Source organism: Lepidochelys kempii, chromosome 9 (genome assembly GCF_965140265.1).
Source record: "Lepidochelys kempii isolate rLepKem1 chromosome 9, rLepKem1.hap2, whole genome shotgun sequence".
Lineage (NCBI taxonomy): Eukaryota > Metazoa > Chordata > Testudines > Cheloniidae > Lepidochelys > Lepidochelys kempii.
Window position 1 is genome coordinate 57,756,262 of NC_133264.1, and position 71,766 is coordinate 57,828,027.

The following is a 71,766-nucleotide window of genomic DNA, read 5'->3' on the forward strand; positions in this document are numbered from 1 at the left end:
GGAATAAGGCTGCCCTCCCCAGAAACCTTCTGCAAAGGCTTTAGAGTACCTCCAGGAGAGCTTCATGGAGATGTCCCTGGAGGATTTCAGCTCCATCCCCAGACACGTTAACAGACTTTTCCAGTAGCTATACTGGCCGCAAATGCAGGGCAAATTAATCCTTAAACATGCTTGCTTTTAAACCCTGTATTATATTTACAAAGGTACACCCACCAGAGGTGCCTTCTATGGCTTCATGGTCCGGAAGCCTGCCTTGGGAGGGCTGGGAGGTGTAGCGGGGTCTTATTGGAAAACCCAGGAGGTGGGCGGGCACAAGCCCTCCCACTTCTAAAGGCCCCTCCCCCAACCTAGCGGGAGGGACCACTGGACCCAGGGACCAAGTAAATGCAGGGAACAACAAATGAAAAACAGGAGTCAGAGTGAAGTTCATAGGTTCAAAATGAGGATACTGGATGGGGACACCGAGCAGAGAACCCCGGACAGCACCCACTTCTCCTCAAAGCTATCAAGAGAGCCAACGGACACTGCCCAGTGGAACTCTGCCCCACAATCACAGAGCACCTCCTCGTCCAACATCCTTCTCCTGATATTATAGATGGAAACTTTGGCCAGGGCCAGGAGGAGGTTGACGAGGAGGTCTCGCGACTTTGTGGGGCCATGGATAGGGTGTGCAAAGAGGAATAAGTGTGGGGAGAAGTGCAGCCAGAACCTCAACTAGAAGTTCTGGAGGAGCCGGAATAGGAGCTGCAACCTAGTGCATTCAAGTTAGGTGTGCACCAGGTTCTCCCTCACGCCGCAAAACGGGCAGGCCTCGGGTATAGGGGTGAACTATGCCAGGTGCACGCCCGTGCTCATGGCTCCATGAAGGAGCCACCAACCGATGTCCCCGGTGGGCCGTGGGACCAAGGTGGAATAAAGGCTGGCCCACCAGGGCTCCTCACCCTCTTTAGGTGGAAGATAGTCCCACCATTTGGTGTCGGAGCGGGACCGCGAGGGTGAGGAACTGTAGTGTGTGGAGCACAAGCATGTAGAGATGGTTTCTGGGCGCAGTTCGAAACCGGACTGGCTGCAGGGTATGCAGCCAGCTCGGAGTCTGGGAGCGGGGAGGCCGGGGGGGGGGGGGGTTGCGGAACAGAGGCCCAAGAAAAATGTCTGGAGGGCCAGGGGTGAGGGGTGGGCAGGGAACACCCTCTTGCAGGGCTCGCCGCAGGAAAGCATGAGAATCGGGTGACAAGGCGGCCTTCGCCTCCTGGAGTACGCGCCTAGGGGTCGGAAGGGTGGAAAGCCCCATGCGTCGTCCAAGCGCGCGGGGCTCCACCCAATCCCCCCTGTCATAGTCCAGGAGGTCTCCAACTCTGGTGGTTTCTGCCAGGACCAATCTCCGGGACACCGAGGGAGACTCCGCCACCTGCACACGGAGGTCGAGGTTGTGTAGCAGGGGCTCCACGAGGAGGTCCACTCCCTTGGTGGCCACAAAGGACCTAGTCGCTGAAAAAAGCTTCCATGTCCGGAGGAGGTCCTGGTAAAAGACCAGCAGCTCAGAGAGGTCTCGCGGAAGGCCTCTCAGATGGAGAAAAAAGAGCTGCCGGTCATATCGGAGCCCTCGGAGGTGGCGGAGGAAGGTGTGCGCCAACGTGCTCCACGCCGGACTACCTGCACCATAAAGGAGCCTCTGCAGGGCCTGGAGGCGGAAGACATGGACCTGGCTGCGCAAGCAAACCAGGCCCTGTCCTCCCTCCTCCAGGGGGAGACTCAGGTCCCCTGCAGAGACCCAGTGCAGCCCTGGCCAGAAGAACTCCAGAGCCATCCTCTGGAGCCTGGCCAGGATCCTCGGGGCCGGGCTCAGGGTGTTAAGTTGGTGCCAGAGCATGGACAGGACCAGTTGGTTCAGCACCAGCGCCCTCCCTCGCAGGGAGAAACACCAGAACAGTCCTGTCCATCTCCGCAGCTGCTCACCCACTCTGGCCTCTAAATTCTGCCAGTCCTCCGGTAGAGAAGGATGCATGGCGGAGAGATAAACGCCAAGATAGAGCAGCGGACCCATGCTCCACCGGATGGCATGAAGCCTGGGTGGGAGGGAGCTCTCCTGCCACTCGTCCCCGACCACCAGGCCAGAGCTCTTGACCCAGTTGACCCGAGCGGAGGAGGCCGCCGAGTACAGGGCCTGGCAGACCTCCACCCGCACCAGGTCGTCTGGGTCCTGGACCACGAGGAGCACGTCGTCGGCGTACGCTGACAGGACCAGCCACAGCTCTGGCTCCGAAGCGCCAACCCCGTCAACCTCTGGCGGAGGAGGCGGAGGAAGGGCTCAATCGCCAGAGCATACAGCTGGCCCAAGAGGGGGCACCCCTGCTGTACTCCCTGCCCGAAGCTGACCGGCTCGGTTAAGGTCCAGTTGAGCCTGACCAGACACTTCACATCAGCGTACAGCACCTGGAGAAAGCCCACAAACTGGGGCCCGAAGCCGAATGCCCGCAGGGTGCCGAGGAGATACCTGTGGTCCACCCTGTCAAATGCCTTCTCCTGGTCCAGGGACAGGAGGGTGAACGACAGACCATCCCTACGCCCCAGCTCCAAGAGGTCCCGGACCAAATACAAGTTGTCAAAAATGGTCCGGCCCGGGACGGAGTAGGTCTGGTCAGGATGGACCACATCCACCAGCATGGACCCCAGCCACGGTGAGATGGCCTTCGCTACGACTTTGTAGTCCGTGCTGAGGAGCAAGTCAGGACGCCAATTCCGTAAGTCGCGGAGGTCCCCCTTCTTGGGCAATAAGGCGAGCACAGCTCGCCTGCACGAAAGAGGGAGGATCCCGCTTTGCAAGGACTCGGCCCAGACGATGACAAGGTCCAGGCTGAGGACATCCCAGAACACGTGGTAGAACTCCATGGTCAGCTCGTCCATGCCCGGAGATTTATTAGTGAGCATGCAATAGAGGGCTTCCGAGAGCTCAGCTAGAGAGAGAGGCAGCTCCAGCCGGTCTCGGTCACCCGCGCTGACCGTCGGGAGTTCGGTCCACAGCACCCTGCAGGCATCGGCGTTGGTCGGATCCGGGGAGAAAAGGTTAGCATAGAAGGCCCTGGCCCTTCCACGCATGTCCTCTGGATCCGTGAGGGGGATCCCGTCCTCCGCCAGGAGGCAGGTGACGTGCTTTTTGGCTCCCCTCCTTTTCTCCAGGGTGTAGAAGAAGCGGGAGCTGTGATCCATCTCCCGAAGGAAGCGGATGCGGGATTGAACAAAAGCGCCCCGGGCTCGATGGTCCTCCAGGGCCCGGAGCTCCTCCCGCTTCTACCAGTATGCTGTGCCGAGGGGTAGATCCTCGGGGCCGGAGGCATGACGCCTCTCTAGCTCCAAAACCTCCCGCTCCAACTGCCCTATCACCGCATTCCTCCGCCGGGTGGCGCCCCAGGTGTAGTCGCGGCAGAAGAGCCTTGCGCGCACCTTCGCCACATCCCACCACCGCCTCACCGAGGGAAAGGCACGCCGCTGCCCCTGCCAGGCCAGCCAGAACTCCTGGAAGGACGCCACGAAGCCCACGTCCTCCAGCAAGCTGTTATTAAAATGCCATTAGGCCGGCCCCGGCCTCTCCGAACTAAGAGAGGCTGTAGGAGACCGTGTCAAAAGCTTTGCTAAAGTCAAGGAACAACACGTCTACCGCTTTCCCCTCATCCACAGAGCCAGTTATCTCATCATAGAAGGCAATTAGATTAGTCAGGCATGACTTGCCCTTGGTGAATCCATGCTGACTGTTCCTGATCACTTTCCTCTCCTCTAAGTGCTTCAGAATTGATTCCTTGAGCACCTGCTCCATGGTTTTTCCAGGGACTGAGGTGAGGCTGACTGGCCTGTAGTTCCTAGGATCCTCCTTCTTCCTTTTTTTAAAGATGGGCACTACATTAGCCTTTTTCCAGTCGTCCAGGACTTCCCCGGATCGCCATGAGTTTTCAAAGATAATTGCCAATGGCTCTGCAATCACATCCGTCAACTCCTTTAGCACTCTCAGATGCGGCACATCTGGCCCCATGCACTTGTGCTCGTCCAGCTTTTCTAAAGAGTCCCGGACCACTTCTTTCTTCACAGAGGGCTGGTCACCTCCTCCCCGTGCTGTGCTGCCCAGCACAGCAGTCTGGGAGCTGACCTTGTTCGTGAAGACAGAGGCAAAAAAAGCATTGAGTACATTAGCTTTTTCCACATCCTCTGTCACTAGGATGCCTCCCTCATTCAGTAAGGGGCCCACACTTTCCTTGACTTTCTTCTTGTTGCTAACATACCTGAAGAAACCCTTCTTGTTACTCTTAACATCTCTTGCTAGCTGCAACTCCAGGTGTGATTTGGCCTTCTTGATTTCACTCCTGTATGCCCGAGCAATATTTTTATACTCTTCCCTGGTCATTTGTCCAATCTTCCACTTCTTGTAAGCTTCTTTTTTGTGTTTAAGATCAGCAAGGATTTCACTGTTAAGCCAAGCTGGTCGCCTGCCATATTTACTATTCTTTCTACACGTCGGGATGGTTGGTCCCTGTAACCCCAATAAGGATTCTTTAAAATACAGCCAGCTCTCCTGGACTCCTTTCCCCCTCATCTTATTCTCCCAGGGGATCCTGCCCATGAGTTCCCTAAGGGAGTCAAAGTCTGCTTTTCTGAAGTCCAGGGTCTGTATTCTGCTGCTCTCCTTTCTTCCCTGTGTCAGGATCCTGAACTCAACCATCTCATGGTCACTGCCTCCCAGGTTCCCAGCCACTTTAGCTTCCCCTACTAATTCTTCCCGGTTTGTGAGCAGCAGGTCAAGAAGAGCTCTGCCCCTAGTTGGTTCCTCCAGCACTTGCACCAGGAAATTGTCCCCTACCCTTTCCAAAACCTTCTTGGATTGTCTGTGCACTGCTGTATTGCTCTCCCAGCAGATATCAGGGTGATTGGAGTCTCCCATGAGAACCAGGGCCTGCGATCTAGTAACTTCCGTTAGTTGCCGGAAGAAAGCCTCGTCCACCTCATCCTCCTGGTCTGGTGGTCTATAGCAGACTCCCACCACGACATCACCCTTGTTGCTCACGCTTCTAAACTTAATGCAGAGACACTCAGGTTTTTCTGCAGTTTCATACTTGAGCTCTGAGCAGTCATACTGCTCCCTTACATACAATGCAACTCCCCCACCTTTTCTGCCCTTCCTGTCCTTCTTGAACAGTTTATAGCCATCCATGACAGTACTCCAGTCATGTGAGTTATCCCACCAAGTCTCTGTTATTCCAATCACATCATAATTCCTTGACTGTGCCAGGACTTCCAGTTCTCCCTGCTTGTTTCCCAGGCTTCTTGCATTTGTTTATAGGCACTTGAGATAACTTGCTGTTTGTCCTGCTTTCTTAGTATGAGGCAGGAGCCCTTCTCTTTCACGTTCTCCTGCTCGTGCTTCCTCCCGGTATCCCACTTCCCCACTTACCTCAGGGCTTTGGTCTCCTTCCCCCGGTGAACCTAGTTTAAAGCCCTCCTCATTAGGTTACCCAGCCTGCTTGCAAAGATGCTCTTCCCTCTCTTCGTTAGGTGGAGCCCGTGTCTGCCTAGCACTCCTCCTTCTTGGAACACTATCCCATGGTCAAAGAATCCAAAGCCTTCTCTCCGACACCACCTGCAGAGCCATTCATTGACTTCCATGATTTGACGGTCTCTACCCAGGCCTTTTCCTTGCACGGGGTGGATGGACGAGAACACCACTTGCTCCTCAAACTCCTTTATCCTTATTCCCAGAGCCACGTAGTCCACAGTGATCCACTCAAGGTCATTCCTGGCAGTATCATTGGTGCCCACGTGGAGAAGCAGGAAGGGGTAGGGATCCGAGGGCTTGATGAGTCTCGGCAGTCTCTCCGTCACATCGTGAATCCTAGCTCCTGGCAAGCAGCAGACTTCTCAGTTTTCCCAGTCAGGGCAGCAGATAGATGACTCAGTCCCCCTGAGAAGAGAGTCCCCGACCACCACCACCCGCCTCCTCCTCTTCAGAGCAGTGGTCATGGAACCCCCATCCCTAGGACAGTGCATCTCATGCCTTCCAATCGGCGGAGTCTCCTTCTGTTCCCTTCCCTCAGATGTATCATCTAGTCCACTCTCCGCATTAGTACCTGTGGAGAGAACATGAAAACGGTTGCTTACCTGTATCTGCACTGCTGGTACATGGACACTCCCCTTTCTTCTTCTGGAGGTCACATGCTGCCAAATTTCTTCACCGTCTTCCTGTCCCCACTGCACAGCTGCTCTGAATCTTCAGAACATTGTGCCCGTAGAAGCATATCCTGACGTCTGTCCAGGAAATCTTCAGTTTCTCTTATGCAACGCAGGGTCGATACTTGTTTCTCCAGACCTTGAACCTTCTCTTCCAATATCGAGACCAGCTTGCACTTTGTACAGACAAAGTCACTTCTGTCCTGTGGAAGAAAGACAAACATGGCACATCCAGTGCAGGTCACAACAGCTGAATGCTCCCCATCCATATTACCTTCCTTCTACGAGCTTCCTCAGGAGTTGTAGTAACTATTCAGAGAAGCTGGCAAGATGCAAGCCTCAGTGGGCTCTCCCCGGGCGAACTCCCAGGCAAACTCCCTCTGTTAGCCTCTCTGCTGTTTGCCGCTCAGCTGGTTCACAGCTGACTGGCTTTTTCTAACAGTCAGGCCCACTCAAGGTTCACCTGGAACAAAGCACTCCCAATTCACACTTTTCAAACAAACAACCAATCAAGCACGTGGTCAAACTGTCAAACTGTCCCCACAACAGACACTCAGATACTCACCAACACAGCCTCCCTAATGCAGCCCTTAGCATACGTCCTCTCAGACAGATCCCAGGCAAACTCCCTCTGTTAGCCTCTCTGCTGTTCGCTCTCTGCTATATACTGCCTAATGGGTTATTTAACTGGATAAAGTGATTCAGGGTGCAGTTTGCACAAAAAACATTCTACAAGGTAAATCTGTTAAGAATTTTAACATGAGTCTTGTTTTGGCTTCTGCCATCTCTTAAATGAATTTACACTCCTGTTGCTGAATGTGGCATTTAGTTTGATTCCAGCCACCCATTCAGTAAAGGCCATTCACAACCCAAATGTATTGGATGCTAGAAAGATGCATCTTTCTTTCTTTCTTTCTTTCTTTCTTTCTTTCTTTCTTTCTTTCTTTCTTTCTTTCTTTCTGAGGGAAATCTATCTCTGGTGGATGGAGGTTCAAATGATGAAAGAAAAAAACACATATAGACACACACCTACATATATATGTATATATATGTTCATACCCACTGTTACATGTACACACATACACTTGAACACATTTGTATATCCATCCTTCCCTGAGGTTTCAGTAAACCATTCCCTGGTGGTTTGAGACTCAGCCAAGCCATTTATTTTCCCTGCATTGTTTTTATATTTATTTATTTATGTATTGACATTGTACAGACAATTCCATACCCAGCCTTTTGCACTGTGATCTTTGACCTCCAGAGGTCAGGTATTCAATCAGTACGTTCCACTCTTGCCCCCACTTAATTCTTTTTCAGCTGCTCTTTCTTTGCACCCTGGTGCCATATGCCAGCCAAACAGATTCCTGATCAGTACTGTGTGACCAAGTTTCTGTGACCTTGCAACCTGCATCATAAAGGTCAAAGGGCAGCTCAGAATGGTGCCCATGTTTTCATTGCTAGACCAAGTGGGTTTTATTTTTTTTTCTTTTTCTTTTAATTAAATCTAGCCCAGTCAGCCCCTGAAAGATTCTCTCTGTATCTTGACTTCACTGGTGAAAGAGCCACTGAAAAATAAACAACCAAAGAAATCACTAGCACATCTCTATTTAAGACAGGAAATTGCAGTATCTGCCCTGTTCAGATTCCAAGTAAGGCCATTAAAGTAGCAACCTCTCTAATGCCTGACAGGCCCAGTGAGAATGGCTCAGCTTTGCCAATTTGTGAACAAGCTTCCATTCCTGCCTGAAACTAAGCACCATAAATGCCTTCAGTGGGAGTTGAGGGCACCTGGCATCTCTCAACAGGTGCTCAGCATCTTGCAGGATTGAGCCCTCAATGAACACACACAATTATAGAGTAAAGATGGTGCAAGTGCACTTCATGCCGACAACTATAGCCAAGCTCTATTTGTTTGCAATTGTGCTCTGTGGATGCACTGTGGTGTGGTGTGGTTTGTGAGGAAGTCACAGTTCTATGAGATCTCACTGTGATGCTTAGCTATTCAGTGTTGGCAAATGGGCTGGTGAGACCACCCAGTTTTGGTGCAGATTGTAAACCGTATAGATTAGTGACGTGTGTAAACATAGTTCCTTTTTAATCCACATCCTGTACCTACTTTCTGGATGTTATTTTTTTTCCATTTGCAACAAGCAAACACATGTCCATTCAGTCTAGATTGCTTTCAATTTAGTTTAAGGAGAAAAAAACAAAGAAAGACTAAATAGAAAGGTTGAGCTTGCCAAAAATGGAGTGTGATCTATCAGATAGGACAATGGTCTAAGAGTCAGAAGCCCTTGAGTCTCCTCTTGGCTCTGCACTGATTTGTTGTGTAACATGGGGTAAATCAATTCACCTCTCTGTGCCTTTGTATCGCTTCTTAGCCTTTGTCTCTTGAGACTTTGAGCTGTCTGGGTGAGGGCCTGTTTCACTATGTGTTTGTACAGCACTTAGCACGGCTGCAATCTTGGCTGGGACCTCTAGGAGCTACTGTAATATGTGCATTAATACCAGGGGATTAGGGTCATGGGCCAAAGTTTTCTAAAGTGACTAATCATTGAGTGGCTCAGATTTGGGTGCCACCTTGAAGAGGTTTGATTTTCAGGCAGTGTTCAGCAATCCACACCCTGAAATTGAGACACCTTAAGTGGAAAGCCAAGCTCAAGCTAGTTCAAAATAGCTCGCTAGTTCAGATGCTACTTTCCTTGTAGCAGCAGAAAAGACCACAGCATCTGAGATATCAGTAAAATCTCTCCCCTCAGAATCTTCAGACACTTCAAAATGTGAAGAGACTGAAAAACTCAGTCCTCTGAAGACCACGTTGCTAAAGAATCCACTAAAAGTAGTATCTGTCACAAAGCTGTCAAATGAGTGGTCACTTCTGAGACTCTTGGCCATGACCTCTTTTGAACCCCCCACATGGCTTTGGAGCTCTCACCCAATGTCACCAGAAGATCTCATCCTATGAGGTTCTTCATCACAGATGAAATGGAGGGAATAGAGTAGATGACCTGCTGAAGTCCCTGCCAGCTATACATTTCCATGACCTTGTTGTTCATGAATCCGACAGCCCTGCCTAACAGGAGATAGACAGGCAGACTCCTCCTGTTTAAAAGGTGCAGTACACAGAAAACAGAATAATGGTTGCAAACTGTGTGTCTTTGTTTCAAGATTTCCAGATGACAGGTTGGGTTTGTGACACTGGCAAGTTGAAAAAAGATCATCCTTTGGCTTGTAGAGTGAGATAATTTGATGTGGGATCACTATGAGATGACAACCATGGGAGCTTACTGTGTCCATATCATTCTTCTAGTCATTTCCTTTTGTTCAGTTTTCTAAGGCAGCTCTTGGGGTGCTCTGAAGATTCCTATGTGGGATGCTATTCACTTAAAAAAATAATGGAAACCAGGCATCATTGCATCAAAAAAGAGACAACCAAAATTAACCCCAGTTTGGGGAGATGGGGAAGAAAACCCAATGCTTGGGTCTAAACTCTACATTTAAACAAAAATATTAACCCTAAATGTGCTCCAAGGAAAGGCCAACCTCTAAATGGTGGTAGTTAGGAGGGAAATTTCATAGAATATTAGAGTTGGAAGGGACCTCAGGAGATTATCTAGTCCAACCCCCTGCTCAAAGCAGGACCAATCTCCAATTTCTGGCCCAGATCCCTAAATGGCCCCCTCAAGGATTGAACTCGCAATGCTGGGTTTAGCAGGCCAATGCTTAAACCACTGAGCTATCCCTCCACCCTCCCTGCCCTCTAGGCAGGTTAATCCACAACTGCCAGCTTAGCTGGTGTGACAAAGTTCCTGCTCTACCTTGATGGGTCTTACACTTATTGGCGGATTTGCTCATCTTGGAGCTTCACGGCAGCCCTCAGCTTGGCCGTTTTTCTGAATTCACAGTCCAGATCGACTCCTCCTGTGTCTGACTAGGAGTTGGGAGGATTTGGGGGGAACCTGGGCCTACCCTCTACTCCGGGTTCCAGCCTAGGGCTCTGTGGAATGCAGCTGTCTAGAGTGCCTCCTGGAACAGCTGTGCGACAGCTACAACTCCCTGGGCTACTTCCCCATGGCCTCCTCCCAACACCTTCTTTATCCTCACCATAGGACCTTCCTCCTGGTGTCTGATAATGCTTGTACACCTCAGTCCTCCAACAGTCCGCGTTCTCACTCTCAGCTCCTAGTGCCTCTTGCTCACAGCTCCTCACATGCACACCACAAACTGAAGTGAGCGCCTTTTTAAAACCCAGGTGCCCTGATTAGCCTGCCTTAATTGATTCTAGCAGCTTCTTGATTGGCTGCAGGTGTTCTAATCAGCCTGTCTTAATTATCTCCAGAAGGTTCCTGATTGTTCTGGAACCTTCCCTGTTACCTTACCCAGGGAAAAGGGACCTACTTAGCCTGGGGCTAATATATCTGCCTTCTATTACTCTCCTATAGCCATCTGACCCAACCCTGTCACACTGGGTTTTTTGTATCTTCCCATGAAGTACCTAGTGCTGGCTACTGTCAGAGACAGGCTACTGGACTGGATGGACCAACTGGCTGCTCCAGTATGGCCATCCTTATGTTCCTTCCGATATTCAATGAATTGACCCTTACGCGGGTGTAAATCAGGAGTAACACAATATAAAACCAGTGCATAGGAGAAGAGAATCTGGTATGGGATCTTTCTCAAAGGTAAAGAGCAAAAGATACAAAACTACAAACAAAAAGCTTCAACAAAAAGCCTAGACTAAGCTTTGAGAAGATCTAGATCTGAACTTCACAGTTCACCCCTATACCTATAATAAGCTGAACCCAAACCCTGGATCCAACCCCCACTGAACTTTAGAGAAGTTCAGATCCAGCTCCCAGTGTTGCAACTTGGAATGATTGTTGCAAAACAGATAGAACCAGGTCTTCAGCTCGGGTAAATCAGCATAGTGCCATTCATAGAATCATAGAATCATAGAATATCAGGGTTGGAAGGGACCTCAGGGGGTCATCTAGTCCAACCCCCTGCTCAAAGCAGGACCAATCCCCAATTAAATCATCCCAGCCAGGGCTTTGTCAAGCATGACCTTAAAAATATCTAAGGAAGGAGATTCCACCACCTCCCTAGGTAATGCATTCCAGTGCTTCACCACCCTCATAGTGAAAAAGTTTTTCCTAATATCCAACCTAAACCTCCCCCACTGCAACTTAAGACCATTACTCCTTGTTCTGTCATCTGCTACCACTGAGAACAGTCTAGATCCATCCTCTTTGGAACCCCCTTTCAGGTAGTTGAAAGCAGCTATCAAATCCCCCCTCATTCGTCTCTTCCACAGACTAAACAATCCCAGTTCCCTCAGCCTCTCCTCATAACTCATGTGTTCCAGTCCCCTAATCATTTTTCTTGCCCTTCGCTGGACTCTCTCCAATTAGTCCACATCCTTCTTGTAGTGTGGGGCCCAAAACTGGACACAGTACTCCAGACGAGGCCTCACCAATGTCGAATAGAGGGGAACGATCACGTCCCTCAATCTGCTGGCTATGCCCCTACTTATACAGCCCAAAATGCCATTGGCCTTCTTGGCAACAAGGGCACACTGTTAACTCATATCCAGATTCTCGTCCACTGTAACCCCTAGGTCCTTTTCTGCAGAACTGCTGCCTAGCCATTTGGTCCCTAGTCTGTAGCCGTGCATGGGGTTCTTCCGTCCTAAGTGCAGTACTCTGCACTTGTCCTTGTTGAACCTCATCAGATTTCTTTTGGCCCAATCCTCTAATTTGTCTAGGTTCCTCTGTATCCTATCCCTACCCTCCAGCGTATCTACCTCTCCTCCCAGTTTAGTGTCATCTGCAAACTTGCTGAGGGTGAAATCCACACCATCCTCCAGATCATTTATGAAGATATTGAACAAAACCGGCCCCACGACCGACCCTTGGGGCACTCCACTTGATACCGGCTGCCAACTAGACATGGAGCCATTGATCACTACCCGTTGAGCCCAAAAATCTAGCCAGCTTTCTATCCACCTTATAGTCCATTCATCCAGCCCATACTTCTATAACTTGCTGGCAAGAATACTGTGGGAGACCGTGTCAAAAGCTTTGCTAAAGTCAAGGAACAACACGTCTACCGCTTTCCCCTCATCCACAGAGCCAATTATCTCATCATAGAAAGCAATTAGATTAGTCAGGCATGACTTGCCCTTGGTGAATCCATGCTGACTGTTCCTGATCACTTTACTCTCCTCTAAGTGCTTCAGAATTGATTCCTTGAGGATCTGCTTCATGATTTTTCCAGGGACTGAGGTGAGGCTGACTGACCTGTAGTTCCCAGGATCCTCCTTCTTCCCTTTTTTAAAGATGGGCACTACATTAGCCTTTTTCCAGTTGTCCGGGACTTCCCCAGATCGCCATGAGTTTTCAAAGATAATTGCCAATGGCTCTGCAATCACAGCCGCCAACTCCTTTAGCACTCTCAGATGCAACACATCCGGCCCCATGGACTTGTGCTCGTCCGGCTTTTCTAAAGAGTCCCGAACCACTTCTTTCTTCACAGAGTGTTGGTCAGCTCCTCCCTGTGCTGTGCTGCCCATTCAGCAGTCTGGGAGCTGACCTTGTTCGTGAAGACAGAGGCAAAAAAAGCATTGAGTACATTAGCTTTTTCCACATCCTCTGTCACGAGGTTGCCTCCCTCATTCAGTAAGGGGCCCACACTTTCCTTGACTTTCTTCTTGTTGCTAACATACCTGAAGAAACCCTTCTTGTTACTCTTAACGTCTCTTGCTATCTGCAACTCCAGGTGTGATTTGGCCTTCCTGATTTCACTCCTGTATGCCCGAGCAATATTTTTATACTCTTCCCTGGTCATTTGTCCAATCTTCCATTTCTTGTAAGCTTCTTTTTTGTATTCAAGATCAGCAAGGATTTCACTGTTAAGCCAAGCTGGTCGCCTGCCATATTTACTATTCTTTCTACACATCGGGATGGTTGGTCCCTGTAACCTCAATAAGGATTATTTAAAATACAGCCAGCTCTCCTGGACTCCTTTCCCCCTCATCTTATTCTCCCAGGGGATCCTGCCCATGAGTTCCCTAAGGGAGTCAAAGTCTGCTTTTCTGAAGTCCAGGGTCCGTATTCTGCTGCTCTCCTTTCTTCCCTGTGTCAGGATCCTGAACTCAACCATCTCATGGTCACTGCCTCCCAGGTTCCCAGCCACTTTAGCTTCCCCTACTAATTCTTCCCGGTTTGTGAGCAGCAGGTCAAGAAGAGCTCTGCCCCTAGTAGGTTCCTCCAGCACTTGCACCAGGAAATTGTCTCCTACCCTTTCCAAAACCTTCTTGGATTGTCTGTGCACTGCTGTATTGCTCTCCCAGCAGATATCAGGGTGATTGAAGTCTCCCATGAGAACCAGGTCCTGCGATCTAGTAACTTCCATTAGTTGCCAGAAGAAAGCCTCGTCCACTTCATCCCCTTGGTCCGGTGGTCTATAGCAGACTCCCACCACGACATCACCCTTGTTGCTCACGCTTCTAAACTTAATGCAGAGACACTCAGGTTTTTCTGCAGTTTCATACTTGAGCTCTGAGCAGTCATACTTCTCCCTTACATACAGTGCAACTCCCCCACCTTTTCTGCCCTTCCTGTCCTTCCTGAACAGTTTATATCCATCCATGACAGTACTCCAGTCATGTGAGTTATCCCACCAAGTCTCTGTTATTCACATCAGCCAGAATAATGCAAAGTATTTAGCCCCATGACTATGGGGATCTAGTGTAGTGTTATGCATCTAAATCCATATTTAGACCTCAAAATAAAAGGATCCTGATTTTCAGAGATCTGAGCACTTGCAGCTCCTCTTGAAATTAGTGGTTGTTGTGTTTATACAGCAGCTTGAAAATCAGGCCATGTATCAATACTAAAATTCAGAGAAGCTGGGGGTAGTCTGGTAGCTACAAAGTTATACTGGCCTCCAAAAGAGCTGGGTTCAATTCCTTGCTTTTTTACAAGTTTGTTACACGATGTTGGACAAGCCGTTTTTGTTCATACATTCTCTGTGTTGTCTCTTACTTTGTACAGTGAATAGCTCAATGGGACCCTGATCTTGGTTAGGTCCTCTAGGCACTATGATAATATTAATGGATTTAGGCTCCTGTGATTGAAAATGTTGGATTGTATAAGCACATATTATAGGCCAATTTGCATATATGGGCCCCCTAAGAGAATGTCTATTTCTTGCATTCAGACTGTCATTTAGGTGTGATGTGGCTAAGTGTTGATCTGAGAGCTCACACAGGTGGCAGGACTTCCTATGAGTGGCATCCAGTTTGAAGGATCAGCTTTGAATGTGCAAACTGTAAAAACAAAAATAAAAGAAACCTAGCTCTTTAAATCTCCCCTTTAAATGAGACACAGACCACAGGAACAGCCAACCATACAAGAGTGATTGGGGGGCTTTCAAGCTTAGAGGGCAGACTTGTTAAGAAACATACTCATCACTCATGTTAACCTAAACCCTGTTGGGGTGAAAGCAACACAACTCTCCTCTTGAGAGGGGTCTAGTCATTAGTCACAAGGCTAGCAGAGCTAGGGATCTGCAAGCGAGAGAGAGAGACAGAGAGAGAGAGAATTATCCTTGCTACTTGGAAGTACCTGAGTACTTGTTTAAGGTCAAAAGTACAATATACTGGGCCATCCAACACCCTTGATCCATATGCATGGTTTCCACTGATGTCAACGGGAGCTGGTCATGCAGGTAGAGGGCAGGGTTGGGGCCATTTCCAATTAACCCTTATGATGTCTCGAGTTAGGAATAAAGGGACTTTCCATTCCCTGCAGGAGTGGTGGCCTATTTTATGTATATATCTCTGGTTTCACCTTGGCATATGACGTGCAGGAGGCAGTTATTCTGGGAAAGGTAAGCTATAGATATCTGATCTGCAAGCAAGGTGTCATGTTCCTTAATTTATTTTCAATTAGTTTGTATAGTTATCTCCAGTGAGAATTTCCTGGTGTCAATTCATTTGGTCACCCTGAGCCTGATGCACAGAAGGCACCTCTGCAGAGCGGTGTGGTCTGTTCCCTGTGTGCAAACGTGACAAATCCATTACCTTTTTCTTTCACATTGTCTCTTTCTTCAGGCTTCAGGTCCTATCCAAACTTAGTTTGCTCCAGCCAGTGCAGCAGGTCATTGGTGGGGACAATTACAATACTAGCAAGATTATAAGAAAAGCTCCTTAAATCTGATGATCTCAAAGCTCTTTGCAAACACTGATGAAGCCTCAGAGTCCTACTGTAATAGTATCAGTGCGGAGTCAGTGTCAGGTTGCCTTGGCTGGGTCAGCTGTTGGATCTCTGAGCTAAATGCATGAGTTTCTACTGCTCAAGCTAAAAGAGCTGCTCCTCAAGTTTGTGGGTAGTCACTCTCATCAATCTTGCTATGTGGTCTGGCCCCCGGGTGCAGTACTTAGCGCAAAGGGACCTCACTCCCAGTTGGAGCCTTTGGGCACTACCACAATATACACGTCACAGGAGGACAAAGAGTCACATGGCTAATTAAGTATATTAACCGCATTCTGTAGGGGAAGGGTACCAAGGCACGGGGACTTGCTAAGGGCCCCACGGTGAGCCAGTTGCAGAACCTAGATCTCTGAGGCCCAAATCAGCCACAAGATTTTCCTTGTTCAGGCAATGTTCTCAAAGGCTTCAGAGCAAGGACAGCAGGGTCAGCCCCTCAGAGGGGTGAGGACAAGTATATTTCTTCTTGGAGCTCTCAGCTGAAGGACAGGATGGAAAAAAATCAGCTCCCATCTCTCTCCCCACTGCAAGGAGCTCACACCTTCTTTCTCTTCCTTTTCCACTCCCCACTGACGCCAATGAAGTGCTCCCCCGCCTCTCCACCAGTGCCAAAAGGCAACTGCTGACCTTCCCTGCCAGACAGCATCTCAGCCCTGAGGTTATTCCAGGCTCCATGCCTATTCTACACTCTGGCTGCAGCAGCTTGCTCCCCAGCATGCAGCAGGGGGCAGAACTGCCAACAGGGAGAGACGAGGCAGAAAGACAAGTTATCAGGGGAGATGAGGCTATTCCTGGCCAGAGTGAGAAGCAGGTGCCACCTGATGTGCCTAGAAGAGACAATTCAGGCCTCTGACTTCCAGCCACAGACTCTTCCTCATCTCTGGTACAGCATGCTCTAATTATAGATGGTCTGAGCTTCCCCAAAGACCTGGGGTTCAGATCTGGGGTTGGAGCCTATCTCCAGATAAAACCTCTCATGATTAGCCAGTGTCCTAATGGTTAAATTACCTTTATGTTCACATAAGCAATCTGGCACCTTCTTATGCAACTGATCCACTCCCTGTGTGTCTTTGAGTCAGAGCTGATTTACTACTGATGAAAGCAAATTCTGACTCCTGTTGGCAGCATTGCCAAGTTAAAACAGCTATAGGAGGGAGACATGGGTTGTGAGTCTGCCTTGGATACCATTAACAGAGCTGCCAGCTAGATGCTGGTGGTGGGATATCTATCTCTGCCAGTGATGACATCAGAGGCAAAAAGGAGTGTGGCTGTGTTTTCAGATTCTTGGTGGAGTTTGCAGCACTGGTAGCTGGAAAAATCATTTAGCTTTTGAAAGGGGCAAATTTGTTTTGGTTTCAGTGAGAGAGACATAAATAGAACCCCCCAGTGACATTCCTTAATTTTTTAGAGGCATTTTTTTAACTGATAATTTGCACATCAAGAGCCAAAGATCTTGCTGCCACATGCAAAGTCCTTCATCACAGCACCAGCCCAGGAGGGAAGCGAATAGCAGGAAGTAGATTGCCTTGAAGCAGCTCATGTGAGCCTAGGGCTGTGGCTTTAATCTAGAACAACTGCAGCACTTTGAACACACACAGAAAACACTTTATCTTTCCCTTTGTCATCCTTAGACACTTCCCTAATTCCCAGCAGTGACAGGCGCATCTGGAAAGAGATGCTGCCACAACAGTGTTAACTGAACTGGAGTACACACATGCACAGGAAAGGCCCAGACCGATTTCCCAAAACAAAGGGAGGGAACTTGTATGTGCAGCCATTCAGAACAATTGGATAAGGAGTCTTATTGTAATCATATTACAGTAGTCCCTAGAGACCCCAGCTGAGATCAGCGGCCCATAGCTCGGTGCTGTATGTACATATGGTATTTGACAATAACTGTCCTGAAGAAATTACAACCTAAGTAAACAAAACCAAGGGTGGGGAACCAGCACCACCAAAATGTTAAGTGTGGAGTCTTAGTTTAGGAGAATAAGACTTGCTCAGTGTGCTTGGGTTCAAATCTCGGCTCAGCTCAGATTTTTAGATAGACTGGTGGTGGAGGATAAGACACTTGCTTCTGTTGCTCAAGGTCATAGGGTCAAATACACTTGACAATATCAGAGAGAGTGAAAATCACTGTACAGTTACATTTTCTATTGGTACCTTCTGGCCTCAAACTCTTTGAATCTATTAAAGTGACTTGTCAGTGGCTGAACTGAGAATAGGACCCAGGGCATTCCTCTGTTTATCAGCCCACACTGCCTCCGGCTGCTGACCGGAATTGAGCCCAGTTTGATAGTCACTGAATGCACTGTTGGCTGGACCATGTGAAATGAATTCAGTGTTGCCCAGTTTCTTTCCTTTATCATGAGGCTTGTGATATTTGGTGTTTTCCTTAAAGCCACAGCTCCTGGAGCCAGGTGATTACATGAGAATCTCAGCTTTCATCTGAAAAATAGTAAGTTTCTGGTCCTCGTGGTTGGAGAGAAAAGCTTGAAAATATGACTCATAAAGTCTCAAAAAGGAGAAAGCAAATAATAAGCATCCAACATTAATTAGTCTTTAAAAATGTTATGAGTTTTAAGACAATCTCATGATTCTGGGGGAGTCTGGTATGTGATTTTTGAACTCTCAAGACTAGCAACATCAACTGTGATGGCCTCCCATTACTTGTGAGCTGGTGTCCAGTGCACAGAATGACCACTATATATTGTTACCATCTGGTAGTTATGATCTGAAAGACCCATCAAGACACAATTCCCTTCTTGCCCATAGAGGATGTCCTCGTCCCTACCAAAGCAGGATGAGGACACAATTCTGGCCTTTGTGGATAACTCAGAGGACTTCAAATTTCTGGATGAGATGAGATTAGATAGATAGATATAGAGATAGATAGATAGTATTTAGCTCATCTAATACAATCTACCTAGCTATCTATCCTGTAACATTTATCTAGAAAATCACTGTGCATAAAATTTGCAGATGACACAAAGACTGGCAGAGTGGTAAATAATGATGAGGACAGGGCAGTCGTACAACGCAATCTGGATTGTTTGGTAAACTGGGCCTGTTTGAACAAAACGTGTTTTAATACAACCAATAGCAAAGTTAGAGGAAGGTAGGCCATACATAGAGACTAGAGGACTGTGTCCTGGAAAGCAGTGACTCTGAAAAGGATCTAGGGGGTCACAGCAAGTCAACATGAGACCCCAGTAGGATGCTGTGGCAAAAATGATTAATGTGATTGTTGGATATATAAGCAGGTTAATGAATAGGAGTAAGTGGGGTGTGATTTTACCTCTTTATACAGTATTGGTGATGCTGTAACTTTGCATCCAGGTCTGGTGTCCATGTTTTTAAAAGGATGTTGAAAAATTGGAGCAAGTGCAGAAAAGAGCCACAAAAATTATTTGAGGGCTAGAGAAAATGCCTTACAGTGAAAAACTTAAAGATCAAAAATAAAATTGATAGGTGACTTCATTACAGTGTATAAGTACATTCACAAGGAAAAGATATTGGGGACTAAATGACTTTTTAACCTAGCAGAACAAGAATGTATGACTGGAAGATGAAGCCAGATAAATTTAAATTACAGATTAGGCACAGAGCTTTAACATAAGGGTGATTAACCACTAGAATAAACTACCAATTGAAGTGGTGGATTGTCCATCTCTTGATGTCTTCACATCAAGACTGGATGCCTTTCCAGAATATGCTTTAGCCAAAAACAAGTTATGGGTTGAAATACAAGGGTATCTGGCTGAAACGTTACAGAGGAGGTCAGACTACATGATATAATGGTCCCTTCTGGCCATAAACTCTATGAACTGTGAATCTCTAATCTAATCTTTCTATCTGTCTAGTCATCCACTCACAGTTGCCAACTTTCACAGCGTAAATAAGCACCGCGACTTTCACAATAAGCCAAAAATCAAGTTAATCCCATTTCAAAACAAGGCCAAAACAAGCCAATCCCTAAGAACCCCAACACTCTATGTGACTAGATCCCCCCAGCATGCAGTCTGGGACTGTGGTGGGCTTACTGTGCACCCCTGACTCTCTCCCCCGCCTTGCCCGGAGCCCATCAAAAAAAAGAAGCAACAAGCAACAAGCTACAAGCCAAAAACTAGCCAACAAGCAACTCACAAGCCAATTAAGCCAAAAACAAGCCCAATAGTTTTGTGGTTTTCTCATGGGTTTGGCATGTCTGCATCCAATCACCATGGTATCTAGTCACTGTGGTATCCACTGTGCTACGAGGTTGCAGAGACAAAAACCTGCCTCGAGCATTTACGCAGCCCATAGGGACTCAGGTAAGTTGCAGCCTTTAGGCATATGATTGTCAGTGTTTCTTTTAAACTATTATATACACTTTGAGGTTATAAAACAGCTTAAAACCCCCAACCACCGATGCCCTATCAGTGCCAGCATGAGGAGTACCCACCTCGCAGCTCCCTGATAATGAAAGCATGAACTCCAATAGTCAGTGCAGCATACGATAGTGCACAGCCACCATAGCGGAAGTTCAGGCTCGGGTCTGCATACAGGTGTGAAACCTGGGTTTCCATTGCACTGTGGACACTCAAACGTAGGCTTGGAAACTCGAGTCCACAAGCCTGGGTCCCACAGACCTGGGCTTAGTGTGCCATGTAGACCTACCACTAACGTGCCAGCTTGCCCTCTGCCGAGGCAGCAGCAGACTGAGTCGTGCCCATGCCCTGCCTCTCTCTACCCCTCCCCCTGAGACAAGAACAAAAGAGAGGTTTCAAAATTAATATATATATTTTATTGAATGGTTGCTTTCAGTGGCCTGGAAAGCCACCCGTAGAATTACTTCTTTTATTTCAGCAGTGGTTCAGTAACAGTTATTAGCTTGCAAGAGAAGAAAACCAAACAGAAGAGGATGCTTTAAAATAAATAGGTAATTTTTTTATCTTTAAAATAAACTTTTCAAATAAATACTTTATTTTTTCGTAACTGGTACAAGAGTATTGTCAAAAAACAGTAACAGGATTATGGCCAGGTATTAGACTGTCTAGACCGGCAAAAGAATTTCAACATGACCGTTGTGGGATGGGCTCTCTTTATACACTGTACAGGATGCCTTTTGTACCAAATAAACAGAGAGTTAGATGCTTCAGTCCTTGGTACTGGGCTTTCCTTTGAAGTCAAGAGGGAATGAGTCTTCTAAGGAGTTTATGCTACAGATAGCTGGGGTATAAGGAGGCAGCAGAGTGCGTGAAGGAGCCTTTGAACAAAGGCTGGGTGTTGGGGAGAGACGAGAAGGGAGACTGGAGCAGTAGTGTGGGGGAACTGAATGGGCCGCATCCACAAATAACAATTCTCATCACTATTGATGTTGGGGTTAACACAGCCTAGGTGTTCAGTGTGCATAGGAACTATGCCCTGATGCTAGGCGGGCAACATAGGCTGCATTCACCACAAATCCCTGAGTTTGCTGTTGACAGGCTCTATCCCACTCCCATTGAAGTTGGTGCATGTCTCGCTGCTGACTTCAGTGGCAGCAGGGCCTGGCCCTCTTTCTCCAAACCCAGTTGCATCACATGCAAAACTTGATTCCCTTTTGGTCAGCACTGATTCACAATGCAGACCATTGAATGTAAGGTTTCCTGCAAGGGACTGATTGAAAGAGACTTAGTTCAACTTGGCTCCCATCTATCCAAAGTCTTTCCTGACCACACTCCACACTATAATGAAAGATCTTTGGCCCCTTTCCCTATCATCGTCTTTCTAGACATGTGGCCTTTGGGCATCTTCTGAAGTAGCTTGTAAGGGGTGGAACAAAGAATCCATTTCAGGTGGGCCCAGAAATGCAGGGTGGGTTTGATCACAGGCTATCGGTGACAGAAAGCATTTGCTAATGAGCTCTGCACTAGTGTCTCGCACTAAGAAGGACCCCTAAGCAGATTGGAATAAGGAGGTGGATGCTAAGTAGTATTGCTTTGCCCATCTGGAATGGATGCTGGGTACTGTATTTCAACTGCATGTAAGCACCCAGCAGAAATGGACTGTGGATACTTCATGCAGAAGAAGATCCTGAACTAGATTTGCTTGACCACCTGAAGCATATCCATTCTCCCTTTTCCAAGGTGTGGAGCGGTAGAAGTCAGAACAGTGGATATGCACAGATCCCCCACAGCTCCCCAGACTTCTGCAGGCTCACTCAGACTGGAAATGCAACAGTTGCAAGAGGCAGCTAGAGAGATCAATAACAAAGTGTGTGCTGGGGATTGGGGAACATTATAAACGTGCCATCTGCTTATCCTCGGGCCAGTCTAGCCATGCAAACTCCAGTATGGTTTTATTGCACTAATGCAATTGTTCTGAAATTGCTCTTTTGTGCTTTGGTGCCTTTTGGCCACAAGTGGGGATAGAAAGAGACCAGGCAAGTAGGCTTAGGGCAAAGGGTGGGGAGTGAGTGAATCTGAGACTAGCCATCAGCTAGAAACCCCTTGGAGATACTCTGCTCAAAAGGGCCATCCATGCTTCTGGAATGAGACTAAAGGTGTTTTCAGGTTCTGGGCTTGGTGGGGACAAGGATGTGGTTCTTTGTCTGTTAGCCTGTCCCCCAGGGCCTCAGAGTGCTGTTGCAGCAGGGGGCACTTCACATCACTCTACAGTGCCCCCTTCTGGCCAGTGCAGGAGTCTAGGAGGTGGGCAGCACCTCACCTTCCTGTGCAAAAGAGAGGAGAGCTGCAAGGTGCAAACCTCCGAGTAGTGTTTGGAGCTCATATAAAGAGGGGCACAAGCAAAGCAAGTAGCTATTAAAGGCCTGGCTCTTATGGGGCCCTTTTGTCTCATGCAAGTTCTGCAACACACAGGCCAGCTCTGTCTCCCTTTCTAGCAGTAGAATCAGCTGGGGAGGCAAGAACCCACAGCCAGATTCCTTTCCTTCCTCTGCTCCAAAAGTGGGACCAGACAGGGAGGCAGCTCAGACCCTGCATCTCCCCCTTTCAGCAGCTTGGAGCCCAACAGGGTCCTTTGACATAAGTCCCTTTTCCCACATCTAAGTACACTGTAATGCACTTTGTCTATTCCAATTTCAGCTGGAAAACCTACCTCATCCAGCTTTTATTTTCTGAATGAGATCAGATGCAGAACACCACATGCACTGAGCATAGCTTTCCCTGTATGGAGCTGTCTAACAATCAGACTCTGGGAATAAGCCACAGTAAAATCCCAGGTACACAGAGAGATCTGGGGAATCCCAGTCAAAGCTCTTACTCTCTGTCAGAGGACAACTGTAACTTACATTTGGACACCAAGGTGAATCAAACATAACACTAGATCAACCTGCTGCACACATTTGGAGCGGATCTGATCCCTCCCACTTTGTGGCAGTCCCAGCCAGCACTAGATCCATATCTGATGGTAAACTGCATTTTGACAGAATAGAAGAAAGCTCTACCAAGCTGGAGATCTTGGGAAACTCACAGGGAGACCCAGGTTGAAGATGGACTATTTGTTATTAATTAACCAATTAGCCCATGTTGTTCACCTTCAGACAGATTTTGGTAAATCCTGGCCTGGTGTTTTCTGTCCTTGTCTAATAAATAGACTCTCCTGCTGCCCCTCGCCTGGAAGAGGAAATTGATAGTTTTCAATAGAGATGAGTCCCAACTAAGCCCCTGGATCCAAATAAATCTGAACTTCGAAGGGAGTACAACTCAGATTCTGAACATGGTTCTGAATTTCACAACTGACACCAAGAATGGCCCAACCAACGTCCTGGTACTGAACAGTCTTGGATCTGATGTTTTGTGACTCGGTCCAATCTCTGGTTTCCACTCAAGTGTTCCATATTTTACAGAATGTATTGCTAAAAAATTGACAAATTGCAAAATATTTCTAAAATATTACAAAATAGGCCAGATTTCCTGATCCATAACACCCATGATACGGCACAATGTGCTCTCAGAGTGGGAACTTTCACACTGGCACAGAAGAAAGAACATGTAAACAGAAATCACCATGACCTGCCAGTAATCTTCTGACAATTATTGGAGGTATCTGTGGTCGCATAACAGAAGCATAATGCCCATAGACTCGTACTCCATAGGCATGTTGCCTTCACAGGGACTGGAAGATCAGGCCCTTCCCCTCACCACGCAACTTCTCTAGCACTCTGAGGAGTTCACCATTGTGTTTTCATGACATCATGATTCCTCTCCATGGAAACATTCAAGAAGCCATTATCAAGTCATTCCATGAACAAGTGAGAGGAAAAGATGGACTGTGAAGAAAGAAAGGCATTGACTGAATGGACATGCCCACCCCTTTAAAGGAAAACATGAAAAGCAAAGCTGATCAGGAAGGTGGGGGGGGTGGGGGTAGGTTTGTTTTTTCCCCATGAAAAGTTACACTGATTTTTCATCAAATAAACCTTTTCTAAATATTTTGGGTTCTTATTAAAATAATATAAAAACATTTTTCCATGAAAAGGGGCATTTTACACAAAAATTTTAATTTTGTGGAAGAAGTCATTTTCCATTAAAAAAATTCTTATGACAGAAAATGTTTGACTAACTCTGGTAAAAAGTGAATGGTGCTAGCGAAGAAAGAAGTATGGTGCGTCTCGTTATCGAAGTCCCTCCAATATACATGTCTCTGTGTACATTACTCTTTATCTGACAGCAGAAATTGGAATTATAAATCACACTAATTATTGTTGCATATATAAATATATGTTTGCAATACATTATATAATTTATGGAACAGAGATATGGACTGATCATCTATACACACACACGTCTAGTGGAACTCTCACAGGGAAGACCTGGTGTTTTTCACAGATCACTCTGCATAGCATTGCTATGCTTGGAATTGCTCATTCTGAAGCATTAAAACAATTCATGGCTGTGTGTGTGTGTGTGTGGGTGTGTGTGGGTGTGTGTGGGTGTGTGTGTGTGTGTGTGTGTGTATCATATGAATGCCACAGCTTATATAAATATGCTTCCCAGCTTCCAATGGGACAAGCAAACTCCCACAACATGGTTCTGGACTTGGCTGAAATGGAGGACCCCCACCAATGGTACAACGCAGCAGGGAGCAAACTTCCACCTAGGAATAGAACTCTTGACTTCTCCTGTCTTCTATACCTACCCTTCCCATTCACCAGGCCACTCAGTACAGAGCGCTGTTAGGAGAGCCTGTAAAATACCCCAGATTACCTATAAACCAAGATCTAGGATTAGCACAACTGAGCTGAGATATTCCTTTGGAGTTTGTAAATGTACCAGGAAGCCAAACCTTGCATATGGCACCAGTCACAGCAATATCATGAATATTATTATAATAGTCCTAGCCATAGTAACATTATACTTATATATACAAAAATATATCAAAGTAATTCCAAAGGAAGAGGAGTCATCGGTGGATAGGTGTGTGTGACGTCTGTGCCCTAAACATTGGAGTGCCTTGGAGGAAGATTTGGGACAGTTGAGGGATTTGTTGCATGTATTTTTCCAGCTCTTGCATGTCCTGTAGCCCTCCCGAACCTTTACTCCAATGGAACAGGAAGGTTATTATGCCTTTTTCTCTTCAGACACACACACACGCCTCTGAGGATGGATGTGATGGTCGGATATAGCACTGAAGGGTCAACCTGGCTTTCATTCCACAGGCCAAGTTTCTGAAGTCGTTGAGGTTGTAACTGAGAGTTTGGCACCATGTTTTTACAGCAGAGATGAGTGAGCCGGAAATTTTGGATTACAATCTGGATCTGAACTTCCTCAAGGACCAGGAACATTCAGATACAGGGATTTGGTTTGGTTTACTATAGGTGTTGACCATGAACCATCACCCATACCCAAACCTCCCCATAGTCTGAAGATTTCCAGACCTGTGGATTTGGTTCAGACCCATCTCTAGTTTGCAGAAGGTGTCACCTGTCTTAGAACACCTGTGTCAATATCAGGTTTGCTTATAGGATGCATACCTATGCAGCCAATCCGCTTTTGTGTAGCTTTCTCTATAATATGTGGAGATGAGTGAGGATGCTGAGGCGCTTTGGCTGAGGAGGGAAGGCTGGCTTCATGCATTACCCATCCTGTTCAGCTTTCTAACACACAGATCTCCCTTTCCCCACCAGCCCAAAGCTGGAGCCTCAGCTAAGCACCATTTTCAGGCCCAGGCAAGGACATGATCATTTTTACAGCATCAGCACAAGGAGAGAAGTCGGGGTTCTTAATTTTTTTTAAGGTTCAGCTTTCCTTTTCTTTTATTAAAGTGAATTCAGTGCTGGTGAAAGGTACCAGATTGACAGCCCCAGAGACTGAAGGACTCTGTTGATCTACTGGGCAGGGCAGAAGGGCAAGCCTCCTACACACTGCCCTACTCATATATCTCTCTCTGACATCCAGAGTTAAGAAGGAAGGCCAGGCTCCATGACCCACCCAGTTCTTGGCCTCTACACTGAGCCTGCCAACAGGAGTATCACTTGTGGTAGAGGATTACCACCAATGGACAGGCTGAAACCACCAACTCACCACTAAACACGTGGTGTTACCTGTCAGTCACCACCAACCTGAGCTAGAGTCACAGTGACACTTTACAAATTGTAAGGCTCTGCAAGCAGACCTTTACCACTCCCTCAGGGTATCCAGTCCCCCTGACCCTCAGCCTGGGATTTAACCTGCTTCATTCTCTTAGCCAAATCTACTTTGAAATACCAATTACTACAGTGAATTCCCCTTGCTGAAGACCCACTGATGTACCCAAGTGAGAGTGGGACTCCTTTCTGTCCACATCACCCTTTCACACCCTTTCCATGCCAGCGTGATCCTTAATCTATCCATGTCCTATTTCCACTGACCAGTGAGCTCCTAAAAACTGGATATTTGGGCTCACTTATTTTCCTTTTTACCTTGAAATTATTGAGAGCTTTCTCTCTTGTTCTGCTAAGGGGAGGGGACTAAGGTGTTGCCATTGGTTGGTACATTGCAGTGGCCCATCTCCCTTTGCAGAGACTGGCCTATAGCACAACAGCATAGGAAACTGAGGGAAAGCCTGTGGGAGGTGCCACTTAGGAAAGCTGCAGAGAGAAAATGGGTTCTGTGGTCTGGTCCCCAGAGGCTTCTAGCGCTTGGACATGTCACCCTTTTGAAACCCACCACAGAAAAACAGCTCCTAAGGCATTTTGAGGTCACAGAGTCCTGAGCCAGGTCCCATGTTGAAAGCCCCCTGTTGATCACGAGTGCACTGTCAGCCTCTGATTCCCTCTGTCCTGGTCCTTTGCCAAAATGTGCAAAACCTGTCATGTGGGGCTTGGGCACAGAAGCACAATTCCTTTGTCTCAAGAACATGCTTCACACTCCCTTTGTGGGGCTTGGTGGCTGGCGGATTGTTCATCTGTTTGCTTTGTGCCCAAAGGGGGTGTGCAGCAGAGGGAGGTGAAGGAGAAGAAGAATAGCCAACTCTGCTCCCCAGGAATGTCATACTGGCTTATCCAGAGTCTTAGGGAAAGGTGTGCCACTGGAGGAGGAGATCTTCCTGCAGACTGTGTTGGTGTGGTTCTGGCAGCGGCAGCCAGGACGTTTCAGACTGTCATAGCCCCGCTGGCAAAGTTTGAGGCACCCCAGCGTAGGGAAGTAGCAGCAGAGGCAGGGCATGAGGAGAGAGAGGAAGCTCATAGCAGCCCAGCGGGCGCAGCAGGACCCCGAGCTGCAGGAGCAGGGGTCATCGGCACAGGTGTCCTCATCGTCAGTGGAGCAGTGGTAGAAGAGACCCTTGACGCAGCACAGGCAAGTCCCATAGTCGAGGAGACTCTCTGGAGAGCAAAGGCAGCGCTGGTTGCAGACCCAGCAGGAGGGCAAGCTGCGGGTGGCTGTGCAGCGGGCGCACTTACAACGCCCACACTCCTCACAGATGAAGAGGTGTCCAGAGTGCAGAGTGGCCTTCTCCACCACACCTTTCAGCGGTTCCTCGGGCTTCAGGTCACCCGCTCTGGGCTGTGTCCGGATGAGTGAGTGCCCAGAATGTGAGGGCGTGACCCCGCTCAGCAGCCGCTGGTCCGAGGCAGTGGTGCTGTGAGACACAGAGCTGGCAGTGCTGGAATGACTCAGGTGCTGCTGCAAGGCCGACATCTGGTGGTGTTGGCTGTGGCTGCGGTGCAGGTCCTGGAAGGTGGAAGACACCAGGCAGTCCTGAGACCACTCTTGCTTGTGGGCCTGCTGTGAGAGGGATGGGTTGGACCGAGCTTGCTTGAAGGAGACGGCAGGTCTCTCCACATAGTCATTGCTGGCACGGATGGAGCGTATCTGGTCAATGGAGAGGACTTGTTGGAAGTCCTCAGCAGGCAGATCCATTGTCTTGTCACTGTTGAGTTCAGCCACTCTGGATGAGAGCAACAAGGGCTTGCAGCATCAGGGCACATCGGAAAATCCTAGGGAAGTGGAACAGAGCAGGAGAGAGAAAAGACACCTGAATTACAACCGTAACTCCAGCATTGAAACAAACTGGGAAGCAAAGGGTGATGGGAAAGCCATGGACAAACTATCACAGGAGCATAAACACCAGGGAGGGAGAGGAATTATTCCACTGGGCATAACTGGGAGGACTGGAGTGAGTATGAGGACAGGGAGACTTAGTCGGCTATTAAGAAACATTTCTCAATGGTGAGGTCTATTGCTCTATCACCAGTCACTCAAGCAAAGAGTAATATTTTGATCTTTGCTAGCACTTCCCAGCTTCAGATCTCAAAGCACTTTGCAAATACTGAGGAGTTAAGAGTAACAGCCGTGTTAGTCTGTATTCGCAAAAAGAAAAGGAGTACTTGTGGCACCTTAGAGACTAACCAATTTATTTGAGCATGAGCTTTCGTGAGCTACAGCTCACTTCATCGGATGCATACCGTGGAAACTGCAGCAGACTTACGGTATGCATCCGATGAAGTGAGCTGTAGCTCACGAAAGCTCATGCTCAAATAAATTGGTTAGTCTCTAAGGTGCCACAAGTACTCCTTTTCTTTTTACTGAGGAGTTAAGTCCCACACCTCCAATGTAGGGAAGTATTGTCCTTGTTTTAGAGAGGTGGCAACTGAAGCCCAGAGATGTGAAGTGACTTCTCCAAAGCCACACAGAGAGCCTGGGACAGAACTGGGAAGAGAATGATGATCTGTCCTGGTGTTTCCACCCCACCCTTCCCTCGCTTGCACACAATGCTGAACATATACTTTATGGATCAATCCCTGCACTGGACAGGGATGAACAAGATGAGCCAACATCTCAATCTCTGATGTGTTTGATTCAAACTTAGTTTCCCAGTGTTTTTTGTTGGGGTCTCCAGAGCATTTCCATTCATATCCCATGACACGTAAAGATCATGCTTACTTCTTTCATGAGCACTCAGAGAAAAGCTTTTTTTTTCAATAGTGACAAAATATTCGTGCTAACCAGATTTGCTCTAGGCAATTGGGGTTTGTCAGAGGATATGCTACCTGCATAGAGGCTGCCAGGATTTTGTTTTCAGAAAGCGGTACTTCCTGATTCTCACTGCAGCACTGGAAACTCATTCTGGCTTTGTGCCAGGTGGTCACAGGGATGGGAATGGTCTCTAACCATGCTTTTTAGGGGAGCCTCAAGGTGAGACCAATAATCAGGGGAAGATCCATGGATGGAAGGTATTTGCCATCTGACTCAGATTCAGGGATTAATGCTCTCTCATGATGACAGCATTTCTAGACCTGGGTATGGCCTGTAGGAGGAACAATAACCTAAGGTGACCAGATGTCCCGATTTTATAGGGACAGTGCTGATATAAGACAAAGCCCCAAATATAGGTGCCTATTACCCCCCACTCCCTGTCCCAACTTTTCACCCTTGCTATCTGGTCACCTGACAATAACCTGAGCAAGACACCTGTGACCTTAGAATATGGGCAGTCCTTGGGGGAGGAGGAAGAAAAATGTGATCAGGATTTGCGTGCCTATGGATTCTAGTTACAGCCTCATGGAGCTAGATAGTTCTTATAGTGCTTCTGTGTGCAAATTGGGGTACAGGAAGTGTCCCAACAACACCTAAGGAGGGAAAGTTAATTGTTTCGTGTTGTACACTGAAAACAACCCCAACCTGGGTTGCAAATCATTTTAAGTCATGATCTTTTACTGTACCTATTGGTGGTACCTATCAACAGTATGTATTTTCGACTGACAGCTGGGTTGCTATGCAGTATTTTCTGGCTTTCTTAGGACAATCTGTCCTCATCTTGCAAGTTCTACAGGCAACCATATGCTGCATGGATGTTTTCACAGCCCACAGTTCTGCAGAAGGAAGCTATTTAAATACTGACCCTCTTCACTAGCTTTAGACATATTCAGCAAACCAGTCTGATGATGGCAGAGAAGAAGACTTGCCTGTAGGCCAGGAACTATGGGTAAAATACTACCCAGGCAATATACAAAGTGGAGAGAAGATTGACTTTCATTAGCTAGGCTGACCTTGAAAGAACAGACAAGAGCAAAGGCAACTTACTTTGATTGTTAAAGTGAGATCTGTCCTGTCCCTAGTCTCCATAAGGAAAGAAAAGGCAACCAATCTGATTCCATTGTGTTGTATTGTGTTGCTAAGATCTCCAGTCTGCTTTAAGGGAGGAAGGGGTTAGGATCAACTGCTTAAAGAGACTTCAAAGATGCGCCAGAACTGCCTTTGCATAACAGTGGATTTTCAGCATTTCTTAATAAGAGTTGGACAAGTGGTTTCAGTATTTTTATAATGCCTTCTCTCTAGCCACCATCCCACCAGTGGGGGCTGTTCTGGCTAATGATCCAGACCAGGTAGCACTGACAGTAAATGTGGGGTTTTCTCAAACAGGTGGTCCCTAGTCAGATGGACAGCCAGGAATAAGACCAGAAGAAATTAATTTAAGAGGGAAGGGTGAAGTGCGGGGAAGGGCAATAAGATCCAGCAAATGCCAGGACGAATACAGATGGCCATGAAATGTACCAGACTAACGAGATGTGCTCACAATCACCACTCTGTAATGGACAGTCTGAATGAGCTTCTCCCCAGAAGTGTACATTATTGACTGAATGGGTTCGAAGGGTACAGAGTCATTAGGTGTAAATGGCAGTCTGAGCTAGTGAGATACAAGGATGTTGAGCCATTGTGATGGCTAATTCAAGGGAGTTTCTGTGTGACTCCCAACCCAGTGGGTGCGCAAAAACATCTGGCCCTAAGGAACCCAAGGTAGTCCTGGATGTCTAGAGAAAGCGGGGTAGGGAAGGCACATGGGCTCATAGGACTTCCATGCTGCACCGCTAATGTGTAGGCTGGACAGCTACAGTCCTTGAGACCTCAGATTATGAATAACTAGTTGAACTGGTAATACAGTATGTAGGACCACACAGAGTGAACTTGGAGAATGAATTTGGAGAGCACAAGAGCCTGGAGGAAAGGCTGAATGAGAGGGGATTGAATTTAGGAAGGAAGAATCCCAGGTATTGCTACAGGCTGGGGACCAACTGGCTAAGCGATAGCTCTGAAGAAAAGGACCCGGGGATTACAGTGAATGAGAAGCTGCATATGAGTCATCAGTGTGCCCTTGTTGCAAAGAAAGCTAATGGCATATTGGGCTGCATTAATAGGAGCATTGCCAGCAGATTGAGGGTAGTGATTATTCCCCTCTATTCGGCACTGGTGAGGCCACACCTGGAGTATTGCATCCAGTTTTGGGGCCCCCACTACAGAAAGGATGTGGACAAATTGGAGAGTCCAGCCGAGGGCAACAAAAATGATTGGGGGGCTGGGGCACATGACTTATGAGGAGAGGCTGAGGAAACTGGGCTTATTTAGTCTGCAGAAGAGAAGAGTGAGGGGGGATTTGATAGCAGCCTTCAACTACCTGAAGGGGGATTCCAAAGAGGGTGGAGGTAGGCTTTTCTCAGTGGTGGCAGATGACAGAACAAGGAGCAGTGGTCTCAAGTCACAGTGTGGGAGGTCTAAGTTGGATATTAAGAAAAAACATTTCACAAGGAGGGTGGTGAAGCACTGGAATAGGTTACCTAGGGAGGTGGTGGAATCTCCTTCCTTAGAGGTTTTTAAAGCCCAGCTTGACAGAGCCCTGGCTGGAATGATTTCGCTGAGGTTGGTCCTGCTTTGAGCAGAGGGTTGAGCTAGATGACCTCCTGAGGTCTTTTCCAACCCTAATCTTCTATGACCTTCTGTGATTCTATGACTTTGTCCAGGGCATGTGAGCAGTACTGATGCTAACTCCACGGCTGTGCCTCAGTATAGGGCCTGGCCCAGTGGATCACACTCAGGATCTAGAGAGGCACCAGAGGGTAGGATCTGGATCCCATAGGACACTAGATTTCATGCAGGTAGCATGAACTAGCTGGAGAGAAACAGGACCCAGAAAGCACAGGGTTTGGAACCAAGACCCAACAGGTAGGATATGAGGGCTGAGAGGACAGTAGAACCCAGCAGTTTTGAGGGTAGTACGACTGGGTGCTAGAACACAGAACTTGAAAGTTACTATAACCCAAAGAAAAGGACATGGAAACTGGAGAGCACTGGGACCAGCAGGACTAAGCCCTGGTCTACACTTTAGGTCGAATTTAGCAGTATTAAATCGATGTAAACCTGCACCCGTCCACACGATGAAGCCCTTTAGTTCGACTTAAAGGGGTCTTAAAATCGATTTCCGTACTTCACCCCTGACAAGTGGATTAGCACTTAAATCGGCCTTGCTGGGTCAAATTTGGGGTACCGTGGACACAATTCGACGGTATTGGCCTCCGGGAGCTATCCCAGAGTGCTCCATTGTGACCGCTCTGGACAGCACTCTCAACTCAGATGCATGATTGTTTGCCGTTGCTCTGACGCAGGGAGGGGTGACTGAGGACACGGCTTACAGGGTTGGCTTCAGGGAGCTAAAATCAACAAAGGGGGTGGCTTTACATCAAGGAGTATTTCAGGCAGGACTTCACGGAGGGTTCCAATAAGAAATGGTGCACCTAAGTTATTGTCCTTATTGGAACAAGGAGGTTAGTCTGGCCTCTGATTGATACATGGCTAGATTTACCTCGCTGCACCTTCTCTGTGAGTGACTGCAGTGTGACCTAGAGGAATGAGTCCCCTAGACGGGGGTGGGGGGGAAGCAAATGAGTACAAAACAAGTCTGGTCTATTTCTTGTTTTGATCCACTCCATCTATCTTTTACATCTTTGGCTGGCAGCAGACGGTGCAGAAGGACTGCATGCTATCCACATCTCATGGCTGCTTGGCAGAAGATGGTGCAATATGACTGCTATCCATCCTCATCTCTTGCCTGCCCAGCAGAAGATAGTACAGTACGACTGCTAGCAATCTGTATCGCCTGCCTGCTCACCATAAGACGGTTCAATAGGACTGACTGCAGGACTAAAGAGAATGACCTGGTCAAGTCACTCCAAATTTAGTCCCTGCGCCCATGTCTGCCCAGCCGCTCCTGGCTGACATGGCCAGGAGCACCTCGGACACGACGAGGACGGCTACCAGTCGTACTGCACCGTCTGCTGCCAGAAGGCAATGGGTTGCTGCTACTGTGTAGCAATGCAGTACCACATCTGCCAGCACCCAGGAGACATAGGGTGACAGTTACCTGAGTGGGCTCCATGCTTGCCGTGGTATGGCATCTGCACAGGTAACTCAGGAAAAAAGGTGCAAAACGATTGTCTGCCCTTGCTTTCACGGAGGGAGGGAGGGAACGGGGGCCTGTCGATATGTATCCAGAACCACCCACGACAATGTTTTAGCCCCATCAGGCATTGGGATCTCAACCCAGAATTCCGATGGGCAGCGGAGACTGTGGGAACTGTGGGATAGCTACCCACAGTGCAACGCTCCGGAAGTCGACTCTAGCCTCGGTACTGTGGAAGCACTCCGCCGAGTTAATGCACTTAATGCACTTAGAGCATTTTCTGTGGGGACACACACACTCGAATATATAAAACCGATTTCTAAAAAAACAACTTCTATAAATGCGACCTTATTCCATAGTGTAGACATACCCTAAGATAAAGGACTCGAAAGGCAATGGGACCTGCAAGGCTTGGACACTGGGGCCCGATGGCTAGGTTCTGGGACCCGATGGGCACTAGAATCTTGTGAACAGGAAGTTGTACTCAGATGATAGGATTCAGGAACCGGCGAGATAGAGGATCCAGCAGGTTTCAGGACCTGCTGGGCATGGGGATCTGGCAGATAGGATTCAGGATACTCAGACACATCAGAGAGGATTCCAGATTGCTGGGCAGGAGCCTCAGCAGAGAAGATTTCCGACCCAATATGGGCTAGGACCCACTGACTACAGTACACTTCAAGACCTGCTTGGTCACTGGGACTCAGTGGAGTTGACTCTGGACCTGTTAGAATCTAGCATTCAGTAGCTATAATGCCAAACCTGGTGGGTACCAGGGCCAAGAGGATGTGATTCAAGGCTTAGTGGAGGCTGGGCTCAGAAGATATGATTCTGGACAGGATGGGCACTAGGACCCAGCAAGGCTCCCGATGTCCAACAGGATAAAAACGGATTGAATGACAATAAATTGTTTGCCATTCCGGATGTGATGAATCCAATCCAGCCAGCAGGATGGACCGAAATAGATATTGCAGGCAAAGGTAAAGGAAAAAAGTCAGGGATGAATAGGCAGGGAACTGGCAACTGCTGAGAGAAAAAACTACTACAGCCTGTTTCAGATCAAGAGAACAGCCCATTCAGCAGGGAGTAGCAGCAGCAACAGGAGCTAGGAGACTGACCAGGGGTGGGGTGGGTTCAAGATTCACACAGGAGCATTTCTGTCTATTGATGTATCTACCTAGACATATCCATGCCACCACAGATCAGTGTGTCGAGAGATTCACAGGCCAGATCCTCTGCTAGGGTGAATCGGCAGAGCTCAGCTGAATTCATTGGAGCTGCACTGATTCACACCAGTTGAGGAGGTGGCCCCAATACTGTGTATTTAGATGCCACTGGGGCTTGCTTTCCTCTGGATCCAAGGGTATTGGAACAATTTGTATAGTGGGGGTGCTGAGAGCCATTGAACCCTATATATGATGGAAACCACATCAGGCCTCCTAATTCCAGCACCAATCTGGTCCTATAAGACTATCCGTGATAGTGTTACTGGGCCGTGTCCTGCAAAGGGCTGGGGACGTGTGACTCCCAGCAGGTTCAGAGGCAGCTGCAGGAGTTCAGCCCAGCTGGGGATTTGGCCCATGGTTGAAGTTGCAAACCCACTGCCATAACAATTTCCTCATAGCTGTGGGGAGGGGTCATTGTCAGCTGAACTTTTATAGTCTGGGTCTCAACCCAAAGGTGAATTATACTGGAAAAAGTGAGCAAAATCCATGCACTTATTTCTGAACTCTAGATAGCTATCTTTGTCTGTGTGTCTATCTATCCCCATACACACCCCTTTATCTCTCTGTATGTCTGACTATCCCTGTACATATTCTTTTGTCTGTCTATCCCCATACTCATTCTTTTATGTGTGTGTGTGCATATATATCTAGCTCTGTCTGTCTGTCCATCCCCATATACGATAGATAGATAGACAGATCTATCTATCAATCTATCTTTCTCTCTCTCTGGAGTTTGTATAGAATCATTCACCAGAGTGTCTAAGCTTTTGAGAGCATGAAAAAAATCACACTTTTTCTTCTCCAACCCCCTTTTGGACTCCAGAACACCTGGGTCTCCTCTGGTACACACACCGTGCAACTCCAGCTGAGGTGATACCCATTGCCTGCCTTCTAATTCAGCCTTTCCCTGGCAGAGGAAGAGGGGAGGCAGAACGGGGGGCACTGCCATGATTTTGAAGGACAGCACTCCCACTCCCACCTTCTTGTCCAGGAGGCCTACAGCCCACTGAAGCCTGCCTGCTGCTGTCACATTCGCCTTAGAGCTGATTTTTTCTGTACCAAAGGAGCCTGGTATCTCCTCAGGGCCTTGACATACCCACTTTCCCCAAACCTGGTGCCCAGTGCAGTTCCCATGGCAGCCTGGAAGTTTCACTGTTGACTTAAGCAAGTCTAGTCCTATTTCCACATATACCCATAATAACCCCATTAAAAACCTGAGTGCGCACAGTCATTCATGCCTCTGTTCTGAGTCTGCTTTCCCTCCTGCCTACAGTACTGTGTGTATTTCATATCATTAGCCCCTTAGCGGAGAACCCAGACCAACCACCTGGCTAACAGGCAGGGGCCAGCTGCTATTCTGCCGCGCAGGTACTCTAATGAGACACTTCCAACCAGGAGACCCTTTGCCTCAGGTTTCCCTCCCCCAGCCCCGACGCCGCTATCTCCCAGGCTGATGATCGCTGCCTGACAAGCCCCGGAAGCAGGGCAGTTTTATGGCCCCGGGCTACCCCAAACCCTGTAAAGTCTGTGCGATAATGGGCCATAGGGGGAGATTGTAAAGGCAAATGATTCACAGGCGCTTTCAGCCGCAGGAAACATGCCGAGCAGCCAAGAACGAGTTTCACAGGGCCGGGCGGGCGGGGAGATCGCCTCTACCCCGGATTGTGAGCCAGGCGGTGCCGGGCTCCTTTCTCTCCTTCACCATCCCATGCCTCCTGCAAAGGCTCCCTCCCTGTGTTCCTGGGGAGGGACCGCGGGCCTTCCCCGGGGCCGGTGCTATGCGGTTCAGCTCCCGCACCCACCCCCAAAGCGGGCACCCTGGTGGGAGTGCACCTTCTCCAGCCAGCGCCTCCGCCCAGCCTCACTCCCAGAGCGGGGCTTGCTTGGGAACCGGGCGAGGTTCTAGGACCTGTCGGGCACTGGGTTACCTGCTCCCGGGGTCTCGGACACAGCGGCCAGGCTAACACACGCCTCAAGCCGTAGTGCCCGGGAGCTGCTGCGCTGGGTGTGCGAGGCGAGCCGGGAGCTCGCAGCCCGCGAGTCGCCACAGCCCCTGCAGGGCGGCGCTAGCGGTGCCACGCCGCGCCCCGGCACCCACTGGCTCCGCAGGCTTTGCGCGGCTCAGCTCTCCCGTGCGCGCCCCTGAGCCAGCGGCGCATCCCCGCAGGGCGGCGAGGAGCCGGAAAGGCAGCGCCCCGAGATCGCTCGCGAGCTTTGGGGTTCTGTGCCCCCCAGCTCGGTGCACGACAGCCTGCTCCGCTCAGGGAGACAGCCGGGGGTCTCCGCGGGCATCCGGTGTGGCAATGGGCAAGGCGCGCTTACCTTGAGGCCAGTGCAGGTCCATGCTGCTAACGGCACCTTCCTAGCTGGGGCCAGAGCCCCGCACACTCCTGGGCCGCTTCTCCCTGGAGAAAGTCTGAATGAAAACTCCTGCTCGGTCCTCCTCAGAGCCAGGGCAAGACCCGCTCCTGCCGCCTCTCCCTGGGCTGACCCGAGCTCGCGGTCTATGTATGAGCGGTTAAGGGTTAGCGAGATCCCGCTCTACAGCGAGCAGCCTGGACGCCCAGGTTCCCAGCCCAAACCCGGCCCGTCCTCCCTCTGCAGCCTGCTGGGCGGTGCGCGGAGCCAGCGTGAGCTGGGCAAGGCGAGGTGCTGCGGGGGCTAGTCAGGTAGGTGCTGGGGGTGTGTGTATGGGGGGTGGCTCTGGGCGGGGGGGGTAGGGTTGCTGGCTGGCGATTTGTGAATGCAGCTCTCCGCCGCGCTCGTCTTGTGAATGGGTGAGAGGGGAGGGGTTTGCTGCTCCTTGGTACAAGCTCGGTCGCTCCGACCCCCCGTTCGCTCCCTCTGTCGTTCGCTTTCCCGGAGCTGGAGCTCTTAATGCCTTGGCTAAGTGGCGTCATCCAGCTGAAATTGAATCGGCCCATTAGAACTCCCCATAGGGCTCGGTGTATCCGCTCCCTGGATAATGACTGAAACAGAATTAAAAAAGAGAGAGAGGAAAAAACCTAACCGTATTAAGGAGGCTCCATTTCAATATTTCCGTCTGGAGAGAGCTGCCTCTCCCCTACACCCCCTTCCCCAAAACTGCCCCTGGCAGCGGTTCTGGCCCCGGCTCACCCCCCAACCCCTCATTTAATCCCTGAGTGGCTGAGCTCTGCTGGCTACCCTGATGGTCTGACCACCCTCTTTTCTCCATTTTCCCCCTTCAGCTCTTCTCTTTCTCCATCTAGCCTGCCAGAAATGGGGAGTCTGATCACCTAGAACTCAGAGACTCTGAGCTCAGAAGGGACCATCCTGATCATCTATTCTGACCTCCTGCATATCTCAGGCCATAGAACCTCACCCACCCACTCCTGAAATCGACCCAGAACCTCTGGCTCCCTTACTGCCGTCCTCATATTATGGTTTAAAGACTTCACATTACAAAGACTCCACTGTTTACACTACTTTAAACCTGCTGGTGACCTGGACCCCAGGCTGCAAAGGAAGGCAAAAAAAAACCCCAGGGTCTCGGCCAATTTAACCAAGGAAAAAATTCCTTCCTGACCCCAAATATGGTGATCAGTTAGACCCTGAGCATGTGGGCAAGACCCACTAGCCAGACACCTAGGAAAGAATTCTCTGCAGTAACTCAGAGCCCTCCCCATCTACTGTCCTGTCTCCAACCGTCGGGGATTTTTACTACTAGCAGTGGCTGTTGGGCCACATGCCATTGTAGGCAGTCCCATCACACCATCCCCTCCATAAACTTACAAAGTTCCGTCTTGAAGCCAGTTAGGTTTTTTGCCCCCACTGCTCCCCTTGGGATTCTGTTCCAGAACTTCACTCCTCTGATGGTTAGAAACCTTCATCTAATTTCAAGTCTAAACTTGTTGATGGCTAATTTATAGCCATTTGTTCTTGTGTCCACATTGGCTCTTAACTTAGATAAATTCTCTCCCACCCAGGTGTTTATCCCTCTGGTGTATTTATAGAAAGCAATGACATCTCCCCTCAGCCTTCATTTGGTTAGGCTAAACAAGCCAAGCTCTTAGAGTCTCCTCTCATAAAGTAGGTTCTCCATTCCTCCGATCATCCTGTAGCCCTTCTCTGCACCTCTTCCAGTCTGAATTCATCTTTCTTAAAAATTCATCCATTGCTCATGCCTCTGAACAGCTCAGAGGTGTCAACCCTTGCCAGACTCTAGACCTGGCCACTTAGGGCCAGGTTTTCAAACACTGGCCTCTGGTTTTGTTCCTCCACACGTGAGCACTCTTTGCACCCTCAGCAATCTACAGTTCAGGGCCTGATTTCCAGCTCACTGGCAGCAGTGACTTCAGTGGAATGGATCCTGATTCAGAGCCATGGAAGTGGGAAGAGAATCAAGTGCTTGGATGCCAGCATAGGTTGGTCTGGGAAGGATGGCCTTGAGGTTAAGGCAGTGGCTTCACACTCAGAAGAGCAGGGTTCTAGAGCCTTGTGACTTGCCTCCAACCTGATGGGATCCTACTACAATGTTCAGTTGGATAAACAGTGGGACCCTCTTGGGCTCAGGTTGGGTCAGGTCAGCTCTTCTCCACGCGCCTGTGGGGGCAGCTGTACACTCCGGCAGCTGGCACCTCGCTGTGCTGCACTCCAGAGTGGGTGTGCCAGCTGAGGAGTCATTGCACAGCATATCCACCACAGCAGGGGCCTGGCAGGAGGAGGAGAGAGAAGCCCAGGGGCAGGAAATGGTGATGCTGACTCAGGGTTGGGAGATCGGGTGGGGCGGGGGAGAGGGGAGCTGGGCTGGAAAACCCTGCCTGGTTTGAGCCTAAAAATTAGGCCTGAGCAGATCTCTACCGGGTGCTAGTCCAGCTCTGCCACTGACCTGCTGTGTGACCTTAAGTAAATCACTTAATCCCTCTCTGTTCCAGTTCCCTGTCTGTCAAATGGGGATAATAATCTCTCCTTTCTTCCACCCATGTCTATTTAGCCTGTAGGCTCTTCAGGGTTCATGTTGTGTGCACGTTCAGTGCCTAACAAAACGAGGACCTGCTCATGGAGGGCTGCTTCTGTAATACAAATAAGTACTAAATTAAACCTGAAAGCATGCAGCCGCAACCACAGATGCTCATCTAAGGCCAGCCTGGAAATGAGTTCCTTCTGCTCAGATGTGGGATTATCTGCTCCCCGCATTAGGTCTCATCCTGATCCCTACTAGTTAGAGGTTTGTTTAAACCCTGAAGTATGAGGTTTAATATTCCTTCCACTACTTGCTAGCCTTAACTATTATAACTGGATATTCTTGTTATCTTTAGAAATGTCCAGTCCCTTTTTTAATCTTGCTGAGTTCCTGGCCTCAACAACTTCCTGTGGCAGTGAGTTCCACAGTCTAATTGTGCATTATGGGAAAAAGGATTTCCTTTATTCAGTTTTGAATTTGCCACCTTTTAATTTCCTTAAATGTCTCCTTCTTGTGTTATGAGAAAGGGCATTTATTTCCCCTCTGTCTACCTTCTTCAGGCCATTCATGTTTTATATCCTTTATCATTTTCCCCATCATGCCAATTTATACCATCTGAGGATCTGGCCCCTAATATATATGTATATATTTATTTATGTGTTTCCCTGTGTTAATAACCCCTGAGATTAGCAACACTGTATCAACCCTGAAATCTCAGTTACTTTTCTTCACTTATCAGAGGGGTAGCCATGTTAGTCTGGATCTGTAAACACGGCAGGGAGTCCTGTGGCACCTTATAGACTAACAGATGTATTGGAGCATAAGCTTTCGTGGGTGAATATGTCCACAAAAGTTTATGCGCCAATACGTCTGTTAGTCTGTAAGATGCCACAGGACTCTTTGCCTCTTTTCCTTCACCTGTTGCCAATGGGACAATGAAACTAGACCAGTCAGTTTCACTTTCAGTTTCTCATGAGTTTCACTTTCTGGTTCTTATCTACTTCCTGTGTTTGGATTTCCAATGCTTCAAGGGGTGAATTAATTCCCCCTCCCCACAAAAATATTTTCATTGCTTTTTTTTTTTAAATTCACGAAAATGTTAAAGAAAACAAAATAGATACATTTGGAGCATAAACTATTTAGTTATGAGTTTCCGTTTTAACATAATGAAGCCAAGGCAGAGTTTAGCATTATTTTCTAGACATGTTGTCCATCCACCTCCAAGTCTAACCATCTTTGATTCTGCCTTTGCAGACAGTCTAATAATTAACCACCATGAATCAGCCTGGAAGCACTGAAGAGTAGCAGGCAGTGCAGTGGGGAGGGAGAATATCCTACGCTGAAGCAGAAGATGTCTGGTCTCTGCTGATGCTACAATCCAAGCTGGGAGGGTTGGTTTTCAGTGAAATGGTAGGGAGGGTTTAGGAAAACCCATGTCTCTTCTGACTGGCCAGCCCAAGTTAGGGGGGTGCTGCTGCCCCCTCACTTCTAAGGGCTAGTCTACGCTGGCAAGGTTAAAACGCCGTGGCAGCGTTTTAACATGGCTTGTGTAGTCGCGGCAGAGCACTGGGAGAGAGGACTCCCAGTACTCTAAAAAAACCCACCTCCACGAGGAGTGTAGCTACCAGCGCTGGGAACGCGGCTCCCAGTACTGGTGCACTGTCTACAGTGGCACTTCACAGCGCTGAAACTTGCAGCACTCAGGGGGGTGTTTTCTCACATCCCTGAGCAAGAAAGTTGCAGTGCTGTAAAGTGCCAGTGTAGACAAGCCCTAAGGTTCTGTGATTTTAAAGCCAGAAGGGACCATGATGGTCATCTAGTCTGTCCTCCTGTGTTATGTAAAAGTCATTTAAAACAATATGAGGCTAGAAGCTACAACAAGGTGCTGGGATTTTGTGAGAAGATCACAAATTCAACCGGGGGCAGGGGGGCTGAGGGGAACACAGCAGACTCCTCCTGTCCCAATTAACAAAATCACAGAGGAGGATTAGTCAGGCAAGCCCAGGATTCCAGGCACAAGTTAAACAGAAACCATGATAGGAGGAAGGAGATGCAACCACTCATTAAAATCAAATAATTCATTTGGCATATGACACTTACTAGCCAACAGAAAATATGGAGGTACTTTCCACTGTTTTCTCCCTTTGAGCCCAGCACAGCTTACTAAGAAAGAAACGACTGTGCATCCTTTCGAGCCCATACCTCATTCCTGGCTGTTCCAAACTGCATTCATTCTGGTAGAGTTGATGCAGTTATGCCAGTCTGAGAGCAGACTCTGGCCCTCTGTTAGAGCCAAGTTCTGAGTTCCTTACTCACTTTGCAGCACGCAATGAGATTTAGTCATTGACTGCAATGGGAGTTTGCTGTGAATAAGGAGCTGGGCTGAATAAAACCTTAGCAAAGATCTCAGGATGGTTTGAGACTGAAACAGACTGACAGAGCTTGTCTGGAACTGCCTAAACTGTTGGCATCCATAGATTCTGCTGGGAAAGAGTTAAGTGGGTTCTGCTGACCCACTGAGGCAGGTGGTTCAATTTGCTACTTGGATACAAGGGAGGTGGGAGGGGCTCTCTGGGAAAAGAGGATCCAGTGTGTGGGCTGAGAGAGAGGAGCCATAGCTGCACTCAATCCTGGGGAGCAGGTTTGAGCTGAAATTTCTCTTATTGTTGCTTTGTTGATAAAGCCAGCTCCGGAGGGGGGTTGTTATTCTACACAGCGTGTGGGCTACGGTTGTAAGGCAGGTGGGGAAAGGCCCTGCTCACAGAGATTTTAACAGATTTCTACATCTGCCACCGCATTTCAATTCCTCTGTACTAATACACAAACACACAAGCAGCAGCTGAGTGTATAATGATGATGATATGTAGGTAGCTGTAGTTGCTGTGCTTTCCTCGTGCCTTGTTGTGGGTATCTGACAGCTTGCTCAAGGCTTTGCAAGAACATGAAGAATCAAACACAAAATGTCCCTCTGCTCACCTGCCTGTTTGTCCAGTTACATTTTCTGGAGGGTTCTGTTTGTGATATTGTTGGTGGTATGACACTTTGCATTTATGTAGCTCCTCCTCTGAGGATCTCATGGCACATTACAGACATGAACAAGTTTAGCCTCACAGTGCCAGCACACAGTAAGTTAACATTAGCATCCCCATCTTATGGATGGGGTAGCTGAGACACGGAGAGAGAACATGACCTGCACAAGGTCACACAGCGAGTCTGTAAAGACCCTGATAAGGAACCCAGAGCTTCGCACTCTGAGTCACCTACTTTGACCACCCAAGACTCAAACGTGCTTTCTGCCTGAATAACCTGCTGGTACTGGCTCTCACTGATTCTCCCTAACTGTAGTAAGGTGGTCACAAGAGGGTTAAATGGGTTACCCAGAGTATTACGGGATGGAGCCAGGCTCCACCCCTCCCTTACCTACTGTTTAATCAGACGGTGTTTTCTCCCCCACACCTACACTGTTGTGATGCAGTTAAATAAAGCAGCAACTTCCCAGGCTGCAGTCCTGTGAATAGACTTATTTCTGTTCCACTGAGTGGTCCCTTTACAAAACTAACTGTGCACTAATGCAATGGACTGTGGCAACCAAGGGATTAGGGCTCCCTGAGGCATATAGTATGTTGCCAAAATGGATGGTGCCCATAAGGGGTTCTTCTGTAGAAATGTGTCACTGCTGGGAGATTTCTGAACCACATCTTCCAGCCCACGTTTCCAGGTTGGGCACACCATAGGGCAGCAGTTCTTCCACAATGTTTGCAGCAGCCAGCTCTACCCATTAGTCATCTGTGATGAACTCATTGCACCACAATGCCATGACCTTCTCTTGGTGCCCTCTTTTTATTTTGCCCATGTAGTGCTGGGAAAGGGTCCCAGACCGGCTGCCCCTGCAGACAGAAGGCCTCTGGTTATCCACAGGGCAGGTAGACTGCAACAAGGCAAACTTCCCCTTCATTGTCCTGCCCATATGCCCAACCCTGATCCGGTGAGACCACCTCTACCATGGAGAAGAGAACAGCATTTCCATATCCCACTCAGCTCTTGGCCTCTCCACTCAGACTTTCAATGTTGGCGCCAAATAACATCACTTGTGATGCTTTTCTAATGGGGAAGATTGTTTCCACTAGGAAATGGACCACAACTGTACTTGATAAGAAGTCAAGGGTGGAGGGAGAGGGACAGAAGATGCAAGTAAAAGGAAGACGATGTGTTCTGTGCAGAGGACATGGCAAGATTTTCCAACAGGTGCTTTAACCTTAGATAACAGGTTGTTTCTTAGGTGGATGGGATCTAGCAGGCCTGAAGGTTTCACAGCATAGGCCACTGGGACTGCATCTGGAGAGCATTTTCTAGCAGCAGTCTCCAGTGCCCAGTGTGCACCCCCTTCACATGACCCAATTCACCTCTGTACTTTCAAGGCATGCTTGCTGATTTCTGTGCACACGTGCTTCCCAGGTGGCCTGCCTCTCTGCTGTTTGACTCCCTCCCTGACGCACACGTGGCCTAACTCCTGACTACTGTTCCCCCCTTGACTGCCAGGGATGTGCGCTGCTCACAGCTAGCTTCCCCTTGAATCACTGGGCATGAACTTCCCAAGCATCCCTCTCTCCAGCTGCCAATCCCATCAGTGAATCGAGGAGACATGCACTTCCCATGCAAACGGTCTCCCCATTGTCTGCTCTAATCCCCCACTCCTATAGCCTTGTCCTTCTACATGACCTGCCTCCCTGCTGCTGCTGCCATCCCTAACTCCTATGGACATGAACTCTCTGCATGAGCTAGCTACCCAGTGCTGGATCCCTCTTCAGTTCCCATGACATATCCTCCCCATGCAACCTGCCTCCCTGCTCCTTGTTCTAAGAGCCAGCCCTAAGAGACATGGCACTTGCCCCTCTGCCTCCAGCTCCAGTCCTTATGCACATGCAATACACCTCCTGGACTTTCTGCTACTCCCCTAAAGCCAGGGATGGCTGATAATGTCACTCAGGCTGGCGTGGTGGCATTTCTGAATTTCCTTGCTTTCAGCCCGCTAAGTTCCAGCCTCAATGTGACTTTAACTTCCGTGTGTGTGTGTGAGAGAGAGTTGGTATTAAATTGCCAATCTGGTCACATGTTGCTGGGGATTTGGCAGTAGCTTAGCAGCACCGCCCCCACATTCACTTTTTTGGCCAGTGCAACTCCTCTGCTTAACGTAAGGCAGAAGAAGTTAAGAATAGGAGAAACCGGAAAATGAAAAAGGACGAGTCATTGTGAATGTCAGGAGCTCCTCAGCTGCGGGTGTGAGAGTGTTCCAGCCCTCCCCTGCCCACTCTATGTGACAGAGGGAGCGAGGATTTCATTAGCAGGCTATTTTCAGAGCTGACATCCTACCCAACACTAAATATAGCTGGTCCCCTCCTCTCAAACTGGGGTTTCTTTTCTGTTAAAGTTTAATAAACCTCTCCCTTATGTATCACAGACCTTCCTTCCTTGTTCTTCTCCCTCCTGCCTAGCTTTTACTTTCATGCCTTTCTTTCCCTTGTCACTTCTTTCTTTCTGTCTGTTCAACCCTCTTTTCTACCATCCTTTCTTTCCTTCTCCTTCTCCTTCCCCTCCCCACAGCCCCCTCTCATGGCCACCTTTGCAGGACATCATGAGCCACAGGAAGGACAGTCGCAGCCAATGAAGCTGCCTGGCTTGGGGGAAGGTTGTTAGCTGGGCTGGCTGTGCAGGGGACACCCAGGATGCGCTCTGGGCCCTGCATACCTGATGATAGGTTGAAATGTGGCACGACTGAGGTTGCCTGCCAAGTATAGGAGTGGGTACCCAAACCTTCCAGCACGGGAATTCAGCACCTTCTCATGGCAGCCAGGCAAGCAAGCACTGAAGGACACTGCCAGTCTAGCCTCCTGCCCAAAAGACAAGGGCAAAAGGAACCAGGAAGATGGGCTCAGGAGGCTGGGCTGAGACACCTGATTTAGAATTGTATTTGCATTCCACACACAGCTGGTTCCTATTGTCCTCAGCCGTTCTGCTCTCAGCCAGACTCGGGGGCTCACCACTGTGCCCAGAAAAGGGGATCCCCATTGGGGAACTAGAAGCCCTAATGCTGCACCCCCAGCAGAGAGACATGGCCCCACCTCCCAGGAGCTCACTATGGCCCCACAAGAAAGATGACACCCAGCAGAAAACGGTGGGAGTGCAATGGCACACCTTGCTAAAAGGGAGGCCCTGTGCCTCACCCCAGTAGCAAATGAGGAAGCTGCCGGTTGGGGCCGAGGATGGGGGAGACCCAACACCCCAGGAGGAATGGGAGGATACGAATGTTGTGCCCCAGGGAAAACAAGGGTCAGCCCCAGGAGAAACTGGGGAAGTCCAGCACTTCATGCTGATATCAGATAATCACTTAGAAAATTCCTTGAATAAAAATCTGTGAATATTATGAATGATGTCTATTATGGCAGTGCCTGAGGACCAACTGAGACCAGGGCCCCATGTGCTCAGCCATGTGGCCCAGATCTTCAGGGACTTCAGTTGGTGTTAGGTACCTAAATCCCTTTGAGGATCTGCCCCTGTACAAACACAGGGTAGCGGGTGGTCCCTTCCCCAAAAACCAGACAGATGCAAGGTGTGGAACACACCAGCCTCGTGACCAATGGGATGGCAGCAAACATCCTGTGTTCAGCCCTTGGCATTGGAGACTGATGAATTTTGGGAGCATCCCAGTCGAGCTGAGCCAGGGTTGACTGGCCTGACTACAGGGGAAGCCAGCACAAAGTTTGGAATAACACCTTTGCCCACCTCAGTGTGGGGCATTCTGCACACAGCTGCGGTCACCTCTAAGGACTTTCTCCTGCGACTACAGCTAGCCTACAAACGTGTCCTTCCCTACCTACAAGCCTTTGCCCCTTTGCCTAGCCATCTCCAGGGGCTGTGTGCAATTCCCTTCCTTCATTAATACTGTTACCTTGAAGGTATTTATAGACTGTGAGCCTGTCCCCACCTTCAGCCTTCATTTTTCTAAAGGACAGAAATTTAACTCATTCCATTGCTTTTACTGCTGTGTCTGCCCCCATCCAGACTGGAGAGGTACAGTGCAGTAAGCAAAGAGGTGGCTGGCTGTTAGTAAGGAGGCTGTGGTGTAGGGGACAGTGCCCTGGGCTGGGATTAAGTAACCTAGGTTCTATTCCTAGCTCTGCTACGGGATGACCCTGGGCAAGTCACTTCACCTTCCTGTGTCTCAGTTTTTTCATCTGTGAAATGGGGATGATGCTACTGACTGGCTTTGTAAAGCGCTCTGAGATCAACTGATGACAAGCACCAAAGATGAGCTAAACTCAGACAAATGTTAAATATTACCTCCACCCTCCAGAAGGAGAAACATGTGGTGACCTGGCCACAGGGCTGAGTCACAAAGAGGTGCCCTTGAGTGGCAGATGGCCAGAGGATGCCGGGAGAGACGCTGCCAGAGGAGGGGGCAATGCCTGGCCAGTGTTAATCCCCAGAGCCACCAGGAGGCAGTGCCACTAGCAGTGTGCACCCCGTCACACCAACCTATCTGGTCTTTGTGCATCTTCTGATTTTACTGGCCCAGAAAAAGGCCTAACTCTTGCTAGTCCTGCAGAGATGAGACAGTTGGGGGCTGGGTTCTAACCTTTGTCACCCTTCTCTTATAGAAGTGCTGTGGGGTCATTAGTAACTGCCCCTTAGCAGAGGAGGAAGAATGCACTTGGTGCTAAGGTGCTAGATAGGGATCCAGGGTTCAGGCCTCAGCCCTGTCACAGGTGAGCTCGGACAGGACATTTTGTCTCTCCAGGCCTTGGTCTTCCTGTCTGCGAAATGAGGCTAACGAGACTTCCCAGCCTCAGCCAGTGTTGTAAAGGTAATTGGCAGCTAGATGAGACTCTCCAGCAGTGCGTCCCTATTAACCAGCCACTGGCCTGGAATAGCCCAGCCAGTGCTGCACACCTATGGCAAGCTCTACGTCTGGCCAAGTTGATGTTAAGAAGATTTTGGCCCCAACGTACTTTATTAAGACAATGAATTAATAACAGAGCCTGCTGTGATTCTCTCAATAGCATCACTTCTTTTCTATTCAGGTTCTTGTACTCTGCCCATCACCATGGAAACTGGGCACCAGCATGTAGGGCATACCTCTGGCTCTGAGCTAGTGGATTTAGGTTAAGATGGAGGTCCATTGGTAGAGTTGTATACGGGGCCAGGACTGGAATAGCAGGGGCTGTGGTGGAAGATTGAAGTGCATTGGCAGAGCTGTACTGGCACCCACAGCTGGATTAGTCACGTGGGCTTCAGGTGAGGACCAGGTGAGGACTGAGGAGCATCCATAGAGCTGCGTGGAGGAAGTTTACTGATCTCCTCCCATTCGACTCCTTCCCCTGGCTCTAGCCAGTGCTCTCAGGGAGTTGCTTTCACAAAGCCCAGATTCATCCAAAAATAAGTAAATGGAACAAGCCAAATCCATCCTTTCCCCTTCCATGCACCCACTATCCACTACCAGCGCGGGAGCATTTCCAGCCAGAGAGTGACTCAGCTTCCTGGTGTCTCTGCTACATGTGAGTTTACATCTGCATTCAAGTGTCCAGATGCTCTCTCTCTCTCCCCAGTCCCCACCCCCATTCTGAGTGGCAGCTGCAGGTACTTACAGTGCCTCAGCGATGTGTCCATTAGGCCAGTGCAGTCCTCTTGCTCTCATTCTCCCTCTCTTCCTCTGGGTGTGTGCTGCCCTTTAAGTAAGAAGCCGTGGCTGCCTGCCAGACAGCCATTTCCTGGTAAGCTAATAGCTGCAGCAGATGAACTGAAAATGCATTTCCTGCCACCGTGCTGTAAAATTTTTATTAATGTAACAGGAGAATGCATTGCTGGCTCTAGCTGCACTGATGTTTGCAGGGCTGGGAGGCAGAAGGGTGGAAGGTGCACTAGGGTATGGATTAGCAATAGTGCAATAGCATGAGTCTTGGGTCCAGTAAGGTTCTAGGTAACACAGAGCACACACAATGCACTGCTGGAGATTCCCCCATGTGGTGTTGTTCTAGAAGCATAGACAATGCAGTCATGTTCCAGAGCTGGGGCTTCCAGTGCTATGAGACAGTAGGGGTGATATATTTGTAGTTCTGTACTGTGATATGGCAGAGGGGATGCAGTAGGGTCTGGGTACAAGGGTTCCTGGGTGCCTGCGTGGTGACACGGCAGAGGGGATGCAGTGAGGTCTCTGTGCTGGCAGTTCCTGGACGCCGTGTGCAGTGATCCGGCAGAGGGGATGCAGTGGGGTCTCGGTGCTGGCAGTTCCTGGGTGCCGTGTGCAGTGATCCTGATAGCTGCTTTCAACTACCTGAAAGGGGGTTCCAAAGAGGATGGCTCTAGACTGTTCTCAATGGTAGCAGATGACAGAACGAGGAGTAATGGTCTCAAGTTGCAGTGGGGGAGGTTTAGATTGGATATTAGGAAAAACTTTTTCACTAAGAGGGTGGTGAAACACTGGAATGCGTTACCTAGGGAGGTGGTAGAATCTCCTTCCTTAGAGGTTTTTAAGGTCAGGCTTGACAAAGCCCTGGCTGGGATGATTTAACTGGGAATTGGTCCTGCTTCGAGCAGGGAGTTGGACTAGATGACCTCCTGAGGTCCCTTCCAACCCTGATATTCTATGATTCTATGATTCTATGATCCAGCAGAGGGGATGCAGTGGGGTCTCGGTGCTGGCAGTTCCTGGGTGCCGTGTGCAGTGATCCGGCAGAGGGGATGCAGTGGGGTCTCGGTGCTGGCAGTTCCTGGGTGCCGTGTGCAGTGATCCGGCAGAGGGGATGCAGTGGGGTCTCGGTGCTGGCAGTTCCTGGGTGCCGTGTGCAGTGATCCGGCAGAGGGGATGCAGTGGGGTCTCGGTGCTGGCAGTTCCTGGGTGCCGTGTGCAGTGATCCGGCAGAGGGGATGCAGTGGGGTCTCGGTGCTGGCAGTTCCTGGGTGCCGTGTGCAGTGATCCGGCAGAGGGGATGCAGTGGGGTCTCACATCTGGGGGCTCCAAGGAGGTGGGGTTAGAGGGCTGGCTGGAATGCTGTTGTGAATGTGCAGAAGGGATGTGGTTCTGTTGGGGGTTGGTTAATTTTGTTGCATAATTAACACATAAGCTGGGTTAAAGCTGGGGTGCGGATATGGATCTGGACTGTGACTTCCCCCAGGCAGTGAGGTACCATGGCAATGGGCATGTGGAATAGCCTGGACAGAATAGCACAAATGGGGGGTGATTTTATTTCTTTTTAATATTCAGCCTTTTGCTAGTGCTAGCCAGGTTCAAAGCCCCATGGAGACATTATGCACGGCTTCCCCCAGAAGAGGCCTCTGCTGCCACTGCCAGACATGAAGGCCACATAACACCCCACCCCCACCACCAAAGAGCAGAGATGGAAGAACCCACTCATGAACATATGGGAGGCATGGTCCCTTCAGACGGAGGTGTGAGAATGAGGAGATGGAAGGCTGTGGTGGTGTGATGGGACAGAGGAGAAGAAACGGTGCCTCTGATGTGCCTCAGATACCTACATCACAGTGTCCTTGACTTACCTACAGCACCCTCCATTCTGCAGGCTAACCCACACATCACTGAAATGCAGCCTCCTCTGGGGTGGGACAGAGCAGCTGAGCTAGAACACATGTTCTCCCTCTCTCTCTCATCTACTGCCTTTCTCCCTCCTTTAGCTTGACTTTAGCACAGGTTTAGTGTGTTAACAAACTCGGCAGTAGCCCTGCCAGGCAGAAGGTGAATCTCCTGTGGCCGTCTTGGTTACTCCACAGCAAGGGGGCAGAGGGAGCGATTTTCTTTATTTAAATGTTATTAATCTGGTTGCTTTGCTTATCATGGCCCATTCTACTGGGGGAAGATAGATTGGGCTGAAGCTCCTCATTGTCAGTCATGAATAATTTAGTACTGGCTGCTAGCAGGGCAGGAAAGCTTTCCAGTCTGCGGCATGCAGAAGCTGATTCAAAAATTCCAGTTTAAGCAAGAGAAAGACACAGAGAGAAAATAACCACACTGAGCCCTTTGCAGCCACATGCTTTGCAAAGCCAGATCAGCAGCAGCATCCCCATTTCACAGGTGGAGGAAACTGAAGCAAAGAGAGGGGACAGGACTTGCCCAGTGGCAGAGCTTGGAATAGAAACAAGGGTCCTGAATCTCTCCTGTAGGATACAAGTGACTCCTATTGAGATATCCTATGAGGCAAGAATCAGCCCCAGGTCTCCGTACTCCAGAGGCATTGAGGAGGTGAAAGAGAAACACTTAAAGGAACAAACCAGATGTATTTCAACAAGATGACACTAGACTGGGAGGAGAGGTAGATACGCTGGAGGGTAGGTATAGGATACAGAGGGCCCTAGACAAATTAGAGGATTGGGCCAAAAGAAATCTGATGAGGTTCAACAAGGACAAGTGCAGAGTCCTGCACTTAGGACGGAAGAACCCCATGCACCGCTACAGACTGGGGACCGAATGGCTCGGCAGCAGTTCTGCAGAAAAGGACCTAGGGGTTACAGTGGACGAGAATCTGGATATGAGTTAACAGTGTGCCCTTGTTGCCAAGAAGGCCAATGGCATTTTGGGATGTATAAGTAGGGGCATTGCCAGCAGATCGAGGGACGTGATTGTTCCCCTCTATTCGACATTGGTGAGGCCTCATCTGGAGTACTGTGTCCAGTTTTGGGCCCCACACTACAAGAAGGATGTGGAAAAATTGGAAAACGTCCAGCGAAGGGCAACAAAAATGATTAGGAGACTGGAACACATGACTTATGAGGAGAGGCTGAGGGAACTGGGATTGTTTAGTCTGCGGAAGAGACGAATGAGGGGGGATTTGATAGCTGCTTTCAACTACCTGAAAGGGGGTTCCAAAGAGGATGGATCTAGACTGTTCTCAGTGATACCAGATTACAGAACAAGAAGTAATGGTCTCAGGTTGCAGTGGGGGGAGGTTTAGGGTGGATATTAGGAAAAACTTTTTCACTAGGAGGGTGGTGAAACACTGGAATGCGTTACCTAGGGAGGTAGTAGAATCTCCTTCCTTAGAAGCTTTTAAGGTCAGGCTTGACAAAGCCCTGGCTAGGATGATTTAGTTGGGGATTGGTCCTGCTTTGAACAGGGGGGTGGACTAGATAACCTCCTGAGGTCCCTTCCAACCCTGATATTCTATGATTCTATGATTCTAAGATCCAAGGGTGTGGGGCAGACAAGGGGGATGCCTCAGGGGCCTTGTCCAAAGCGGCACTGGAAAGACCCTTGTTGACTGCAGTGAGCTTTGAAGTAATAAGGACAGCATTCTGCCTGCTTCTGAGTGAGGCCAGTCCAGAGCAGAGGGGAATCCTGGGAAGGGCAGGAAAAGCAGGGTAAGTCAGAGGAGAAGCTTGTGATTTGGGGAGACAGAGGGGTGGATCTGGCTCATGTATGATCCCTGGCAGCACCACAGCGCACTCCTGCATGGACACAGCCTCTGTGTCCCCATGCCTGCTAGGAGATGAGGAGGAGCCTGGACCGGATTCGCTTGATCGCAGCAGCCACTGATTCTCACAGGCTTCTGCGTCAGGACCATGAAAGAATGGGAGTCCCAGAACTCAAATATGTCCATATGGACCACTCACAATTCAGGCACCCACCCTGGAGGCCACTCACAACTCAGGCAACCACCCTGGAGGTGGCTGCCCTTGCTGAATAAGCTCAGCTACTACCCACCAAGGTTACCCAGAGAGCCCCTCTGGTTGAGCCTTCCTGAGTGAAACAGGAGAAACAGAGAGCCTTTGAGTGCTGGCACATAACTTGCTGGTTGGGGGAAAGCTCCCCTGAGACAATTGGTGTTGGAGGTGCTGCTCTGGGGCTAGCAGGCTGGGCACTGGCTTGGGCCATAAGGGATTTAGATTTAATTCCTGGCTCAGCCATAGCCTCGCTGGCCTTGGGCAGGCCACACAATCTACCCTGGGCCTTGGTTCCCCATCTGGAATGGGAGGATGATGTTTCCCTGCCTCCCAGGACTGTTGCATTCAAATTCATTTGTGAGTGTGAGGTGCTCAGATACTCGGGGTGAGGGGCACGTAGGTGTCTAGTCAGTCACTTGAGAGGTGGCATTACATCAATTTGCAATCAGGCCTGCGATTAAATTGTGAATATGGAAACTGCACGGCTCCTTCCATCCCCAGAGAGCTTTACCACCATCAGCACCACTGCTCTGTGAGACTGGCCAGTATCCAGGCTGAGGGGGACCGCTTGTACTGGGGACCCAAGGTCAGCCCCCACAAATATCTGTGTAAATAAAGTGAAAGGGGAGGCCAACATGAGGTACTGGGACCCCACATTTCTCTTGACAGGCCTGCCAGTGTCCTTCGCCCCTGTCTACAGATGGGGAAACTGAGCCTCAGAACAGAGGAGGGACTTTTCCCACAGTGAGCTAGAATTTGGACTGAGTCTGTGCTCAGTCCACTAGTGCAACTCTCTCCCAACACAGTATTTGTCCTCAGACTTCAAGGGATCAGTGCTCTCCCTATTGTAATGCCCAGGCACGTTGATTTTTGTTGCTATTTAGAATTTAATTGATGTACAAGGATAAGACCAGTTTGCAGAGAATATTGTAACACCATAACTGATTGACACAACTGATCCCTATTCCTTGGGAGAAGGGCTGTTCAAAGACCAGTGAAATAGCAGTGGTGGATGAGGAGGAGGAGGCTTAAGTTCAGTGGGCTAAAACGGGAAATAGGGACAGATCCTCAGTGATGGAGCTTCACTGAAGTCAATAGAGCTGCATTATCTGAGGATCTGGCCCATGATGTTTAATGTGCTATAATGTGATACTTAAGGCCATATTCTGATGTTGGTTTTCCTGGCCCATCTCAGCATGCCCCATCATGGTCAATGCTTCCCCAACCACCACTGCTTGCCTAGCGCTAAACATATCCTACAACATGCAGCTATCTTAGGGCAGCCCAAGGTGTCAGGCCACCCTCTCTCCCTGCTCTTGTGGCAATGGATGTTGTGGGCAGACATGAGCCTGGACTACAAGCCCAGATCTGACCATCCTCAGTTCTTTCTGAGCAGAGTTCATGTTGAGGTCTCTGTCCAAATCCAAACTGTGGCTCACTTCTATTATAATTTACTAGCTTTGAGTGAGTGATACTGCCTTTTAGAGACCTGGCCCCCAGGCAAAATAAAGGGTCTATTCCTGGTATTATATTCCTTTAGTCTAAGCAGCAGAAGTTTGTGTGCTTGGAGCTGGATGGCAATGTTTCTAGTGCCACTTCCCCTGCTGTGTGTGGTGTGTACAATAATTGTATGTTATGTGGAGTACATTGATCCATTATGGTCTACCTAAAATGGTTCAATCCAAAGTCTGGAACGAGTTCTGGTTCCAAATGTTGTGTCTGGGACTTCTCCGTGGGCAGATGGGTCTAACATTGCAGCAGTGCTGGGAGACATAAGGGTTGTTTTGCCACCCAGCCCCATTCTGGATCTGCATCCCAGATCCTCCTGCCTGTGCAGACTGCTCAGCCCCATTGCCTGAGGGTCGTAGTGCTTCCTATGCTTCCTGCCAGCTGGAGACACTAGGACCGGAAGCTTAAGATGTCGTAGCCTTTGCCCACTTGGAGTCTGCTCCCATTGCCTACGCAAGGCTCACTTGGAAAAGCACACAGCAGGACCTCTTGTGGGATGTAGTATTAATATTTGATAGGCCTAATGTAATCATATACAATCAATAAAGGCAGGAATCTCTCCCCTCTTGTGCTCTCTCTCTTTCTCTTTCTCTGTTCTGGCCCTTCCTTTCTTTTCCTCCCTCTCGCTCTCTCTTTCATTAATGCATTCTCCATCTTACATTATTTATTAACTTCCTTCCGTTTTTTATTTTGAAAAAATAAATTAAATACCATTGGTTTATCCATAGTCTCTGACCTTCTGTCTAAGCAATTTTATGCCAGGCAGGAACTTTGCTAATCCTCCCATCCCCCTCTTCTCTCAACTGAAACACGGAGCCTGGACAAAAATGCCCCACCCCCACTACATCCTCCCACCCACTAGGATTCCTTCTGGGAACTTGGTGCCTTAGAGACTTGTCTGTGCTGGAGATGCAGTTACCAGCGGTTCAGTGCAGTGAGTCCACGTCAGCCATGCAGGGCCAGTGTGGTTGTACTTTTGCCCTGCATTCACACTACCAGTGTATTGCACCTTCTGGGTACCTGGTATAGCAATGATTCTCAAACTTTTGTACTGGTGACCCCTTTCACATAGCAAGCCTCTGAGTGCGACCCCTCTTATAATTTTTTTATATATTTAACCACATTATAACTGCTGGAGGCAAAGTCGGGTCTGGGGTGGAGGCTGACAGCTTGCGACCGCCCCATGTAATAACCTCATGACCCCCTCAGGGATCCCAACCCCCAGTTTGAGAATCCCTCTGGTATAGCTTTCTGAAGCAGTGGCCTCTGGGAAATTTTGAAAGACCTTTCAGGAATTGTGGGAGAAGAGGTCAAATTCCCGTCATTCCCCAGGGGAAATCCCATCAGCCCTCTAGTGCCACTGCCATTTTGTAGGCCTTAGCTCAGAGCGGAAGCCAGGGAGGGCTCAGGTCTCACCCCATGCTAGGGTTGCCAATTTTGGGCAGATGTATTCCTGGAGATTTCATCACATGACCCTAAAGTTAAATGAAAGATTATTTTTTAATTCCTGGATACTCCAGGGCAATCCTGGAGGGTTGGCAACCCTACCCCATGCTAACCAGGAAAGGTTTGGCTGCTGTAGCTTTTGGAAGGCAGTCATGGGGCAGCTGCCTTGAGAAGGTGGAGATGCCCCAAGCACCTGCACAGAACCAGAGTTGTCAAGTTCCAGGCCAGAAGGGACCAGCAGAACATCCAGTCTTAACCTCCTGTATGTCACAGGTACCAACACCACTCACACCCACATGCTAGACTCAAATATTATAGCCCACAGAGGCTCGGCCAAGCAGCGCATGGCATTCACCGTGCATCAGTCAGGCACGTACTGCCCAAGCAGATAGCTCCCTACTGCACTTGCAGAGGATCTCCAATGGGGGAGCACAAATGTGATGTCTGGACCGTGACCACCTACTTGATGGGACCAACTTGTTCTTGAGAGCTGGGGCAAGAAAAAGGGGGCTGAAGAACTTCAGGAGAAGAAAGGAGTCTTTCCTAGAACTCTAGGCTAAGTTTGCCCAACACTGCAACACCAATCCCCACCCCCCAAGGGCTAGGAGTGGCAATATCACTATCAGTGCTGGTATCCCATCAAGTTACCACTCAATGGGATGCCAGGAAGGCCACAGTTGTGGCTGTTGTGGCGGAGGGCCCATCTGGCAAAGGGCCATGTGATTGATGTACCAGGAAGGATGAACAGATTTAAGCAGTCAGAATTCTTGACTTATGCAGGAGCTGCCGATGGAACCTGTGAGCCCATTCTGAGTCCTCAGTAAGCACCGGTCTAGCCCACAAGAAGCTTACAAGAAGTGGAAGATTGGACCAGTGACCAGGGAGGAGTATAAAAATATTGCTCAGGCATTCAGGAGTGAAATCAGGAAGGTCAAATCACACTTGGAGTTGCAGCTAGCAAGGGATGTAACAAGAAGGGTTTTTACAGGTATGTTAGCAACAAGAAGAAGGTCAAGGAAAGTGTGGGCCCCTTACTGAATGCAGGAGGCAACCTAGTGATAGAGGATGTGAAAAAAGCTAATGTAGTCAACGCTTTTTTTGCCTCTGTTTTCATGAACAAGGTCAGCTCCCAGACTACTGCACTGGGCAGCACAGGAGGAGAGGAGGTGACCAGCCCTCTGTGGAGAAAGAATCATAGAATAGCAGGGTTGGAAGGGACCTCAGGAGGTCATCTAGTCCAACCCCCTGCTCAAAGCAGGACCAATCCCCAATTTTTGCCCCAGATCCCTAAGTGGCCTCCTCAAGGATTGAACTCACAACTCTGGGTTTAGCAAGCCAATGCCCAAACCACTGAGCTATCCCACCCCCTCATTTAGAAAAGCTGGACGAGCACAAGTTCATGGGGCCAGATGCACTGCATCCGAGGGTGCTAAAAGAGTTGGTGAATGTGATTGCAGAGCCATTGGCCATTATCTTTGAAAACTCACGGCGATCGGGGGGCAATTTCACCCCAAAGCTGGACAGAGCTAGATCCATTCAAGGATGCTACATCCATCTACAGCAGCTGGGGATCTGCCCCATCATGCAGAGTGCTGAGTCTTGGCGTGCAAGTGAGTGCAGTATAGCTGTCCCACAGCACAGTGCCATCTGCAGGGTGTCAGGCATAGTACTTTCCCACTCCCCACCCAATCCCAGCCACCTAGAGCCAGAACAGCAAGATGAAAGTAGAGCGGTTATGGAAGGGGCTGGGTGGCAATCACAGCCACGGCTGTTAGCAAGAGCTGAGCTCTCTGGGAGAGGAATGCACAGAGAGGAAATATCTTAATTCAATTGGGTTTTAACAGCACATTTAGTTCCCATAAGACCAGTTGCTGTTGCCCTGCCAATCTCACTGCTATGCTGTTTCAATTAGCAGCACTTGAGTCAGCACCCAGCTTGGAGGGGGCAGGGAGAGAGCTAAAGTTACACTGGGCAAGCAGACGGCTGAGAATTGTGCCTGCAGGAAACAAGAAGTGTAGCCCAACAGTGATAGTTATCTACAGCCTGTACCTGCCTCGCTGCTTGTTCTCTGTGATATCTCATCACCGCATATAGTTCTGTGTGTGTACATCTGCCTGTGTGCAGGAGAGGAGGGAGCTGATCTCAACACAGCCTCACTGTGTCAAACACAACTGGCCTGAATTGCCATCACTTGTCTGTTCTGTCACCCCCAATCCCCTACCAGTGCAAAGTCCGTGCTAAGGAGGTGTAAATGCTACCAATGGGAGTGGGGCATGCTCCACACTGGCTTTTCACCAGTGTAAAGGAGCACCCAAGGTGCCAGGCAGTGGCCCAATGATTCATTCCTAGCGTTTATGGCTCAAAGGGACTATTCAATCAATTAGTCTGACCTCCTACATTACACAGGCCAGAGAATTTCACCTGCTCACCCTTGTATTGAGCCCAGTAGCCTGTGTTCAGCTAAAGCAGATCTTCCAGAAAGGCCTCTGGTCTGGATTTAAAGACATCATAAGATGGAGACTCCCTTCTCCTCGGTGCTTCGTTCCAGTGCTTAATCGCCATGAGTGTTAAAAAATTATATCTTATGTCTACTTTGAGTTTGTCGGGCTTTAACTTCCAGCTCTTGGTTCCTGTACTGCTTCTCTCTGCTGTGAGACATGCTGAAGGTGGTGCGGTGTTCGTAAATTAAAATGGGGAGTTGGGGGGGGGGGCAGTCTGCTTTATCTTACACCTCGTGGTAGTTGCTTCCAGCCACCCCTTTCCCCCACCTCCCAGTATGTGCCAGCCATACTCATTTGCCCACCTGCTAGACAGAACCCACATCTTGGTGCTCACTGCTTTACACTATGCTCGGCCCAATTTGGGCACAATGTGTTAGTTACACCATGGCTCCTGTCACTTTAGAATTGGGCCCAGAAAGGCCCATGGGATTCCTATCTGCTTATTTCACCCTGTTGTCCTATCAAATCGAATGTGGTTTCCCCCTCCTTCCCCCCATGCATGGAACAGGCGGACTTGTTGACTCAGGTAGCATCTGCCCCCCCCCAATCAAATCAGTCCATGCACGCACCTGCAATGGTCCTGGGGAATCAAATGGGGGCTGATAGCAACATAAAGGGGCTCTGCAGAAATGTCTGGAAAAGCCATTGGAGCCTGCTCCTTCCTTTTGCTTTTTGAAGGATCCTTAATTTTTCTACAGCAGAAAAATAATTCTAGAGGGTGTTTTTCAAAAAAACACACAACGATCCATCACCTGGTTCTTGTTTTCTTTGAAATTCTATAGGCTGTCCCAGAAGGGTCTGCTGGGCTCTCATCCTAGCACTGGTTTCAACTCCCTCTCTGGCCCTGAGCAACTCACACAAGCCAGTGATATCAAACTCGGGGGCTGGCATCAGACACCTGCATCCATAGTTAGGGAGTGGCCTGGTGCTCAGAGGCGCGGCACGCCTGGTGGTCCCATTGCAATCAAACCAGCCCTGGCTGTAAATAATCCTCAATTGCCTCAAGCCCTGTCCAGACCCAAAAGCTGCCTCAGTTTCCCCCCTTTGCCCCCAGCCACAGTCCTTTATCTCAGTGAGTAACCCAGAGCACGTCCTGCCTCTGTCCCTTTTCAAGTGACCCATTTATCAACTTTTTGCTCAGCCAGAGTGATGAAAATGCTGCCAGGTGCAGTTCACACGAGCAAAAGCTCAGATATCCACCGCAGCGCCCATTCAGGACTGTGGCACTAGAACCTGCAAGGCACGGTATAAAGAACATCTGCATTGCCAGGCTGGGTCAGAGCGTCTAGCCCAGTATCCTGTCCCTGAAAGTGGCCAGTACCAGATGCTGCAGAGGAAGGGGTAAAAATTCTGCAATAAGGAGATGTGGGATGAGCTGCACTCCGCATAGGTTTGATCCTGATCTCTGATAACAGCCATGCGGCATACTCCTATACTATCCAACATACAAGCCAGCATGCCTGCCTGCTTTTAGGCCTTGGGATCACATTAGCTTTGCAGCAGCAGCCTGGAAGGAGGCAGTGAGCTCTTCTTGGTTACTGGACTTGTCAGAATAATTCACCAATGTGTTTTCATTTACTGCTTCCTGGGTACCTTCATAGAAAGCAACAAAAGATGTGTGCTACAAACAAAGGGGACTGTTCTGACAGCTGCTGAGCACCCAGCATTGATAAGTCAGCAGCAGGAATTGAACCTAGTCGGTGATCGCAGAATGGAGTTCAGTAGCTGCAAGCACAAGCAGATGCAGTAACCGCTTATGGGGACCCACCCTGTGTTAAAAGGGGGGACACAGCTTGAGTTGTGTTGAATGGGTGTAAATGAACCCAGAATCTGACCCAGTATGTTCACTAGCAACAGGACCCTCTAGAGCAGGAGAGGCCAGTGCCTGTCAGGAATTATAGGCCTCAAAGACATTCCTGTGAGGTGCTTGGCAGTGTTTTATAACTGACAGTTTTCACAATAATTGTCTAATAATTTAATTTCCCCTCCCCCCAAGCCCCCGTCAGGATGAATCACGTTGCTACTGCCTATTTGAGGGGGTGCATCAGGTGACATGCAGCCGCTGTGCTCCCCAGGCCACTGATGCACCCAGCACCGGATTATCACATTTTGGGGCCCTGTGCACAATGCAAATGCCCCCCACCTTCCCTGCCCCCAAGGAGTGTGAGGCCCTGGAATGGGGGAAGAGAGGGTCCTAGGAAGGGGAGTCAGGTCCTGCCCCTGAAGGGTGGGAGCCCTAGTGGGGGTGATGACCTGTCCCTGGGTGGGGAGGGTGTTGTAGAGTGAGCCCATCCCACGCATCCCGCAGTGGCTCCTGCCCCAAGGGGGTGGACCGGCTCCGCACTCCGGTCCATTGGCTCTCCCCACAGTGTGCAGGCAGGCTCTTCCCCTGCCTGGTCCCCTTCCTGGCCCTGAGTTGGCAGTTTTTTGTGCGTCCACTGCCCCCAACCCACCCCAAGTGACCAGGGGTTCCCCCTGCAAGTGCACTGAGTGCACGCTGGTTAACCTGGGCCGGGGGGCACGCCTCCTGATCATAGAATATTAGGGTTAGAAGAGACTTTAGGAGGTCATCTAGTCCAATCCTGTGCTCAAAGCAGGACGAACACCCACTAAATCATCCCAGCCAGGGCTTTGTCAAGCCGAGCCTTAAAAACCTATAAGGAAGGAGATTCCACCACTTCCCTAGGTAACCCATTCCAGTGTTTCACCACCCTCCTAGTGAAATAGTGTTTCCTGATATCCAACCAAGACCTGCCCCACTGCAACTTGAGACCACTGCTTCTTGTTCTGTCATCTGCCACCACTGAGGACAGCCTAGCTCCATCCTCTTTGTAACCCCCTTCAGGTAGTTGAAGGCTGCTATCAAATCTCCCCTCACTCTTCTCTTCTGCAGAATAAATAAGCCCAGTTCCCTCAGCCTCTCCTCGTAAGTCATGTGCCCCAGGCCCTAATCATTTCCGTTGCCCTCTGCTGGACTCTCTCCAATTTGTCCACATCACTTCTGTAGTGGGGGGCCCAAAATTGGACGCAATACTCCAGGTGTGGCCTCACCAGTGCTGAATAGAGGGGAATAATCACTTCCCTCAATCTGGTGGCAATGCTCCTACTAATGCAGCCCAATATGCCATTGGCCTTCTTGGCAACAAGGGCACACTCCTGACTCATAACCAGCTTCTTGTCCACTGTAACCCCCAGGTCCTTTTCCGCAGAACTGCTGCCTAGCCATTCGGTCCCTAGTCTGTAGCGGTGCATTGGATTCTTCCGTCCTAAGTGCAGGACCCTGCACTTTTCCTTGTTGAACCTCATCAGATTTCTTTTGGCCCAATCCTCCAATTTGTCTAGGTCACTCTGGACCCTATCCCTACCCTCCAGTGTATCTACCTCTCCCCCCAGCTTCGTGTCATCTGCAAACTTGCTGAGGGTGCAATTAATCCCATCATCCAGATCATTAATAAAGGTGTTGAACAAAACCGGCCCCAGGACCGACCCCTGTGGCACTCTGCTTTATACCAGCTGCCAACAAGACATCGAGCTGTTGATCACTACCAGTTGAGCCTGACAATCTAGCCAGCTTTCTATCCACCTTATAGTCCATTCATTGAATACATACCTTTTTAACTTGCTGGCAAGAATACTGTGGGAGACCATATCAAAAGCTTTGCTAAAGTTAAGATATATTACATCCACTGCTTTCCCCATATCCACAGTGCCAGTTATCTCACATAGAAGGCAATCAGGTTGGTCAGGCATAACTTTCCCTTGGTGAATCCATGTTGACTCTTCCTGATCACCTTCCCTCTCCTCCAAGTGCTTCAAAATGGATTCCTTGAGGACCTGCTCCATGATTTTGCCGGGGACTGAAGTGAGGCTGACTGGTCTGTAGTTCCCCGAGTTCTCTTTCATCCCTTTTTTAAATATGGGCACTATAGTTGCCTTTTTCCAGTCATCCTGGCCTCCCCCGATTGCCGCGAATTTTCAAAGATAATGGCCAATGGCTCTGCAATCACATCAGCCAACTCCCTCAGCACCCTTGGATGCATTAGATCTGGACCCATGGACTTGTGCATGTCCAGCTTTTCTAAATAGTCCTTAACTTGTTCTTTCACCACTGAGGGCTGCTCACCTCCTCCCCATGCTGTGTTGCCCAGTGCAGCAGTCTGGGAGCTGACCCTGTCTATGAAGACCGAGGCAAAAAAAAGCATTGAGTACTTCAGCTTTTTCCACATCATCTGTCACTGTGTTGCCTCCCCCACTAAGGGTCCCACACTTTCCCTGACCTTCTTCTTGTTGCTAACATACCTGTAGAAACCCTTCTTGTTACCCTTCACATCCCTTGCTAGCTGCAACTCCAGTTGTGCCTTGGCCTTCCTGATTACACCCATGCATGGTCTAGCAATATTTTTATACTCTTCCCTAGTCATCTGTCCAAGTTTCCACTTCTTGTATGCTTCCTTTTTGAGTTTAAGCTCACCAAAGATTTCACTCTTAAGCCAAGCTGATCGTCTGCCATATTTGCTATTCTTTCTGCACATCAGGATAGTTTGTTCCTGCGCCCTCAATAAGGCTTCTTTAAAATATAGCCAACTCTGATGGGCTGACATTCTGGTACATGCAGAGAGATGAAATCAATGGCAAAACTCCCCCTGACTGCAGAGGGGCCAAGATGTCACTCAGGAGCATCCCTAGAAGATTGCTATGATCTTATCTCAAAAGCAAGGACACGTAGCCCCTTGGTGAGGAGGAGGAGGGATCCCAGCCTGCAGTGAGGACTCCACAGTTAGGAGGCGAGATCTTCCCCTATCCTGTGACAACTGAGAAGAATGGGCCTCTGAGGGGATGTTTACCCCCTGCAGAAGGTGAAAGGATTAATGTGGTCCTGAGAGGCCAGTTAACCCATCTGGTTGCACCTGGAGGCTGAGCCAGGCCTAATTAAAGATGAAGTCCAGCTGGGTGGGTTCTATAAAGAGAGGAAGGTTTGGGGTAGAGAGGGAAGAACCCTGCAGTCCCTCTGTGAGAAGCAGGGAAGGGAACCTGGAGAGTGATGGAGATGTCACTGAGGTAGAGCATGCTCTGAAGGTGAGCCCTGACAAGGCCAAATCCTGGACCTCCAGGGAAGAGAGCCAGTGAGGCGTTCCACTGAAAAGGAGCCTCAGGATGGAGCTTGCAGCCTGGGACAGGCCCTGATCAGAGCAGGCACCAGGGGTGAAGGAGACTCTTGCAGTAGGCCTGAGAGAAGCCACCCCAGAGGCAGATTGCCTTGGGGGTGGATGGGAGCAGAGCACCCAGAGTACAGGCAAGACTCCAGGGAGGCAGCTTTCTGCAGAGGAACAGAGAGCTGGGGAGGACCCAGGATGGACTAAAACATAAGCCCAAGGGAGGGGGCAGAAGTTTTTGTTGTGGTTAGGTTAAAAGGGATACGTCATGGGGCTGACAGAGGCATGGAACGGCAGAGGCCCGTGGAGGGGTGAAAGACTCACAAGCAGTCCTGTGTGGAATGCTGGCCATTTGGGACATGATACAACTGAAGCAGAGAGACTTTAACATGGCTTGGCTGGAAGGCTGAGCCTGCGCAGGCCAGAGAGTGGTTGGCAGGGAGCACTATATGAGAAAAGATCTGCTCTTCCATGCCCAGCCACGAGGGGGCACCCACAGTGAGCCCACTCTTCCATAGGGCTGTACCAGATATTCCAGTCCCTTACCCTGCCAAATCTTGATGCTGTGGGAGAAACACCCAGCATGTGGTGTGTGCTGGTAATCCAGCTGCCTGGGAGACATGGCTGGATTATGAAGGTGGCCTGGATTCTTGCCGGGGGGGATTAGAATGACTCGCGGGAGAGGAGGCAATGAGCAGGGGGAAATATCAGTCTGCAAGGTCCTTCTGACAATAAGCATCAGGAAAGGAAAGAATTGGGTTAGAACAAGCAGCTGGCTCCCTGTGAGAGCCCCTCCTCTGTAAACCAGATGTTCTCTACGCCCATCAGCACAGTGACCCACCCAGGGGAAGGAGCTGGGCTGAGTAAGCTTCAGGGACAGCCAAAGTGAGTAACTGACAAGCCAGATGCTGGTGCCGAGCCCAGGTGCAAAGGACAGCAGCTGGCGGAGTCCTTGGTGACTCATCTGTGGAGGGTCCTTTCAACTGCAATGACAGTGGGAAGGTTGTCGTCAAAGGAGGGGAAGGGGAAATGGCTTAGGAGCTAGACCAGTAAACAGATGAATGGATATGAGGTGAGGGCCCAGAGGGCAGAATCCTGGCATCCCCTGGGCAATTGGTAAATGCCCACTGCAGGTCAGTCCCGACCCAGCTGGCACTCAGGCTGCATCCCTTCCTTGGCCACAAGGGAAATATGCTTAGCAAACTGTGTCAGGTGCAAAGGCAGGGGGCGATGGAGGTGGGGTCCGAGGAGGATTGGCACAACTGGTGGGGAATCCAGGAGTGAGACAGTAGGAGAGTTGCCTGGCAGGCTATAGGGATGACATGGGAAGGACCCAGGCAGGGTCAGGTGACTTGCCTCAGGTCACCCAGCAGAGCTAGGAGGAGAACTTCGCTATTGTCCTAATATAATTCTACCTTAGAATCATAGAATATCAGGATTGGAAGGGACCTCAGGAGGTCATCTAGTCCAACCCCCTGCTCAAAGCAGGACCAATCCCCAATTAAATCATCCCAGCCAGAGCTTTGTCAAGCCTGACCTTAAACTTCTCAGGAAGGAGATTATACCACCTCCCTAGGTAATGCATTCCAGTGTTTCACCAACCTCCTAGTGAAAAAGATTTTCTTAATATCCAACCTAAACCTCCCCCACTGCAACTTGAGACCATTACTCCTTGTCCTGTCATCTTCTACCACTGAGAATAGTCTACAACCATCTTCTTTGGAACCACCTCTCAGGTAGCTGAAAGCATCTATCAAATCCCCCCCCTCATTCTTCTCTTCTGCAGACTAAACAATCCCAGTTCCCTCAACCTCTCCTCATAAGTCCTGTGTTCCAGACCCCTAATCATTTTTGTTGCCCTTTGCTGGACTCTCTCCAATTTATCCACATCCTTCTTGTAGTGTGGGGCCCAAAACTGGACACAGTACTCCAGATGAGGTCTCACCAATGTCTAATAGAGGGGAACGATCACATCCCTCGATCTGCTGGCTATGCCCCTACTTATACATTCCAAAATGCCATTGGTCTTCTTGGCAACAAGGGCACACTGCTGACTCATCTCCAGCTTCTCGTCCACTGTCACCCCAGGTCCTTTTCTGCAGAACTGCTGCCTAGCCATTCGGTCCCTAGTCTGTAGCGGTGCATTGGTTTCTTCCGTCCTAAGTGTAGGACCCTGCACTTATCCTTGTTGAACCTCATCAGATTTCTTTTGGCCCAATCCTCCAATTTGTCTAGGTCCCTCTGTATCCTATCCCTACCTGCCACCGTATCTACCACTCCTCCTAGTTTAGTATCATCCGCAAATTTGCTGAGAGTCCAATCCACACCATCCTCCAGATCATTTATGAAGATATTGAACAAAACCAGCCCCAGGACCGACCCTTGGGGCACTCCACTCGATACCAGCTGCCAACTAGACATGGAGCCATTGATCACTACCCGTTGAGCCCGACAATCTAGCTAACTTTCTAACCACCTTATAGTGCATTCATCCAGCCCATACTTCCTTAACTTGCTGACAAGAATACTATGGGAGACCGTGTCGAAAGCTTTGCTAAAGTCAAGAAACAATACATCCACTGCTTTCCCTTCATCCACAGAACCAGTAATCTCATCATAGAAGGTGATTAGATTAGTCAGGCATGACCTTCCCTTGGTGAATCCATGCTGACTGTTCCTGATCACTTTCCTCTCGTGTAAGTGCTTCAGGATAGATTCCTTGAGGACCTGCTCCATGATTTTTCCAGGGACTGAGGTGAGGCTGTCTGGCCTGTAGTTCCCAGGATCCTCCTTCTTCCCTTTTTTAAAGATTGGCACTACATTAGCCTTTTTCCAGTCATCTGGGACTTCCCCCATTCGCCACGAGTTTTCAAAGATAATGGCCAATGGCTCTGCAATCATAGCCGCCAATTCCTTCAGCACTCTCAGATGCAACGCATCCAGCCCCGTGGACTTGTGCACGTCCAGCTTTTCTAAATAGTCCCTAACCACCTCTATCTCCACAGAGGGCTGGCCACCTACTCCCCATGCTGTGTTGCCCAGCGCAGCAGTCCGGGAGCTGACCTTGTTCATGAAGACAGAGGCAAAGAAAGCATTGAGTACATTAGCTTTTCTTACGCTAGCCAAGCCCAGGTGTCCAGCTCTACTGCATGCTAGTGCACATTGCATTAGTGAAAACTTCCACTTTTGACAGCAGCGGGATCCTAGTGGTTAGAGCTACCAGAGATGCCCTAGGCCCTTGAGCTTTCGTTTCCCCATAAGTACAGGAGCTGGGACTAGGCTGTATCAGTTATTATTAAACAGGGCTCAGGTTTGTTTCTTCCCTCCTCTATAAAAGAATGTTTGCTTGTTCCCTAGAGCAGAGGAAACCACCCAGCTAATAGAGACTTCCAGAGCAAATGGTTCTAGGAACTGGGAAGTGGTGCAATAGAAAGGGGTGTAGAGGTGGTGGTAGGGGAAGTGTCCTGTAGCCTTCCCCATTCTCCCCTTCTCTCCCCAAGCCTGATTCTTAAGTCTCATTTTTGGCATGGATTCTGACAGCCAGTGAGCTTTGAAAAATCAAACCGTACTATGTGGCCCAAGCTAGCAGACATGGGCTTTGTTCCCTCACTGGGGTAACTAGCAGAGATAATAACCAAGCAACGCTGCAGCTCCTGACACCCATTGAACTTTGGGGTATTCCAAACCTGGCCCTGAACAATTGTGGCTTGTGCCCATTTCCAGTAACTAGTCACAGCAGAGACCAGTTTTGAAACAGGCTGCAGTAGCTGGACAGTCTGGGAAGCCAAGATACCAGGGGTGGGCTGGGGGCTTGCTCAGGACACTAGGCCCAGAGCCCCCCTCAGAAAGGCAACAAGAGTCTTGCAGTTTGACAGCACGATGGGGTGAGGTGTCCATACACAGCAGTCATGGGAGACCTGACAGGCCAGCCATCACATGGCAGGCACCACTGCCTTGGCACAGGAGACCAGCCACGTGCCAAATCTTGGTTGGGCCAAAGAGCCACTGAAAGGAACAAAAGTAACAACTCTGGTGCACACCCAAAGCCCACGGAGTCACTTGTGGGATGGGGGGAACCTTGGTATATCTTGGATGGACTCCAAAGAGCTTTCCACCTGACTCATCCTCTCCCTGTGGGAAAATAACCCAACACCCTTCTCTCCGCAAACATCTTCTGTGGAGGTACAGGAAGAACGTCCGCCTGCAGCTATGACACATAGCAGAGCGGCTGGCTGGGGCCACTGCAGCTGAGTAAACAGTTGCCTTCCCCGTCCCTCCTGTAAAGAGAAGCATGGGGAGTGAGGAGCAGGGGAGTCATCACATCTCTGGAACTGCAGCCAGGGCAAGTATCAGTGAACACAATCCATGCATCAGAGGTGGTATGGTGCTGCCTCCATTGAGGGAGATACCCTATTGGGGCCTGCCTGGGAGGCAGGACATTGCTGAGGGCATTTCCGGTCTTCCTCTTCCTAACTCTCCCTGCTTGATAGCCCTGATCAGTAGCCTCTGGCTCTGCCTGATCAGTTGCCATCCCCAGGGCTCCTTGAAAACACTGGGGAAGCATTCTAAAGATACTGCATGCCATATTGTTCTGTGCATCTCCTTATGCCAATTCCCCTGTGTTGTATGATCAAGAACAGTGATCAAGAACCAGGAAGGTCTGTTGTTATTATCTGCATGCATTGCAGTAGCAGCTAGAGGCTCTGGTCAGGACTGGGGCCCTGTGGTGCTAAGCTCTGTACAAACATACAATGAGAAGATGGTCCCTGCCCTAAAGAACTACTATCCCAGCCATGTTGGTGTTCTGCTTCTTTAAACTGGGGGCGCTTTGCACATCAGCAGGGATTGGGGCAGGTGTCCCTCGAGCAGGGGGACAGTTAAAATGTAAAGGCTGAACTGCAGCGTCCTTTGCCTGGTTTGGACTGAGGGCTTCTTGGGGCAACATCCACATTTTGCTCTCTGGTTGTACAGTCCTGTGTGCACGCTCAACATTCCATGAATAAATCGCAGGCAGTTGTTGACTGTAGTTTGGATCCAGGTGTGCTCCTGCATTCCAGCCTCTGCGGGGCCTCTTGGCTTCCTCGTGGTAGTAAGGGGAATCTGAGAATAATCCTGCTGATTGCCCAGTCTAATGTAAATCTCAACTTGTCTGTCTGTGTGGGCAATATTCCTCTCTCTCCCATCCTGTTACACCAGGGGCTCTTGGTGGCCCTCAGAGAACATAGGTCTGGAGGTTCTGAAGATTTTGTGGCATGTTGGAGGAGACCACACCTAAGTATTCCATGAGGAAGGGGATTATATGAGAGGGTTGTCTGGGAGACTAGACTCGATGATCCAGACCTATGTTCTCATGCATTCCCCCCAGCCACCTTGCCCCTGCCCCCGCCCCTACCCCTGAAGCCAGCACAGGATTCTAGAGAAGAGTTCGTGGAACTTCTTCAGGGAATGAATTTAAGGGATTTACAGGCTTCCTGGATGAAGAGTTTATGGATTCACCAAAGTCCATCTGAAGAGTTGAAGGAATTTCCCAACACTATAGAAAGTTTACAAACTTTCTGAGTCCCCTCTACCAAGCATACAGAATTCTATAGGTCCTCTCTTAACAGAACTCCTGAGATCCCCCATGAAGAGTCCATGGAATTCCTGGGATCCCTCATGGAGAGTTTATGGGAGCCCTGTGGTCTGATATGAAGTACTGACAGAGCACTGGACTCCCCTCTGGCTTCAGGATCCCCAGGTTCCATGTTGAACTCCAGAAGTTCCCATCTCCTGCCCTCAGGTGAGTTTTTAGGGGAATCCCTTTGCCACAGAGGATGAGTGACAGCCTTGCCTCAGTCCTTGCACTTCCTCTCTTTCTTCTACTCTACTGCCCTACCATCTAAACCTCCAAATGAATCATTATGGTCTTCACTCCCTCATGAGGAAATCAGGTAGAGGGGAAGCTGTTACCCTTTTCATTCAGCATGATTGAACCCAGCTGCATTTCCTCCTGGGCCAGCTTTGAAAGACACCAGGATGACTCAGAGGTGACTTTGAAAGACACCAGGGTGACCCTGAGGGGGCAGGAGGACAGGGGAGGTAGTTTTACCAGAGCTGCGGAAGGCATAAATGGGATCAAACCTCGAGGGGACCAGGCTTTGGAGCTCAGCAGGAGGAGACTGCTGAGCCCGTGCTAATGGCAGAGGCAGAAGGCAAGAGTCAAGAGGAACCTCAGCAGGCATGATTGGGCCCCACACAGTGGAATAAAGTACAGGAGGGTGGAAACATTCACCTGAAGGCAGCCCCAGGTTCACACCTTCGTGGGTACTTTTTTACAGGTGGCACGGCTGCATTTTCACATGCCTCCACTGCCACAATGGCCTTGGTGCCCTGGCATGGCGGGCAGGGCTGCAGGAGCAAAGGGTAAGGGAGCATGTGTTGCTCTCTCAGAGCTCTACACAACAGGGAGTAAGTGGTCTCGGCTAACAGCCGGGTTTTGCTGAAGCAGGCAAATCAATAGCGGCTGTCTGCTGATGGACAGGGTGAGTGAGTGAGACAGAGAAAGGGGGGAGGGCAAGGGCAAAGAGAGAGCCTGAAGGGAAGAGCAGCCAGCTGGGAGAAAGAGGGGAGTCGCTGAGGGGGCAGGAGGGGATGGTGGCCTATGACGTCATGGAAAGGGAGCATATGGAGGAAGGCACTGGGGTTCATCTCCTTTTCCCAAACTGTGTAGAGGATTCATCCTCCCTGTGAAGAGCCCACCATCCCTGACCCAACCTAATCAGAGGCCCTGCAAGAGGCCTGGCTGCATTAGACACACAGGAGCAATGGAGACTGCCTTAATGCAAGTCACTTATTGACCCTGCAGAGCCAGGGGCACAGGAAGATTGAAAGGAAGTGTAGGGAAAGAGCTCTTATTAGCAGCATCACAGCCATATATTATCCTGTGGAATTACCACACAGGCCAGCGGGCAGCCAGCCAAAGTGGCAGCTGCTGCACAGGGTGCTGGGCGTGACCTGGGTTTGCAGAGACACAGGGACTTGCATGGTGCCCATGGACAGCCCCCCCACAACCACAGAGCTGCCCCCACTCCCTAGGGTTAAGGAAGGGCCAACCTCTTGGAGTGGAATGGACACTGATAGACTGATGAATGGATACTGGCAAAGCCACCAGCAAACTGGCTAATGGGATCCCGATCAGCAACATGGTCCCTGTAAGCTCACTGTACAATGTTATCCTTGTTTAGTGCTGAGAGCAGGTGACTGGCAGTCCGGACACCGGGTTCTGTGCTGTGCTCTACACTGGATAACATTGGGCAAGTCACTTAGTGCCAAAGACTGCTCTCTGGTGTAAATCTGGGTAATTCATTGGCTTTGTTAGAGTTGCTCTGGAGTTACACCACTGTAACAGAGAACAGACTTTGGCCCTTAATCTCTCTATACCTTCGTTTCCACTACAGCTGTAGATTGGGGATAGTAATACAGACCTATCTCCCAGAGAGTGGGAGGCGTCAGCCACCCAAGTATATAAAAAGAAAAGGAGTACTTGTGGCACCTTTAGAGACTAACCAATTTATTTGAGCATAAGCTTTCGTGAGCTACAGCTCACTTCATCGGATGCAAGTCTCTAAGGTGCCACAAGTACTCCTTTTCTTAAAGACTAACAAATTTATTTGAGCATAAGCTTTTGTGCATCTGATGAAGTGAGCTGTAGCTCACGAAAGCTTATGCTCAAATAAATGTGTTAGTCTCTAAGGTGCCGCAAGTACTCCTTTTCTTTTTGCGAATACAGACTAACATGGCTGCTACTCTGAAACCAAGTATATAAAATACTCAGAGTGCTCTTGCATGAAAACTGATTCTGAGATATGAAGTAAAATAAAATGGCACCTGAGTGTCCCAGCTGCAGGGGACCCCACACTAATACATCGTAGGGCCTTCTCTAACCCCCAGTACCGTGTGATCTGCGCTCCTCACAGTCTGGCGCTGTGATGGTGGGACGTGCTGCTACAGATGGAGACTGAGACACACAAAGACAAATTGGAGGATTGGGCCAAAAGAAATCTGATGAGGTTCAAAAAGGATAAGTGCAGAGTCCTGCACTTAGGACGGAAGAACCCAATGCACCGCTACAGACTAGGGACCGAATGGCTAGGCAGCAGTTCTGCGGAAAAGGACCTAGGGGTGACAGTGGACAAGAAGCTGGATATGAGTCAGCAGTGTGCCCTGGTTGCCAAGAAGGCCAATGGCATTTTGGGATGTATAAGTAGGGGCATAGCAAGCAGATCAAGGGACGTGATCGTTCCCCTCTATTCGACATTGGTGAGGCCTCATCTGGAATACTGTGTCCAGTTTTGGGCCCCACACTGCAAGAATCATAGAATATCAGGGTTGGAAGGGACCTCAGGAGGTCATCTAGTCCAACCCCCTGCTCAAAAGCAGGACCAATCCCCAATTAAATCATCCCAGCCAGGGCTTTGTCAAGCCTGACCTTAAAAACTTCTAAGGAAGGAGATTCCACCACCTCCCTAGGCAACGCATTCCAGTGTTTCACCACCCTCCTAGTGAAAAAGTTTTTCCTAATATCCAACCTAAACCTCCCCCCCTGCAACTTGAGACCATTACTCCTTGTCCTGTCCTCTTCCACCACTGAGAATAGTCTAGAACCATCCTCCCTGGAACTACCTCTCAGGTAGTTGAAAGCAGCTATCAAATCCCCCCTCATTCTTCTCTTCTGCAGACTAAACAATCCCAGTTCCCTCAGCCTCTCCTCATAACTCATGTGTTCCAGACCCCTAATCATTTTTGTTGCCCTTCGCTGGACTCTCTCCAATTTATCCACATCCTTCTTGTAGTGTGGGGCCCAAAACTGGACACAGTACTCCAGATGAGGCCTCACCAATGTCGAATAGAGGGGGACGATCACGTCCCTCGATCTGCTCGCTATGCCCCTACTTATACATCCCAAAATGCCATTGGCCTTCTTGGCAACAAGGGCACACTGCTGGCTCATATCCAGCTTCTCGTCCACTGTCACCCCTAGGTCCTTTTCCGCAGAACTGCTGCCTAGCCATTCGGTCCCTAGTCTGTAGCTGTGCATTGGGTTCTTCCGTCCTAAGTGCAGGACCCTGCACTTATCCTTGTTGAACCTCATCAGATTTCTTTTGGCCCAATCCTCCAATTTGTCTAGGTCCCTCTGTATCCTATCCCTACCCTCCAGCGTATCTACCACTCCTCCCA

At 49.3% G+C, this 71,766-nt stretch overlaps 1 protein-coding gene across 1 annotated transcript; it reads right to left on the reverse strand.

Annotated features, from left to right (window-relative positions):
• Positions 1-20,248: 20,248 nt before the first annotated feature.
• Positions 20,249-47,972, reverse strand: SPRY3 (sprouty RTK signaling antagonist 3). Its single transcript, XM_073360555.1, has 3 exons — positions 47,915-47,972; positions 36,671-37,317; positions 20,249-27,888 (listed from the first exon to the last, which is right to left on the reverse strand). The coding sequence occupies exon 3, from the start codon at positions 27,809-27,811 to the stop codon at positions 26,939-26,941; it is 873 nt and encodes a 290-aa protein (XP_073216656.1). The 5' UTR covers positions 27,812-27,888; positions 36,671-37,317; positions 47,915-47,972; the 3' UTR covers positions 20,249-26,938.
• Positions 47,973-71,766: the final 23,794 nt, after the last annotated feature.

Excerpts from the sequence above, each read along its gene's own strand:
- SPRY3 (XM_073360555.1), bottom strand. The coding sequence starts at position 27,811 with ATGGATCTGCCTGCTGAGGACTTCCAACAAGTCCTCTCCATTGACCAG.